The sequence below is a fragment of the Pararge aegeria genome, chromosome 5 (genome assembly GCF_905163445.1).
Source record: "Pararge aegeria chromosome 5, ilParAegt1.1, whole genome shotgun sequence".
In the NCBI taxonomy this organism is placed as follows: Eukaryota; Metazoa; Arthropoda; class Insecta; order Lepidoptera; family Nymphalidae; genus Pararge; species Pararge aegeria.
This window is the reverse complement of record NC_053184.1, coordinates 8556538-8628626: the sequence shown is the minus strand read 5'-3', so window position 1 is coordinate 8628626 and position 72089 is coordinate 8556538. Positions and strand designations below refer to the sequence as shown.

The window sequence follows — 72089 nt, the reverse complement described above, 5'->3', positions numbered from 1 at the left end:
TGCCGTTTTATATTGCTTATCCTTTTGATGCGACTGATGTTCGTTTCTGGCCTATCGCTTATATACAACAGATATGGGCAGGTGAGCAATGACTACAGTAAACAATTCTGAATTATATACAATCCAGGATTATTGCCGAACTTTTTTGAGGGGAATGAAGGTGATACCAAACTATTATGTCGAAAGAGTTAAAGTGCTTTTCTCTCATCATATGCAAAAAAAAATGAAGTACTCACTACATTAAATATTTCAATTGTTATTATTGGTGAAGTTAAACTGAAGACATATTGAATAATGTTTAAATAATGTTTCATAATATAGTTCTTTGAATAGGATCCCTAGGATATAAAAGCGCCACCGATGTTAAACGCTATGAAAGTCGTGCTGACTTTTTTATGAATTAACTATTGCTCGTAACTATATTTAAGGCCTGTACAGTAATTAATTGCAATTTTTTTATTTTAGCTTTATTGGCCTGTCTACTTCTGTTGACTCCCAGTTTCCTCTGTTACGCCTGCTCTACATTTATAATTTTTCAATTTCATTTACTCAAAAAGAATTTGGAAAACATAATACCTTATGAAGACAATTTAGCTACATATATTATAAACAAGGATCTGAAGACTGAGTTTATGAAGATTATTAATCGTCATAGAAAACTGATAAAGTATGATATATATAAAATAAGTATTTAGTATCATTAAGGTTGCTAAGAACACAGAAAGGCTGACCGCATATTGATAAGATCGGCATATTGATGAATGTTTTTTAAGTAGGTTCATAGAAGGTTGCAGATGCGATCAACTTTTTCATGCTGGAGTGACCGAACGGTTGCACAAAATGCATAGAAGATATTCTCTTAAGACTATGTTGTCTCTTAGAAAGAGAACTGCTAAAGAGGTAATATCGATAGCGAACTTCCATATGTGGACGTCGAACATTTAATGCCAAATTGAATTAACTAACCTTTTATTAATGTGTGGTCAGCCTAATAGGCATACGATTTCAACAAAGTATAATAATATTTTTAAAGAATTATTATCTAACACTGTAAGTATGATTAGTATATTCCACATTTGCTTTCTGTACCGTTAACATTATTATATATAGTTTTAGTATTATTTATTTTACCATATAGTTTATTTTATTTATTTTATATATGTACTGTTTTTGTAATTATTAATATGTATGTATATTCTTAAAGTTTTGCGCACCGCTATAAGGATTCATATGTGAGCCAATGCCTCATAATGGTTGCCTGGAAGAAATCACTATAAGTGACAAGGCCGCCTTTGTTACACAAATTTAAATGACTTGTACCTTTGTTCTTTTTTATTTTTTTCTTATGTGCAATAAAGTATTTTTGATTGATTGATTGATTGAAAGTATATTAATTTAGTGTCTACTAATATATTAAGTTTTTCAGGTGTGTAGATTTAATGAAAGAAGTGTATACTGAGTCTAATTTGTTTAATATTATATTTAGTTCAATACTAATATGCCTCACCGGTTTTAATGTAATGGTGAGCCATTTTTTATTAATAATTTTTAGAAGCATAGAATTATAAAAAAAAATTACCTAATCATATATTTGGAAACTTTAGCAGTCCGTTATTGTGTTTCAGGCAATCGAAGATATAGCTTTGGCTGTGCCTTTCTTGCCATTTCTTTTGATGGATTTGTTACAGATATTTTTTATCTGTTATTATGGTGATATGATTATGACATATGTGAGTATAAACAAATAAACGTTATCCCCCAAACTATTCATGCCTCACAGCTGGACATAGTTCGTGTCTTATAAAAGAGAATGGGATTTAAAACCATACCACTATTCAGTTCGGACACGCTTTGGTGGGCTTTTATCTCATGTTTTTTATTGTTAGTGCGGTGAGGTGATGGCAGATCAGAGTATAGTTGTTGTTGGCACTTCCCGCGGTATGTCGTACAAGGCGATAAAGGGAATATAACAGAGAACGGGTAGCATGATCCTCTCTGCTACTACTACCTTCTACTAAAATCACCGAACCGTCCGTCCAGAGCGATAATGGGCAAGTACTCCCGTTGGGAGACGCCTTTGGTACAGCAGTGGATTTTTATATGCTTCGGAATGCCCAAAGTAAATTTTGTTAAAAAATGTTTGAAACCAAATTCAGGAAGGACCTTGTGTTTCGTAGTTGAAAACGCAGTTCTTTAAACATAAACTCGTGTATATGTTAATTTTCTTATATAATTGCTACTTCGAATTTATAATCTTTATCAATAAAATGAGTAAACAATTTTTAGAGTACAAGTATTAGTGATGCAGTTTACAAATGCCAGTGGTACAGAGCAGAAGCGGCCATTCTAAAAGATTTACTGTTCCTATCTTTGAGGTAAATGCGTCATTTACTTTTTCACTTTATTTATGCAGGCGCTCACGTTAAATAATTGAACGCTCCGAACGAGTTCTATGCAATAATAAACGGAAAGTGTTTTTTCACAGAGCTCAGAAACCGTGCATTCTCACAGCGCTGCAATTTTCCGATATGAATTTTAAAACGTTTACAAGAGTAAGTTTTAAGCTTAGACTGCTAACTTTATTTTGCTATGCCCTATGAAATTGATCGGGTTATCCGTAAAACAGTACAACAAATTTTCATCCGCCTTTTTCATATTTAAGTGATAGCTTGATAAAATCATTTTTAAAATATATTAGGTTTATGTTTTATGGTAATAAATTATCGTTATAAATTGGCTCCGTACTGATGAATAAATAAATTTTATTATGTTTCTTATGTTTCAGATATTAAGTAGTTCTTGGTCATATTTTGCACTGTTAAAGTCCATATATCGTAATTGAGCAATTTATTGATGAAAGATATTATTTAAACAAGAAATATATAGTAATATACCTGCACATCACTATTATTAATTATATTATTATTATATTATTAATTATATTATTATTATTATTTAATTATATTGTCATATACTCTACATGTAGTTAATTCTGTGCAATAAATTAAAGTATCGAAGTATTATATTAAAAAAAAAAGTAATACCTACAAGAGGTCGCGTGTGGTCGCGATATCGTGACAGGTATGGGAGGCTCAGCTGTAGCCAGAGGGTTGGTATCGAATGTTATAGATAAATATAAGAGATAACAAAAGAACAGTTGCAATCGTAGTAGTTGTTGTAGTAGTGAATAAATAAAGATGATTTAAAACTGGTTTCTTTTTAATTTTCACTAGCTGCGCCCCGCGGTGCTACCCGCGGTGGATAAGTAGTTTGTTTACTATGTGAGGACATAAAAAAGCATGATTGAGGTGTAAAAATACGAAGCTTCATATGAACCACCGTTGGGAGTCTAATATTTTTCCAGGACCAAAAGTAGCCTATTTTGAATTCCGTCCTTTCTACTAATTAATGCCAAAAATCAAGTCGTTTGGTTGCGCGAAGGAAGGACAAACAAACACACCTTCGCATTTATAATATTAGTATTGATCTATGTCTGTATGTAAATACTTTATTGCACACCACAGAAACTTATAATTATGACATGAAAATTTTAAACTTAAATCTAGGTTTGTACAAAGAGGCGGTCTTATCGCTAAAGAGCTAACTCTTCCAGACAACCTTTGAGTTAGGGTTAGTTAGATCTACGTAATTATAGAATCGTCATCATATCCATCGATGGATGTCCATTGCTGAGCATGTCTTCTTATAAGGGATATGTAAATAAACTTGGTAGGTTGGTATTCGCTCGGTAGTGTTCTAATAAACTTCAAAAGTAACCTGCCGAATGAATGAATATACGTTTATCGCATAACAAACCAAGGAACAACTGTTTTCTTATCCATATATACTAATAATAAAAACGCTAAAATTGGTACTTAACCACTTATTAACAACATCATAAACTTATTGTATCATAAATATTTTCAATGATCATCTTCCGAGGTAGGCAGTTATTAGCATAATTTATAGCGTACTCGAGGGATCTTAAGCGAATGTTAATATAAACAGTTAGAAAAAATTATCTCGTAACGTAAGCATGGTGTGGTAGGTTCCAGTCATTAAACTGGCATGATGGATATGTTTGTTTATCAATTTATTGTTATAATTAACTAAGAGTTAAGCGGTTTTATTTTTTTATTTGACTAAATATTATGATAGTAGTTCTAAGGCTTCCTTCAAACGTCAGTTACTTTTTATGTTATAAAAGAACATATCGAACGGTTTCTCGTAACAGATGTCCACTGCTGGACATAGGTCTTCTCGGACTTCCACACTCCACGGCCCTGTTTCGCATGTGTCTAGCAATAGTTTGCTATTCCTATGATGTTATTAGTGCTCCTAATCTACCAACACTGCGCTGTCCAGTGCCATTCCAGCAGCACATTCAGATCCCAACTTAGATCGTTGCTCCATGCTACCTGCCCCGCCCATTGCCACTCTAGCGTCGCAACTCGTAAGCTACAGTAACTCTTATTCTTCTACAATTTCCAATGAGACAGAAAAGAGGATTCGTGATCTAGGAGCAGGCTGCTATAATGTACGTTGACTTTAATGATTATCATCTGTCAACAAATTCTGTTTAGCATCCCTAAGCTACGACTTGGCCACGGGACATTCAGAAATACACGGGTGCTGAGCCGGTCGATGCTAATCGTAGTATGCGTTATGATGTATGTTATGGATTTTTTAGTTGGTAGACGCTTTCTTTGCCTCTGCCGCACGGTTCATTCGCGGTGCGTATATACGTCTCTTGTCTCATATATAACTCGGAGTTAGTGTCTCTTATTCTTCTGCTTTGAGTCTTTAAAAACCTGGTGGTGCATACAACCGATGCTTTTTTCCATCCAGATCTATCCCGAGCAGACTTAAGCGTAGTCCAAGATAAATTGGAAGCCTTCATTTCCGCTTCCAGAGACCGCTTCCAGAGACCGCTTCCAGTAAACAAAACGAAGCGCTGCCTTTGGCCTTCCACATTTTCGAAATGCTTCTTGTTAGAGACCGGATGTTCGGCATAGAGCGCGACTAGTTCCATTTTCTACGCCGAATTTGGTCAAGGATCCAGGGGCCCTGAATTGGAAATTGTTTCTGGCCCTAAGATGATACGCAGGCACATGTTAATGAAGTATACCGAAATAGTACCTATACTACAAATATAACTACGGCGTTAGTTCAGCCGTAGCTAATTACCATCCACCGACAAAGACGTGACGCTTAGCGATTTAGCGTTCCGGTACGATGTCTCGGAGAGAAAAAAACTTTTGCCACATGTAATTGTAACAATGTGGTTCATAGACTCGTTTATTATTTCAAATAACATAAAACACCTCCTTTAATGAGCAATAGCGATACACCCAACGATGAGGTTACTGAGAGTTACCGAAATATATTGTTTATTAATTAATAATAGTTACATCAAAGCGAGGGTGTGTGTTATCTGTAATTAGGATGGGCGTGACTAAATTGCCGTAACCATATATCATGCGTACGTGAATCACTATGCTGTAATTGGAAACCTTAAGAGCATTTTCGCTTGGAGCTGATTTACATCGCATATAAATTGCTGTCTTTGTCGCTTTGGCGCTTTTGGAGTGTCATGTTATTTTTTGCATATTTTAATTACAATTTATTGCAGCATTTAAGCATCATCATAACTCAATTAGCTTCCCAGTAAAAGTGTAAAAATGGACTTACTTCCTAACAGTACACATATCCAGGCGTTCACATTTAACATGCCTGACAGAAAAAAGGAGTGTTATGTTTTCAGGATTTACGTAATGTACAAGTGGAACAAACAAGCCATCAAGCTTGTTTGTCCCACTTTAACTTTTAAATGCCTAAATATATGAGATATCGGACAAAACAGAGCAATACTTCACAGGGCATGTAAGGAACACACTTCCTACAAAGTATGTGCCGCCATGTGTTCACTAACCTGAGGCATTGATGTATGCGCCTGTAAACACACCGTTAACCCCATCCATGCCTTTAAAAGTGAATCAAAACAGCAATGGTGCTTGGCGACAGAAATAAGCATAAAAAGTGCTACTACTGGTATGTATAAATTACAATTAAATTAAATTATTTAAGTATGAAAATTCGTACAGGGTACGGGTAGCGTGTTCTTAATTTTACTAATTACATATTAGGTCTACCTAATTACTTAATTTATAGCTTAACGTTAGAAATGAGTTTTAGATAAATAATCTTTTATTTCAATATAAAAATTAGGCAGCAAGACACGACACAAGACCTATAAATTTGGAAATCCGTCCAATGGATGCCCACCAGTGGCGTGCATACATGGTATGCACAGGGTATGCAGATGTTATAAAATAAAGAAAATCTCCAGTACGAGTTATGAACGTGTAGGATAGGACGTGTAAGAGTTATTAAAATTCTACTCTTAATTATTCATAACTCGTACTGAAGATTTTCTTAATTTTATACCTTCTGCATACCCTGTGCATACCCTCTATGCACACCACTGATACCCACTATGAGATATGAGAACAAAGGAAGTTATTTTCTACAAAGCCTCTTTTTCAGTAAAAATACATTTTCATTTCTAAAGGGTAATTTATTTTAATTTAACAGAAAGAGCGTTCATTTTGGGTCGACCGTTAACCTCCGTTGCTTGATCCTTTAATCAAATCCTATTTTACTGTAAATGAAGCGGTGAATTGAATGATACTGTACCATTCTAAATAAATGCTATGGCTTCGGAAAATGGGTACAAGGAAGAATTGAATGTAAAGCGTTCATAAACATTCTCTTTGTTTTGTTTATTACGATTTTAAAACGCAAATCAAGATGGAAAGGAAAAATAATGCATTAATGCTAATAAAATCAATTTAGAAATGAATTTGTAATCAACATTATAATTCGGTCTTCGTATAAATAATAAAATTTACAAACCTTACTAATTGTTCTTACTTGGCATAAAATTTTTGGGTGCATATGTGTGTGCGTGTATGAATCACAACCTTTTTTCTGTTGCCGTAATAATTCTTGGCCCCATTTGCTAAGCAATTGTAAATTGCAGGTTTTCTCGCTTTTCGCGGATTATAGCAAATTATGAATATGTTCATTGTACATCATGGAATTCCGTCTGCTATTTTTTTTCCATCACTGCGTATCTTTTGCTGCAACTGTATAGCTATTTCACACACAGTAGATACGAATTTCTGGAAAAACTATTTCATTATTATGGATACTCACTTGCCTTGGTAAAATCTTACCTTACCTACTGTGGAAAAGAATTAAAACATTAATAATTGTAAACGAAACATTATTTGCGAAACAGGAAAATAATTTTACAGACCGATGACAATTGTTGGTAATAATATAAACAGTTAATTAGTACCGGCGATGCGGTAGTCTCCGCCATGTGCCAAATATTTTGAATTCCCGAAAATATACTCACAGTACAGACGGCAGTCACAGACAATAATAAAATAAACATCTCCAATGATCATTCATTGTTCGAGGTAGTAAATTTGATGATTTACTGCACACTCAAGCTGTCTCGAATGATGCCGATTGTTAACAGCTAGGAGAATGAGCTCTAAGCGTAAACATACTGCGAGGTTACTGACATTCATCATAGCTGTATAGGTTTGCATAATACGGTTAAATTCGACCATGTGTCTTTTATATTTGAGTATTATTATAATTATTATATTGACAACATCCTGGTACACCGTGGTCTTACCAGTGGGTGAAATTGGTGGGATCAAAGGCCTAAACGGTTTTGGAACGGTTTTTTTATTTTTAGAAAATTGAGAGGAAGCTGCAACGAGGATTCATCTGCATAAGGATCGCCAACCATGTAGCAAGATTGCAGCTTCTGTTTAGTCTGCAGATAGTGTGCCTAATACAGAGCCACCTTATGTGTTAACATAAATCACCTACTCTCAAAGTCACATCTTAAATATCAATTGTTGCGTATTTAACATGTATGTATAATATGTAACTAAATGAAATACGTGGGCATGGTCGATAAAAACTTAGTTTTTAACCGAGAGACCGTCATAAAAAAATAATTCTGAAGTTCTGAAGTTGTTGACTTAACAAAATCATCTAATTGCAATTATTATGAATTTTAAATTTGACGCTCACTAGACGATTAGCGAACGTAAAAAAAGATTTTATATCTATCTTATTTCACGAGATATGATCTAAAAGCTATTACGAGAGTTTGAAGCCTATTACGAGAATTTGCAACTCGACAAGAAAGCTTTCAAGTACTTTAACGTCATTAATCATACCTTCTTAGTATTTTTCTCGATCTACTAATTTTAAACATACTCTACTTATTTTGATAGACTAGTGTGTATACTCTGTATTATAAAGAATGATTTTATTACTTACATATAAAAGCTTCCGCGTTCGATTTATGTGCACTATTCGTAGAGCTTCTGGGGCTGTAAGTATGTGCTACTAAAACACAATGTTTTTAATGCGGACTATAGTTAGGTGCCTACTTCATAATTCAAATCTGGTTCTCTTATCTTTTTAAAGTTTGATTTGAATTTTATATCGTTGTACGAGCAAAAGAATAAATTCATACTGCCTGAAAAATTTAATGTTTTTGCTATTTATTATTTACGTAAAATATCACCAGTGTATGGTAACAACTAATATTCGTATTTTGTCTGCGTGAAATTGTAATATTTTGTCATCTAACATAGGTACCGCTAGTATAGACAAATATTACTCTAAGTATAGCATTTCTTATAGCATTTCTATAATTGACACTTTATAAGATCTGACTCGGAACACCAACTCTTTCAATATATATATTTTTTCCACAGTTGTTCACTTTTCGGAGTGATCTTGTTTGACGACGATGCATTTTCAGTTGGTAATGCAGCCTCGACGATGCCTCTCTATTCATTGTGGTCTTCAGCAGAACATTGGATTATGGAGGTAAGTGTTGCTTTTATGAGGTCTGTTTAACGCGTAAAGTTTGCCTTCCAAATGACCCTGGACAATAAGTAATAGAGTTTTCATTCCCAAGTTTGAGGATTCGTATCTGTACAGGCTACAATAATCTTTTTTTGAATTTTAGTTCCTCCAAGATCGATAAGTTAGCCGGAAATGTGGTCCACAGGATCCGCAAAAGTTGCCGCCAGCACCACTTTTCAAGTGCATTGATTTTGCGTCGGTTTCAGGCGAACTGTCCAAGTTCCTGCGCCGTACAAAAATACTTCGAAGACTAAACTTCATATCTGGTCGACTTCACATCAAAAGTGACTATGCGGTTGGAAATATCATATGAAGTTTTTGCCATTTGCCACTTCTGCATAAACAATGCGAAGTTCATAAGTATTTTGAGCTGACTTTAGAAACAGAAGACAGACGAATAAAGCGCTAACCCAAAAGATGAGTCAGGAATAGCTTGACGTGTTTCCTTCAAATAAAACATGGAAAAAGAATAATTTTGAAAAAACACTCGCGCGCTGAACACAAGCGCTCGGTGAATGTCTGCTTCTAATTATTTGCTGTTTTTAGAATAAGTAGGTCCAAATCTTTATTGAACACCTACATGAATTACAACAAAATTTGAATGATTAATATAGTGAGCTTTTAGTAACATATTAAATCAATGGAAAAATATCAAGATGTACGTGTCACGTCCGCGCCACGGCATTTTAGTGTGACTTGCGCATAAGGAAGAGAGAGTTGTGTAATTTTGGGAAAAGTGTTGCGTTTATTGAAACCACTGGTGGCACTACTCTCCAAAGTTATAAAATTAACAAACTTTTCCGACGCGGTATTTGGTCAAGCTATACCTAGTATATTAGAGCTGTGAGTCATATTAGTATAACGTTGTTCTGAAAACAACATATTAGGCGAAGTATAGCTGTGATAAAGTTTGGTTCTGCATGGAGCATCACGACCAGTAGTGGGATGGCTTAACTAAGTTGCAACTTAATGTGCACTGTGCGGATCGTCGATTTAGGAATCAATCGCATTGTAGCATCATTGCATCGGCGCTATTGTAAGACTTCAAAGATTGGAATACCGGTTCATGATTACCTAGTGTGTCAGTTTTTTATAAGCTGGTACATTAGAATGTGGCTAGGATCTCTTTGATTTATATAGTTCCTCCCTCACTTTCCACATAAAAATTGCCTTCACTGACTGACAATGTGAGGGATAAAGCCTTTTGTAGTAACAGAAAAAGTAAGGAGCAAGGATGCCCTATTGGCTTCCGTTTCCCCCGCCTAAAGCTAGGTAAAAATGTAACGATTGTTAATACTGATTCGCAATACCTACACCATTTGAAAGAGCTAATAATCCTGTATTCAGGGCAATAAAAATTATTGCGATCATCGCAATTTTATAATCACAGGTGTCAAAACTGACACACAAATTCACATAAGACTGACGCGTTGTATCTTAATGCAGAAGACGAACGTCTACTGGAATCTTACATTTTCAATGAAGATGTGCACGCTCGTTATCTCGGAATCATAATGAGTGTGTACGACTTACCATAAATAATAAAACGAGTTACCGTAGTCATCTTTCCGCCTGAAAACAAACTTACCCACTACGTCAGAAATATAAATCCGGATAAATATGAAGTACCTAGTTAATGACATTCAATGAAGAATATCATTTTTATTTTTGAATAATTCTAATTTAAAAAAGGGGATTTTTTTTCTTTCAAAACAAAACTATTTAATTTGTTTAACTAGCCAGGCATTGTTGGTAATATTATAATTCAAGTTTTTAGGATGACGGTCATTTTAAATGTGATATTCTATACATATCTAATACCTAATTGATCACGCAATTTCGTAATAGGCACGGTCTGAAATTTTGATATGTATAGGGGTGAATAAAAACTAATTATTTTCTGAAGTAGTGTAAAATTTATAAGCAAACTAAAATTGTAGAAATATTTGGTACAAAATTATATATACATTCAGATGATTTAATATATATAAAATATTTAATATATTGCCATAAAATAAAGGCATCTAAAATTTCAGTTAAAATAGAATTACCATCTAATAGTAATATTCTTATTTTGGCTGGTTTTTTGTACCAGATTAGTTAAAATATAACAAATTTTTTATGCTCAATGAAAAAGTTTACCTAGCAAAATATACAAGGTTTGCCAGTTTCCAAATTGCATGTTCAATTCGAATTTCATATAGGTATGAGCGAGAATTTAGTATATGAGCGGACCAATAACATTAATCTTTTAAAGTGAAGCGCAAAATGTCTGGCGCCAACGTATATTTGGATCTCTTTTTTCTTAGAACGTACCTCGAAAAACATTTATTCTTGTCAAATATGCTTGTAAGCCGTTGCCGTCTGGTGCCGGCAGATCAGATATCTCTGATAATTACAAAACCAAATACTCTCTTTCGAAAAATTATTTAATTGAGTCATAGAGCAGACACTTATGACAGCTACCAGACATTATTGATCTACGCTTACTTAATCCCAGTCTTCTGCCGGTTTTTCGTACTTTACAGGGATAGTGGGACGTCATTCTATATACATAAAACCTTTATCTCCCTATTACACTGAACTTTCGCTGTCTTTGCAAGAGAATTTCGCTTATGGCTACTTACTCTCTACTTTCTATCAACCTGATCATTGTTTAAAATTAATATATTTTTCAAAAGCTGCTTTACTCAGTTTTCTAAAAGTAAATCGCAGTACTACCACCATGAAAAATAAAAAGAGTTCGACTGATAACATAAAATACTAAAGTAGCAAATCAATCCAACCATTATTTATGTCGATCGAAGCCGGTCGCGGAAAACTTTGTGAAAATAAACTCCGGGAAAGCTTTTACGAGAACAAATGTATCTATTGACATTGCTCCAGTCATCCGTGACGCCTACACTATTGTAAAAACGATTTGCTTACTCATAATATATATACCTACACTTATTATACAATAGTGTGTTATGAACATGTTCGGGATTTCTTGTAACGTACACTGAGGTTATTCAAAATTAGTTTTATATTAATGTGTAAACGTAGCGTTGGTTTACCCCCAACGAGGTGAACATCAAGGAAGTCTGCTGGGCTAATATTTAAAAAAAAATGAGCAGTGAAATATGAATTTAATAGTAATTACGGTGCCTTACGCTAGTATAGATTTGTGAATCGAATATATTTTGAGTGCGAGTTCAAAATGATTTAGCTACGATATCTCAATATCCTCAAAAAATATTTAAATCTAAGTAAGTCTTTGGATTGATTTTGGGCTGTTTTTTTTAATCGTTAGACAATCCGTCCAAGGAATGATATTATGTTCCTTTAACGTCTTAACATCAGAAACTTCAAAATATTAATTGGCGATTAAAATAATAATCGGCTTTTTGTTCACTTTTTTATTTCTTCTTTTAAGCTAGACTCATTATGTACTTTTTTATCTCCTTATGGTATTGTGAACCAAGCTATATTTCGCAAATATTTCCAAAGTTTAATATTTCAGTATATCTATAATTCACTATGACATATAATTATCTATTTATCTGTAATCTATACACTCTACAGTTTTTCATCATTTGAGAATATTTTATTCAGAACTATTAGAATCTATGTTTTATGATACAGGCTCTTTGTCCAAGAGATCTTAATTTCTATTCAAAGATATTTCATACTCATCAATTTTAAATGCGACTAAATTTTTGTAAAAAGAATAACTAAACTAAAGATCCGTGAGTACAACCATCAATTTAACATACATAATATGCTCAGATCTCAAACGAAGGGCCTAGCTCAGTATTTAAGATAATACCTATGTAAAGTTCTGACAGATACAATATTAATAAATTTTATGACATAGCCATTCGAATTTAAATTAGTTTGCGTTAAAAACTAATAAATATCGTTCATTAAAAGCAATAAATACCCTTTTAGCAGAAACTAACGTTCGTGCTTTTTTATCTCACGAACGAATCTCAGCACAAAGTATGATTTTATGTTAATAATTATATCATTTTACTCGATTTTGTTTTCGTTTCTTTTGTTTCTACGGCATTTGTAATCACAGTGTTTTATAATCATATTTAGTACTGGAATCTTCACATTAATTAACACGGCACCACTGTTTGTAGGCAGCTGTTGCCTGTAACTTACTTAATTGTGCAATTTTTGTTTGCATTGATTACATTACAAACAATAAATTTACTTCAACATTGTCATCGAAATAGTGAATTTAAAAATAACTCACCTGATATCAGCACTAACTGTTCTAAGACACCAAAATATTCACCAAAACCATAAATTTAAAACCAATTGTACGCTAACTGTACCTACTCAAGATAAATTGAATCTTACAACGTAACAGTTGCATAAATAGCTATTATTCCTCTTCCTGTGTTTATACAATAACTGCCTCTAATGCCCTACTACACAGACCACCGCTCTCATAGGATTGGAAAAGCACCTAAGCTAAAATTACTACTTAAAAGAAGAAACTTACAGATGCTTGAAACTATAAAGAACTGGAGCTGAGCTGTAATGTATGGAGGACTCGATGAAGTGCATTGTAAGAAACTGAGCTAGGCCTACTTTCAAGTCGGGCCTGCTTTTAATCTAAATACTTCCTACACTGAATGTATGTCATGCAATCAATGTCATCATTTTTATAACTTAACTAGCTATCGCAATTTGCATAATTGATACGTGATTGGTTTCCTAATGACTAACTATGCAGGACAAAGATATTTCTCCGAACAACTATGTTTTAATGAACTTCTTAGAATGGTTATTGTTTGTAAACACTTAAATGGTCGATAGTGCATACTGCATTGGCATACCAATTATAACTTCACGATCGTTCAAGTATCATAATCCTAGCCTATGACAGTCCGCTGCTGGACTAAAACTCCTAACGGAAGAGTTTGCCCATAATCACAACGCTCGGCAGACGGTTTCGTTATAACTATAATAGTAACACAGACCACGCTTCTGCCCGATCTCCTTTATACTCCGTTAGTCTCGTACGACACCCGCGGGAAAAGGAGGGGTAACAACTGTATTCTGATCTACCGTCACCACACAGCACACTACACACGAAGCAGTAATAATTTCTTTCAGTTATTATTAAAATATTGGTTTCGTTCCAATTGGATAAAAGATTTATCTGCCAGTTGTTAAAAAATTTCATTTCACATGACCACAGGATTTGGATAACAAAGAGACAGATTAAAAAAAACTATTCTAGCGACTTTTTATAGACTTTATTATGATTGTGCAATTCTATATTTCGCATATCAATCCAAGAAAGTAATCGCTAAGTTAAATTTACACCAAGATTTCCAGGTACCTACTGATTATACGTAAAAAACGTATGTTTTAAAATTACTTCGAGAAAAGTTTTCACATTCTTTATGTTCTTCTTTTTTCATTAATGTTTGGGTAAAAGCTTCTACGTAAAGTACGTGCGTAAAGTTGATAAGATACTTGATTAAGTTTGAAACTGTACTTTGGCTAATTGGGTTCTCATTTGAGCGGTAAAATATACATAATTAATTATGTGCCTTAGTATTGTATCTTTTCCTATGATATAAAAAACTACCTCGTAAATCTAGTGGTTAGCATATCCGACTAGGTCTCGAGTTCAATACGGCGATATGGCGAAAAATGGCTTAATATTGGGGTTTTCTGTTAAGAAATTCTCAATACCACACTGGAAAGTGGTGTTGTCTAACCCCGTGCTATGGAGAGCACGCTAGGCCGCCCGACCCGCTTATCATTTCTATCATGTGATATGTTCGTATAGAAGCAGCGTGGTGGGTCATTGCTCTAAAAGTATTTGCACTGTGTGTTGTTTTGATTACGAAGTTTTTCTCGTTTATTGTGCCAAGTTTTTTTTTAAAAGCATGGGCATAAACTGCTTTTTCAAATGTAAGAAATGTAAGTACTCGTAAGTACGTGATACCTTAGATCTGTGTGTGATTCCTAGAAATGCGGGTTTGCGGGCTTCTAAGATTTTCATCGAATTAACATGACCGATGGCTTAACGTGATTTCCGAAGCACTGGCTACTGGCGGGGGTGAATAAGCTGAGAATTTGCCCGAAGGAAAAGCCGATACTCAACCTTTTTGGGTATATATAATAAGCGACTGTATTATTGTATACAGTGCCTGAAGACCAAAGTGTTCGAACAGTGCGTGTTGCCAGTGATGACTTACGGATCCGAAACGTGGTCGCTTACTTATAAGAAGGCTCAGTATCACTCAATGGACGATGGAAAGAGCAATGTTGGGAGTATCTCTACGACATCAAATCAGAAATGAGGAGATCCGTAGAAGAACCAGAGTTACCAACATTGCTCAGCGAGTTGCAAAGCTGAAGTGGAAATGGGTGGGGCACATAGCTCGGAGAACCGATGGACGTTGGGGTTCCAAGGTGTTGGAATGGCGGTCCCGCACAGGTAAACGCAGTGTTGGTCGGCCCCCAACGAGGTGTGGACTGACGACGTCAAACGAGTCGCTGGAAACAAGCGGCCCAGGACCGTGGATTTTGGAACTCTCTACAAAAGACCTTTGTCCAGCAGTGGACTTCAATCGGTTGAAGTGATGGTGAGGATATTTATGGTATATATATATAAATAAATATATATATATATATATATATATATATATATATATATATATATACCTTAATCATCATCACCATCTTCGTCGTCGTCGTCAGTCCACACCTCGTTGGGGGCCGACCAACACTGCGTTTATATATATATATATATATATATATAGGTATAACCTGAGTATAACTACTGATTTGTAGGTACTTACGTATGCCGTTTACATAAAATAGAATACCGTATGTCAAGAACATAAAGTGCGCTATGTGCACAAGAAGATAAAGCTTATGTCGCGTCGTTGTCTTTTATTTTAGTTTAATGTTCCTCACGACGCTCTTAAAAGCAACTTCGCTGAAATGGTTTAATTAAAAAGTGCTATAACGTTTCTCAAAGAGAACGAACGTTTCAAGTTATTTTAATGTGTACCCGTCTGGTGCAACTTCATTTTAGGTGCAATTCTCTTAGTACGAGAAAATGGTACAAGATAACCAAAATATTAATACTTATACTTTGAATCCAGCTTATCAAAAGCTTTTATTTTCGCTCGTACCAATGCGAAAGCGACGTATCGATCACCGTGGAGACAACGCGCGGCGACGCGTCCTGGGTACAATTGTTAATACGCAATGTGACAAGCGGCGTAGTGGGAACAAGTCTTTTAATTGTTTGCTCTAGTAGTAAAGACTCGTAATATACTGATATTGTGAGAAATTTAAAAATTTTACCGCCTATGCCCGTCTACAGAAGGCAAGCTACAAGCAAAGCTCAAAGCAAATATAAGTAAATCTACCAATTTTCGGGGATACCACTTAAAAATATCCTGATAAATTAAACACTTTCTTTAATTATTTTTACAAAGTCTAGATTCCAATTTTATGGATAATTGTTTTAATAACCTGAAAAATTGTGGACTTTCATGCAAAAAGAAGTGAAAATCTCCTTAGAGATAAGTTATAACGATTAGTTTGCACGTTCTGCCTTTATTTATGTTCTTTTGAATTATGGTACTAAATAAGTAAGATTTGAGTTAAATGGTTAAATAATTGTTTTGTGTGTGAAAACTTTTCCGTTCGCTAGTGAAAACTATATTGTATTAATTAAATTTGATATGATATGTTGCCTTTTCCTAAATTGACTTATTTTATCATCTTTCATGCCTTATTGATCTTTATGGTCAAGAATAATAATCTCTATCCGCATTAAGCTACTGTTTATCCAATTAAATCTCCTGGAACACGCAAAAGTTTACTTTGGTAAGTCCGTGGCGAGGCGTGCATGAAATACCTATTACTTTTGGTCGTGTACATACTAAGGAAACACGCTATTATTATTTGTATTCGAGCTTATAGAAAGAAAATCTGTTGGTGTTGTTATATTATGCTAAAACATATTTATAATAATAGTTTAGCACGCTAACCCGCATTGGAACACCGTGGTCACCTCCGCGCAAAAACGACGGGGTGTTAAAAGTTTGACGTGTCTGTGTGTGTGTGTGTGTCTGTCTGTCTGTGGCTGGTATATCTCTATGGTAGTTTTTTCCGAGTGGTGCCCCATCTAAAACTCTGGTTGTAGCACAACTACTGGAGACTAGGATTAAAGAAAATTACGGGCATAAGCCACAGTGGCGTGCACTTGATTTCTTGCCTTACCTTATGCATACAGCAGGAAAATTGCATAAAACGGTAAAAATCCTCCCGCTATACGAGAAATATTTTAAGTTTAGTCAACTGCATTGCTTTGTGCTTCTATGAAGTGCACGCCACTGATAAGCCAACAGCCTCAAGACCGGCACCGAACATGCGCGAACCTTCTCTGTTAATGGGTCCAGTCCAGTAGGGCTAGTAGAAGGAGAAAACTTTAGAAATGTAGGCTAAAGTTTTCTCCTTCTATTTCTGTGAGATATGACGAAAAAATGGGTGGACATAATTATCTTAGGGCTACCTTAAGGAATAAAATATCACAGACTGCCTGTGGGAAAAGGCTGGACAAAAAGGCGACTCGGCGGTTGGTGGACTCCACAAACCTCTGAGAACGTTATAGAGAACTGTCAGATATTTTCTTTGACCGTTAAAGTTAGTGATATTTTAAAATTTTATAAATAACACTTTCTTCAACTTACTTCGTCAATTTAAGGTAAATTTTTGTGGATAAATAAAATTTGCAGATCAATCCGACAGACACAATTCGTTTTTGTAAACTTTGACCTTACATTTTTATTTTTGCACAAATTTGATTTCAATGCCTTACGTTCTTCTTACTTAATTTACGAGGTTATTTGACCGGACTACATAGCCAAAGTGTATTTTAAACACGTTAATTTAGTATTTTTCAGTTGCTGTGATTTTGTGCTAATCACATATCATCAATGGCGTGCACCGGGTTCCTTACCAGGGTATGCATTCAGCAGATCAATTGCATAAAAAGGGCAAAAACTCTCCTTCTATACGAGTTATATATAAATTTTACGATAGGCAGTGCTTTTGTGCATGTATGAAGTGCACGCCACTGCATATCATCACATTGATTATATATATATATGGTAGTGAAAAACCATTGCCTATAAAGAGAGCAACCGTCCGTAGGGCATGCAACATATCCTGCAAAGTGTAACCCCGTGTCCATCAGCCTGAGACGTAGATGTAAAGATGTTACTATCGTATGATTACTAAATAACCAAGTTGATAAATATTATTTCTTAATTCCATTATCTATTATGAACGAACATGTCTTATAACAGCACTCCCGTGCTATGGCACTATTAATCTTTTTCACTGAAGCCCGTGGTTGATTAACGTGTGTAGTGGCCAGCAGACTGTGTAACCTATTTTCCTTTGAAGATAACCCAATGTTATAATGAATTTTCAGTTATTAAGAAAATATTAAAGGTTTACTTACACTTGTCCAATGCCTTTTTAATGGAGTTATTTTCTTACTGCTCATTCAACTTATAATATTGCTTATTTATAAGTGGTTATAGCCTAATGGGTAGGACATCTACTTCGCTTTCGGGGGGCCCATTGCGAAACCCAGCAAACACCTCTAACAAAATAAATAAATAAATATACTACGACAATACACACATGGCCATCTAGCCCCAAAGTAAGCGTAGCTTGTGGTATGGGTACTGAGATAGCTGATGAAATTTTATGAATATAATACACATAAATACTTATAATATACAGATAAACACCCAGACACTGAAAAACATTCCTGTTCATCACACAAACACTCTCCAGTTGTGGGAATCGATCCCACGGCCTGGGACTCAGAAAGCAGGGTCGCTGCCCACTGCGCCACTCGGCCGTCGATGTGTGTTTTAAGCAATTTAAATATTACTTGCTTCAACGGTGAACGAAAACATCGTGAGGAAACCTGCATGCCTGAGAGTTGTTCAAAATGTTCTGAAAGGTGTGTGAAGCCCAGCAATCCATACTGGGCCAGCGTGGTGGACTAAGGTCTTAACCCCTAGTCATTGTGGGAGGAGAAACGTGAAAGAATGATGATGATGATTGCTTATTTAGCTTACTGCTTATTTATAACATCATTTTGCGAAGGTTAGGTATCCTTGCAACTACCACCATGTTATTATCATCATTCATCAGCCTAAAATAAATGAACCACAGCTTGACACAGGCTTGCTCTGTCCTGGCAGAGAGGGTTTTAGATCGTAATCCCAAGCTGTTAGTGAGATTATTCAAAAAGAAAACCCCAATTTTTAACAATTTATGACTCAAACTAGAAAAAAAACACCAGTAGACCAACGGGTCGGTTAACTGTAGGAACTATTTAATATAACCCGATTAACTACTTTTACTCCTTGGTCAATACTAACTTTTTCGTTATCAATTTATATATTCTTATTTTGGGACGAAAAACCTCAGCGACCTTTTCGTCCCTAGTATTATTTGCCCTAGTTATAGAGATGTTAAATTTCTGTATCCAGTAACATTTTAGTTTTATAGCGGTTCCTTTGAAAGCATCGCCTTGTTAGCTGCAGCGTTCCCCTTAGTTTCGTGTCCTTTTTACGATTTGTAACCTAATTCCACATTCTCTTTTTTACGATACAAGGGATGAGGTCGCAACATATACAGCCGAGAAAACACCTTAGTGATTTATCTTTAAATATGATTACACCTACGTTGATCCTTACTAGGTATGAAATCAATGCAAAACATTATTAATTAGTTTACCCTTTGATCACGCACGCACAAAGCGCGGTGGTACGTTGCTTTGTTTGTACGTGGTTACCTCTGCAAAGAAAAAGTTTATGAGACAGGGAGTGACCGATAACCAAGGGGTTAGAACCGGTTTTAATTTTAAAATGAAAATTTTGGTTCAAAACCTGTTAATAATTAATTTCTCAAGGAGGGTTGAATATAGACAGGCGGTCGTTTTTAAAAAATTATGCCTAAACCAAAACAGTCTCTGCCTTAGAGTTTGATAAAAATGCTGTGCCACTGCTGACCCCATAAAACATGGGATAAGAGCGATACTTAGGTTTCACCTGTTCATTTATTCAATGATTTCTTAAGAACCGTTCAATTAGCCATAGGTTTATGCCGTGATCTAAATAAAAAGGTATTAGGTACTTCATTTCTAAACCAGTTAATATCTGTCAATTGAGGGTAATTGAATGAGAAACGTTCTTCTTGTTTAACTGAATCCATAACCTAAATTAATTTAATACCATGACATCTGGATGCTCCACACTCAAATTTCAAACGGTTTAAGCGTGCACTGTTTTTTTCGTGGGGCAACCCTCAAGGTAATCCCCGAGCCACGGATAGTTGCAAAGGTTACGTCATACCAAGACGCCACGCTTTCCCACCCACAACCTCCACCACAACGGGGATGCACACAACCATGACTTCAACAGTGGTCCTCCGCCAAATCAGATCCGACTCGGGCACTACGCCCAGCCTTGCCAGCCGCATACTGGAAAAACAGCTCGCCATCCAATTCGATGACCTTACTTAGCCAAGCCCTGCTCAATCCCGTTTTTATCCCGAAAATGAACTATAAAAATTATAAAATTAATCAAGATTTTTGGCATAGAGTTAGTAAGTTAAGGATGGAGAGTGACATTGGCTACTTTTTATCCCAGGAAAACACACGGTTCCTACGGAATTAGAAGAACAGTAATAAACGCGGTAGAACGCTGGTGTCAGCTAGTAGTAGCTAGTAGTAGCCTATAGATTCTAAAGAGTGTTTATTGGTCATTATTCCACGCCGCCTCTTTTGCATTTATAATATTTGTAAGAATCTAGGAAATAAGGAATGCAGATATATTATACCCTGGATTAACACAATATAGGACGCTACTTTACCCTGGAAATATCTATAATTCCCGTGCCATTTGTGAAAAACCGTATTTCAAGTCGATGTGTTATAGCTACATTTTTCTATTGCCATTTCTAGTAAATAGTAATTGCAATAGAAAAATGCGTACTGTACGGACTCATTCTATATTATTATAAAAATAACACAAGATACCTAATACCACAAGATACAAGATCCACCCTGGATAGCTACCTTAATTACACACACGTACTAGCAATATTGAATCTATGAAATCAAAGGTATTCTTGTACGGAGTAAGATATGCAAAACTTTTATATTAAATCGTGCAAATTGTCCGGTTTAGCATTTTACATTTGCATGCTGTTTGCATATTTCAGAATAATACAAACAAGAAAAATACCTGCTATAGTATATCACGCAGTACCTACTACGTATTATAAGGTATTTTTTGTTCGCTGCCAACATGTTAAATGAATGGCTGCATATATTTTTTTCTCTCCTAGTAGAACAAGAGTAATTTTGTTAAGAGGAGTTTCTATTTCTGTGCCCATTAACCTGAGCCTAGGAGCTAAGCAACATGTGCCTACAATTTCAACGACAATAAAGCTCTTTAGACAGGAACACATTACTGCTGCTTGGCACCAGTAATAAGCATGTCAGTAACACTTCCTCGGACGAACTTACCTGCGGCTCTGTCACAAAAAACTACAACTACTGCCTGTTTTCATATATCAATCAAACTACAAAACTTCCTTTAAAAAAAGTTATCCATAATTTTAATTACATCTATCTTCTATCTATATATTTAAAAGAGAAAGTGTGTGGGTCTGTTCCGTATAGGCTCCGAAACGGCTGGACCGATTCCAATAAAACTTTTAGGGAATCTCCGGATTGACCTGGCGAGTAATCCTGTAAAGTTTGGTGACGATCAGAGCACTCTACGGAAGCACTACTATTTTTGAACTGTCAAACTGTCAAATACAGCTTTTATTTACTATGATGATATTCTATTGTTGGGTGTACATCGGTGTAGATAATGATCTTCACCCGCTCGAGAAGAGGATAGAAGAGAATGAATACGGAGAGAGAAATAAAGCAAAATTTAGCCCGGCGAAGCGGGCTGGGTACGCTGGTATATTATAAAAGGACTAGAAAAAACTCTAGACCATAGACAAATACAGTTTGTGAACGAGCTTGCTATAGACATACGTCGACGTTAATGTCAAATCTTTAAACTGACATGCCAATAAATCCTCCGAAATTCCTTAGGTCCTTCATCTGAGTTTTAGACCTATTTTTTATTATAAAACCAAAAAACATAAAATTGTTTATTTTCTATCGTTATCGTTAATTTGCATTTTTCTACTAGTACCTACTGTTTATATAGTCAATGCAAATAATACCTCCTGAGCTTAAACAAAACGAATTCCATTCGTGGCAGAAAACGAAAATGACGTGTGATTCTGATTCGTGCAGAAACTGTTTTTATATTAGAAGATTTGATGATCGAGCAATACAATAATTATGCCGCTTTCAGCTAATTTTCGTCGCGGTAAGCTATTTATAGGCTAAAACTACCAATAAAAAAGTGCAATAAATATTTTTTAAATATACTACGACAATACACACATTGCCATCTAGCCGCGAAGTAAGCGTAGCATGTGTTATGGGTACCAAGATGACTGATGAATATTTTATAAATACTTTGAATATACATAAGTATAAACACTCAGACACTGAAAAACATTAATGCTCATCACACAAACATTTTCCAGTAGTGGGAATCGAACCCACAGCCTTGGGTTCAGAAAACAGGATCGCTGCAAACTGCGCCAAACGGCCGTCAATAGATTCGAAGAAATAAAGATTTGTTTTTATTCTTAATAACAAACACTTTTTTTTCGGTTGTTTACAAATCGCCCTAGTAGGATTCGAGGTTTTTTAGCTATAAGCCGAACTATTTAAAAAAAACCAACAAACAGACACACTTTCACATTTGTAATAATAAGCAGTAGCGTGCACAGGGTCTTTGGGCAGTGTATGCATAAAGAAGATACATGATATATAATGTAAAAATTGCCCTCCAAAACGAGCTAAACAAAATAATTCGGGCAGGCAGTGCTTTTGTGCGTGTATGAAGTGCACGCCACTGATAATAAGTATGCATTTCAGAAATGCTAGAAGCATTAAGAACGGCTAAGAAGAATAAAGAACAGCAAAACATGCCAGGTAATGACGATGAAAGCGACACCATAAATGACAGTTCCAATTCTGTTACTATTAAAGACAAACAAGAACCGGAACAAAAAAACATTACAGCAAAAGAAACTTGATAATATAGATTTATTGGTTTTATTTAATTTTATCTCTATGTGGAAACCAGTATTTTGAAAACTACTTTTTTTAAAGACCTAAAAGAAAGGAGTTTACAAATCAAGATATAATAAATTTTATGTTGTAATTGTTAAGAACTCTTTATTTGTGCCATGGACTTACATTTCATTTCGGCCAAACCGTTTTTATTACCTAGTTATAGACTAATTGGCGAAAATGAACTTTTACCATCATCATCAACCCACATCAACCCATCATATCAAGCCATTACAGGCCCACTACAGAGCAGAGTCTCCTCCCACAATGAGAAGGGGTTAGGCCGTAGTCCACCACGCTGGCCCAGTGCGGATTGGTGGACTCCACACACCTATGAGAACATTATGTAGGACTCTCAGGCATGTAGGTTTGCTCACGATATTTTCCTTAACCGTTGAAGCAAGTGATATTTTAATTAATTGAAACGCGCATAACTTGGAAAAGTTGGGGTACGTGCTGTGATTCGAACTCGGCCCGCCGAAAGTGAAGTCGAGCTTCTATCCAATGCGCTATCACCGCTTCTTACCATACTTTTACAAATTGATATCGAAAATACGAGTATTTATTGTTTAGCTATGTTTAGCTACTTTAAAATATAAACATAGAGTTACAAACACATATTATCTTAAATATAATTTTCTTGAAAGAAAACAAAATCTATCATGTATGCGGGTGTCTGCCTATTATTATGAATAAAATCAAATCTTTATTTCTTCGAAATCTTTTGACAGCCGATTGGCGCAGTTTGCAGCGACCCTGCTTTCTGAGCCCAAGGTCGTGGGTTCGATTCCCACTACTGGAAAATGTTGTGTGATGAGCATTAATGTTTTTCAGTGTCTGGGTGTTTATATTCAAAGTATTTATAAAAATATTCATCAGTCATCAAAAACAAAATCTATCAGTCTATTATTTATTTTCCCACTGCTAGGCAAAGTCTTCCTCTCTCATCGGACACAAAGTTTCAGAGAATATCCGTCATGCTGCTCCAATACGGTTTAGTGGGCTTTCACGATTACTACCACATGCTAGTCAAATGAACGTGGCCCAAAGTGCCATACGCCGATACACGGGGAAGTAAAACCTTAATATCCTAAGTCCCGGCTGAGTATTTCTTAGAAAAACCTAATACAGGCAACTTTGTGACCACCTCGACGAAGCGGTGAGCACTTTGGGACAATTTGGGAATCTATGATTTCTGAATTTTCTCCGCTTAGGTTTTCCTCGTCGTGACAGCAAAGCATTCTACCTGTTGCAAGAGAAAGAATTGTCATTCCTTGTCGTACCACTGAGTCCTTACGATACTCTACTTAACTTCCCCATACATATAACTCTTTAATATTTTACTTAATAAATAGTTGTTGGTTATTTGCTTGTAACTTCTACAATAAATTCACAATAAGATTCTTATTAAATATTTATATGGATTACCTATTAATAAGATAATTTGTTTTGTGTTTAAAGCATTTACTCGTAAAATATTATCCAAAACGCTTCCGAAATTAAACTAATAAGTTATTATTTAGATCTGTGAATGTGAAAAAAAACAAATAGTTTTTGATTTTTTTTCTGAAATACTCTGTCCCAATGTCTGAAAATTGAAATTGTCTTAGAAGCACGAGTACACTATATCGTAAACCGGCGAAGTTCGAAAGACCTTGAAGTGTACCTATTAAAGTTGTATTTTCGACCGACTTAAAAAAAGGAGGTTATCAACTCGGTTGTACTTTTTTAGGTTTATTGCCTAAGAATTTAGTAATTTATTAAACGTTTTGGTTAACTATTTTTTGTTTTAAACGGCATTCTTCTCATATGGTCCTATTTTCATTAGGGTAAGATATACAGCTACTGGTAGAGGAGGAGTTGGAGGCTTCAGTCGTGTCTAGTTACCAACAAAGGTTTGATGCTAAGAGATTTAGCGTTCCTGTACGATGTCTCGTATAAACGGATTAGGAGTATGGATTTAATATAACAGCTATACCCTAACAGGTTAGCCCGTTGCCGACTATTCACTAGCATATAGAACGAATAATCACTTTCTATCAGGTGAGATCGCAGTGAAGGGCAGTGAAGGAAGCGAAACCAGGCTCTCGTGAAAATGTTAACCACTTAACCGACGAGGCAGTTACGAAAATATCATCTATAATAACGTTGTTTTGGTTACCGAGTTAGCCTTGTTTGTCTCTTCTTACAAATTATAGCGAATATCGAATTTCACAGAGACTAAGCTGGCGACCCTTAGGCGCCAAACTACTATCATATTCCCATACCGTCATATTTGACTGTTTATGCAACTTTCTGATCAAAAAGTTATCTATATCTATTCTAAATGCGAAAGTGTGTTTGTTTTTTTGGGTTGAATAACTGTACATTCTCTTGATGGCAGTTCTTAGTTAGAGATAAAATAAATAAATATACTAAGACAATACACATATCGCCATCTAGCCCTAAAAAAGCGTAGCTTGTGTTATGGGTACTAAGATAGCTGTTAAATATTTTTATGTATATAATACACACCTATACAGATAAACGCCCAGACTCTAAAAAACAATCATGTTCATCACACAAACCTTTTCCAGTTGTGGGAATCGAACTCACGTCCTAGGACTCAGAAAGCAGAGTCGCTGCCCACTGCGCCAGTCGGCCGTCTAGAGATATCAGATACCTGAAGGCACAGAATTAAGAACATACAAAAACCGCGTATACGACTAATATTGGAGCATCAAATACCACTCCACTTTAGTAGTGTTTCTGGAACAGGCGGTTAGTCACTTTATTCCATTTAGCAGTTGACAGTAAATATTTTATGTTCTAAACGTTTACCATAAAATGGGGAATATGGGAAAAGTTTGAGAGCTACAGTATAGTTCCACGGGTGTGCAGTTAGGTGTGCGGGAGACGCAAAGCACTGCATGCAATAATAGCTGAATCAGGGTTCTGTATGCTCTTAATTCTGTCCCAAAGGTATTTATAATCATTTGTCTGAAGTCAATGAAATTTGAATGGGATCCAGATAGCGTATCGATTGAGAAAAATATAAGTAAGTCGGACACCATAACTTGAATAAATCAATGAACACGTACGCACATGAAAAATAATAAGAAAAACGCACGCACATAAGTAATTCAGAACTTCCGGTTTTTTTTGAAAGTTAAAAAATAAGACGAAAAAATTAGCTACTGACAGTTTTATATCACAAACTGGATATACTCAGAGATTTAAGAACTTCAAGCATAACAAAATTCTGGTTTTATAGATGTCATGAGCGATCGCTAGATTTAGCAGTTTTATTTATTGAAAATAAATACCTAACTCACTTCGAATATTAATAAAAATACGTATTTCATAATACATTCAAACCATATATCATTCTTCTCAATATGTTGAGTTGTTAATGTATTCAAGTAGTAAATGGTGACGATTTCTGATACCGGTAAATTGGCCCTTTGATTACTAAGGAAGTATATAGCCAAAGCTTCTTATTAATAAACATGTCAGATTATACGTTACGCCATGATCACACTATCATATAATTCAACGCTACACCTTGTTTATAAATAAGTTATATTTTTTTAATAAACGTGAAATAACGTCGGTATCTTTAATACTAGTAATAATAGATGGACCAAGCATTTAGCCCACCTAATGGTAATTGTAAAATTATCGCACAATCAACACGCACTAAACGTTTAGTATTGACGTTTCGGAAACGTACCGCTAGAGTGTGGAACGCCCTACCGGCAACTTAGTTTTCTGCCACGTATAACTTTAGTACCTTCAAGGCATCCAGGCAAGAGTGGATAGGCCTTTTCTAGGCAAGCGTGCTCCAACCTAGACCTCAGATTGTCGACAAGCGCTAGTCTATCTTTTATATAAAAAGAAAGTCGCCAATGAGCGACACTTCTTAGGCATGCAAGGAACACGCCCTACAATGTTCAGCCAACTTGCTCGGTGTCATGGGCAGCCAGCCCTGTGTCCATCAACCTGCACGGTGTCATGGGCAGTCAGCCCTGTGTCCATCAACCTGCTCGGTGTCATGGGCAGCCAGCCAGCTCTGACACTAATGTACTTTTTAGCACACTTCACTGACAGCACCTTTCAAAATTCCGAGTGTTAAATAACGCTGAATAACTATTCCGACGTTATGCCACGTTTATTCCTTGAAAATTTACTGACCGGTGCACCACTGGAAAACTGCAAGTAGATAGCCCGGCAATTTGCATAGTTAAAATATGAAAACATTCTCAAGGAATACAGAATACACTTCGCGACGCAATGCGGCATATGTTTATCGTCTTAGTAAAAAAGGCTTCTGTTTGACATTTTGCTATTTTTTTGATTTTACTGCAACTTAGCTTCTGGCTGCAATCTCACCTGATGGTAACGGGCTAACCTGTGAGTATGGCAGTTATATTAAACAAATACCCCTGTCCCCTAATCTGACTTTAGGAGACATCGTACCTGAACGCTAAATCGCTTAGCGGCACGTCTTTGTCCGTAAGGTGATAAATAGCCACGGTTGAAGCCTTGCACCAGAACACTAAAAATAGTAAAAAAAATAGTTTCAGATTTGTCGTGCATCTGCAGTAGAAACTCTAGCTACGTAGTCTTGTTTGTTTCTATATATTTAGATCCTAAGCAAACGAGAAACGTGGAAACCGAATAAGATCCGTATGTACAAATACACCCTGTAGCTCAGTTTTTCCAAAAAGTCACCGTTTTAATTTGCAAGCCGGACCTACCCATGAAAAGTTACATATTCATTAGTACTAGTGGTCGCCTACTGGTTGATATTCGACTATAATTATTTAATTTTAAATTAAAAGTTTGAAAATTATTGAGTCAAATTCTGTAAATTCCAAGGCTACCCTTGGCGAAATCTTCGATTATATAGAAGTACATTGTAAATTTGCCAGTTTTTTTAAACAATTTATTATCCAAAAAATAATTAAAGTCAAAAGTCAAAGTCAAAGTCAAAAATATCTTTATTCAAGTAGGTGATATATTATAGGTGGCACTTTTGATGCGTACATGATATTTACACGGTAGTGAGATGATGGCGATAACTATATTCGTAAACTAAAAACTAAAGCTACGAGAGTTCCAAACGCGTCCTGGTCTAAGAAGAAGCCCAGAACAAACTTAGCCGGCATTAAAAAAGAGAATACATATGCCTACGCATATGTATGTGTGTGTTATGTGTTTTTTATTGATTTAAAGAATTGTTATGCATAATTTTTAAATAATAATATAAAAATAGGAGCATTCTGCACTCCTCTTTATAGTGGGAAATTTCATACTCCTCCATTCGCGCAATTTTAGTAAAAAGTGGTACCTACAAAGATTTGCTTTACGTATTAATATATAGATTAGGTATCTACCTACCACTAAAAATATGTATTTTTAGTGGTAGGTAGATACCTAATCTATAGTATAACTATAGTATTTTTTGAGTCCATACGCTTGCGTTATTTTTAACAGTAAAGAACAGGTTCGTGAGAAGGCTTAGTTTTTTATTTTTATTAAACTATACCTAAATGATTTTATGGCCACGCTAATATTATTTGAATTAAAATTCAAATAATATTAGCGTGGCCGTAAGCTTATCATTTTAATGGTAGGGGCGACATAATAAAGTATTTCAGACAGGTACTAACTGTTGCTTGCGACTTCATCCGCGTTTATTTACCAGCTATGTTCACCTCCAGGATGCTAAATTATATCAAGATTGGTTCAACGGTTGAGCCGACATAGGTTACTTAAAAACAAACACACTGTCGCATTAAAAATATTAGTAGATAGGTATAGATAAAAAATGCTCTCAACTTAATGGGATCGATATTTAATGCAGTTCTCCATCCATTTAAAAATACTAGCAGAGATACCCTACCTGGAAATCAAATATTATTTTCCACAAAATGCGTCATCAGACAAAAAATTCCAATTATAATTAATGTAACGAGCAACTGGTTCCAAGAATACGTACGTATAATAATTCTAAGAATTTTATTTATTTTCATACACACATGTATTTGGTTACTGCAAATAATTTCCGATTGTCTGTCACTCAAAGCTCACTGAATGAAGAGTCAGCCAGGCAACCGGCCAAAATAGTTAGTCAAAGTTCCTAACTGTCTTATATAATATTAACAAACTTGCCGATTAGTGTGAATTATGTGTAAAAATACTAAAAACATACGATATATAATATAAAGTAAATCACTATTTATTTTATGTTTCTATTTATTCCAAGATGTACTTAGTTGTTTATTTTACATTTTATATAATAGTTCTTTAAAAATAATGGAAAAAAAAACATTATTATAAGTTAGAAAAATAGTGTAAGACGTACTACTATGTTTGAGACTTTTCGCATACACAAGATTTTGAACTACTTATATTCGAAAACAAATAAATTTATATCTTCGCCTAGAGCCTACTTACTGTTTTATTCAAAAAACTTGGTAAACGGAACAAAACGAAATCCAAGGAATGATTTTACAAAATCCTCTCATTATAAAGTGAAATCGGGGTTTAAAGTTTGTAGTAAAATAATAGTAACTAGATTTAAAACTAAAATACATAAAGATAGCGATTGGGTTTTTTATTTGGATAAAAAAAAACTGCATAATGTTTTGTTCAGTAATTAATATAGTTCTTAATTGATATGCAATTACTTACTGTTATATAACAAAGTCGTCTTTTCACGAAAAAAAATATTATTCTGCGAAGATATCCGAAATAGTCGAACCTAATAATTCTAAGTCGCGAGTGCAGTGACTATATTTAAAGCGGATCCTGCATGACTTGTGCAGCAATCTTTATTATTATTTATATTGCTATAAGCAATTGTATGGCGTAGATAGGTACTGCTTCTGCATAAATGCAAACATCACGAAATGTTTTCGCTCATAAATATACAAACATTATGTGTTTGAAAGTTGTAACCTACTTTCAATCAGAAAAGCTTATAAGTACATTTTTCTTCGTTAATGTTACTCCACAACTAAGGCAAATTGTATAGTAGTTTGAGTACAATGAGAACACAAACACTTTTGGATCTGAGTGTTTCTGTTGGTAATATAGTAACACTGTCTTCTATTATAATAGTATATAAATCCTACAATAATAGTATAATAAAAGTCAGTGTATAGTACATATATATATGAATTTAAAAAAATATATCATATAATATTATGAATTTAATGTTTTTTTTTAATATCTGTATCCTTATTTAGAATAGGTGTATATAGGTTTTATAAATTAAAAATAAAATGTTATAAATTTTGACAAAGACATTCGATTAAATATAATCTTATTTTTTAATGTATATGGCTATAATCAAAGAAAAGTATAAAATTGCTCTTTATTGAAGAATATTTTCCCTATATACATATATATAAATTGGTTAACCTTTTTTCCGGTTTTATTTAAAGAAAATAATTAAAATAATGTCATCATCAAAAGCCGTTCTCAAACGTCAGCAGCTACCGAAACTTATGGCTTGTATGACGAAGAACAGTTTAGAGAACCTCAGAAATCGAGCCTTGTTTAGTCTTGAAACCTTAGACGCAAAAGGAATCAGAAGGTAATACTTATACGTAATATTATAAATACTTAACTTAATATTATAAAGATAAAAGATTTTTTACTTTTTTGTTTGTTTGTACCCTATAGGCTCCGAAACTACTGGACCGATTTAACCATTACTTCGCCCAAATAAGTTAAACTGTTACGATGCTGTGCGATGCCACGAACACAGGCTATATTTTTTTTTTCAAATATTGGATAATGGAATAAGAAAATTGCAATAATGTAACCCAAAGTAGCAAAAATTTGCCTATAAAATTCCTTAATGGAAATTAAGAAAAAAATAATGTGTATGCTACATGTTTAAAGTACTCATTAATATATATAACTATTTAGTAAAGTCACAGTAGCAGCTTTTGTGTTCTAAAATTTTATTAAATAACGGGTGCAAACAAAAGTGAGTTGCATTAGTACAGCAGTATTAATTCATATTTTAATAAATAGTTTTGTCATCAGGGGTATTTATATGCCAGTAAAGTACTCTTTAATTCATTCCTCCCGGTTGGCGCAGTGGGCAGCGACCCTTCTTTCTGCGTCCAAGGCGGTGGGTTCGATTCCTACAACTGGAAAAATGTTTGTGTGATGAACATGAATGTTTCTCAGTTTCTGGGTGTTTAACTGTATATTATAAGTATTTATGTGTATGATATTAAAAATATTCATCAGCTTTCTTAGTACCCATAACACAAGCTACGCTTACTTTGGTGCCTACCTAGATGGCGCTGTGTGTATTGTCGTAGTATATTTATTTATTTATTCCAATTTAACTTAGAAGTCATCGCGAGTTTCAAAAATTTTGGGACTAGGTATACCGAAGCAAAACAGTTACATATGGTTAGAGATAGAACTTGTTTAAACCTACACCCTATTTTAAAAATAAGAACCAGAAATATCCGTTATACTACTTATTCAATAAGAGTAAAAAGCCTCTATTTACAATGTTTTTAAATATGAAGATTTTAGGTTTCATTGCTTCTTATTGATTTCGGGTAAAGGGGGTGTATGAGCAGTGCCTAAACTACAATTAGGTATAACCCTGATTTATTGTGGCATTAAAATCATAACTGCGCGTGAAATGCATTTCGTGACGTACAAGTATAGTGCGACCGCTAATCTGACTGGGCGAACTTTTCCACTATTGGCAACATAAACAATTTATGCAGGAATCATGCGATTAACGGATTCTAATATCCATCAGGATCACAATCGAGCTACAGGACTGCATATTTTTGCGCCACAAACGGGCTAGTGTGCTACTATTACAATGAAATGGCAAGTCATGGCCAGGCTATTAATAAGAACAAAGTTGTTTTTTGTGATAGACTTTTATAGGGTTATAAATAACAACAAGGCCAAAACAACCTCACATTATCTTGTCGATATCGTAATAGGGGTGTAAAAGGCAGGTCGATGTCGTAATTTTAAGAAAATGTCTAACTACGTAAAAAGTCTAATGAGCAATATACCTAACTGACGAGAGTCGTCTTGTTTCTGCTATTGTCTGTGTTCCTGGATCACCGGAATCTTCCGATGTATGTAGAGACGAAAGTCGTATGAACACTTCGAATCGTCTAGACCCGACAAATGACGCAGACCGGTGTCTGGCATCAGTGACAACGGTGGAAAACACACGGTACCTAGCCCTTCGATTAAAAACCCGCTTCCTAGAATAGTTATAATCCAGTTAAACCGAAGTAGCTTTACAATACCTATTTATTGAGCATTCACTCGAGATCCGAGAGACCTTGAGGGGATAGTAAAACAAATCTTTGGAAAAAAAATCTATAGGTAGGTATATATTAATAGATAGATAAGTTCCGTAGCGGACTTTTTTTAAACTTTTAAAGAGGGAAGATTCCGTCACACATCAATTTGGCGTAACTATAACCGTTTACGCATCGCATGCATCAGAAACTTATATTATAGCCTTCGTCAATATCGAATAATCGACTTTCCAACACAAAAATATTTTCCAATTCGAACCAGTAGTTCTCGAGATTAGCGCGTTCAACTAAATTCTTCAGCTTTATAATATTAGTATAGAAGTATGGACAGAAACGGTGTTTATATTAGTATAACGAATCTCAACGTTAATACAGCTATAAAATATACTGAATAAGTATAGGTTATTAAATATAATGGATGTATCTTAAAAAGTTTTCTGACATAGCTCAAAACTTTTTTTTATAACTTACAATTTAATTTCCATCCAAATTTATTTACATAGTACTTGTGGATTTAAGATATAATGTGCAAGGTACAATTTCACCCAAGAATCTATGATACAAGGCCTCGTACGATCGATTATTTAAGTATTGGTACCTACATAGGTACGTGCAATTTTTTGCGATTTATAATTTCTCGGTTCATCTAACAGGTGGTATGGAATAATTTGATTTAGCGAGGTCGAACGTTTGTTTACAGACGGAAACTTCCACTACACGAATGCCTTATATTGGAATTGAGAGAATCAGGTTACTCGGAATCATCCGATTATCTGCAGGATCTTATCTATGACAACATACAACTTTTAGCGGAAGACGATATAGGTATTGTTGTTGATTTGAGAAAAAGAGAAGCTTTCTTGGAAGATATTAGTGCTGGTTTAATGCGAGCTGAGAAACAGCGTGACAAAGGCAAGTTTTCTTTTTTGGCGGTGCAACGCAAAAACGACTGAGTGTGTGTATGTGCGTGTGTGTGTGTGTGTGTGTTTTAAGTCCGGGGATTTTTAAATTTTTAATACAAAGTTATATAAAAATGATCAAACAAGATCATTATGATATAACTTTATATCCTAATGATATTGTTTACGAATCTTTTTCATAATGTTTTCGCTGTGAAATTATAGTCACACGAAATCACTTACGTAGGTTTTTAATTATACTTTGGCTTGGTACTTCATAAGTATACCTACTGACAAAAAGTTGCTTCAGTTTCTTGCACACTTTTTTTAAACCTTTTAATCAGAGATCGGCTTCAAGATTGTTAGGAGTTTTTGTTCAACCGTATACGAGATTCAGTAAGGAGTATCTATAAATGACCTTGGCAGATGATCATTTAACTGACACTTGATTTTGATAAATAGCCAGTTATCAGAAAATAAATTTTAACTCGTATAGTTATATATAGTTATAATTTCTAATAGCTGACCGCAGAGGTGCTATAAGTACCTTGGTGTCAGCAAAGATCGGTCACATATTACCCATATAACTAGTTTTGTCATTTAATATGTATGCTAGTTGTAGTAGAGATCTTTATCGTGGAGCTCGTGTGAGGAAGTAGGTACTATTATGAAGCCGTAACTATTTCTGTGTTCCGGTCCGATTTACCTAAAATGACGCGGTTGCCGGTGTGATTACAGGCACTTGAGACTTAACACCTACGCCACAGGGAAGCACTTTGTAGCACTTTTTCCTTGCATGCCCTGCGAAGTGTTGCTCCGCTTATCATCAGGCAGCCCAAGTGCTTCGCTCGTCAATTATTACCATATAAAAACATAGCTAGATGGAAGGTGGTACTAGGATAACAGGAGTGGTCAGGTGCGGTCAGAATCAGGGCTATGGCCGCTCTCTTTTTCCTCCGCCGACGCTGCCTACAATGGCAATTTGTTTTGGCACAAGTTGCCATGCCTACCAATTAGGCGCACGATGTTGGATGGCCGTGTCCCCCGGACTCATCCTTGTATGACGCCTTAAAAGGCTCAGCTTATAAGGCGTCGTACAAGGGACGTACGACTTTAGGTACATTAGGTACATTATTATGTGAATAATTGCCTCAATTATATCTAGGACCATAACCTTTCTTTTTTGTCATAGCATTATCCGTAACTCCATTTTTACTTAAATGTAAACACTGTTGTCTGTGGGTATTACTGTCAGTTTACGCACACCGAGTGATTCTCCAACTAAAAATGTCACTTGTTTATTGTTTATTGCTTTTATAAGTGAACTAGCTGTTGCCCGCGACTGTTTGATTTTATTTTTTGATGTGGCATTAAATTTAGTTGTAGATCTAAAAAAAAATAAAGTATGTAGTATTGCTAAGCCTTAAATGATGGGTTTGCTGCTGTCCACTGAGAAGTTCTGTCCTCTATCTCCATCCACAATTCCACATTATAACCTCTATAGTACAAAAATAATTATTTAAATCGGTTATAATTTGTCGGAGTTATGGTGTAAAATCGTCAAACATTCCTCCCCTCTCCCAAAGGAACCAAGCTTAATGTCGGGATAAAAGGTATCCTATATTACTTCTAACACTTCCAAGAATATGTGTACAAAGTTTCATGAGGATCGGTTAAGTAGTTTTTGCGTGAAAACGTAACAAACAAACTTACATTGACATTTATAATATTAAGTAGGGATTAGTAGGGATATAAATAGACAAATTTTGTGCAAACACAATTTTTAACGCGCATGATATTTTTAAATCTCTTTTTATTATTAAAACGAATTAATTTTTTTTTAAGTTCTGTCTTGGACGTCCGCGTGTCTGTATGTGCGGATCCCGTATCTTGTGGTCACGATAACGAGCGAAATACTTCACTTATCGAGTTGTTTTTTTTTATCGGCTATAGTATTTTGAGGAATAGAAGCCTATTAATTGTCACGGTATAATTGGATCTAGTTTATTTATTATTTACAAATAATCTAAATTTTATTGAAATGAATGAAATTATGAGGCTGGCACTTTTGGATTTTCCAAGTATTTTATGTATACTATTATATTCTATAAGTTGGAGTACGTTACCTTAACCCAGCAACCCTTATTAGAGCAGTGGATGAAGTAATGCTCTGTACCTATACATGTTTCGTCTAAGTGAGGCGGTTTGTGTACATCGGTGGGTCATGAATTTTATTAATTGGTATAAATTACAGATTGTTTTGTTGCTACATTATAATTAAAAACGACCGGTACTTATGACTAGTCACTACGTTTTATTACTTATTAGAAACGCATAAAATTAAAAACATTGTCTCCAAAAACATTGGAAACGCCCTTCGTCTAACTTTACACCCGCGCAAATTGCTAGCACATGAACTTTTTCTCATTTTCACAGTTAATGGTAAACTTTTAGAACATTAGAGGTAAAATAATTATTGTCAACTGCTAAATGGAATGTAATGACTAACCGCCTGTTCGAGAATCACAACTAAAGTCGAGTGGTTTTTGATGTTTCAATATTAGTCGTGTACACGGTTTCTGTATGTTATTAATTCTAATAAAAAATAGATATTTACTAACATTTGTATGATAATTATTATGATAATAATTTGTAGGTAGGTGTAAACTGACGACGGAAATGTTTATAGTCGAGTTTTGATTTATAATCTCATTAAGATGAATACAATTAAATTGTTTATAAGAACAATAATAAACTGGTAAGCGCGGCGTTTGTCGACACCCAACGAGGTGGACAGACGACATGCGCATCGCAGGTAGCCGCTGGATCCAAGCGGCTCAGAACCGTGGAATTTGGAACTCCCTACAAAAGACCTATGTCCAGCATTGGACGTCTATCGGTTGATATGATGATGATGATAAACAATAATAATAAAGTTTTTTTCCAAAAAAATCTTAAATTATTTTAGTACTTGTTATTAATTTAATAGAATACGGCATCCTTTACGTCTATCTATTAACTACTTCCCTAGACCACCTGTCACCCGCAACTTCGATCGTGTTTCATTCGGTATTTTTAAAATCCTGGGTTCTCATCCGTTTCCTATCTCTAGCATGCAGGCTTTATGACAATTTTTTCCATGACGGTATATTAGCTAAACCGTATATGGCTATAATAAGTAAAGTGTATTGTATATAGTCCTGGATTCAGATTATTTCAGTGCCAAATTACGTAAATATCAGTTAACTGGCGGGCCGAACATAGTAGCAAAACAAACAAACTAGCATACGCACTATCACATTTAAAATATGACCAGCTATAAAATGAATTTGATTTACTTTTAATAAATACAAACGGCCTTTTTATAGTTGCTTCTTTATCGATAGTTCGTAAAAGGATACTCATATTTTTATTTTGATAGTATGTTATGTAACGAGTTCAGTACATGGAATTTCACGGACGAGGCAGTATTAGGAGCGCGAGTTGTAAGCGAGCGTGATAATGAAGCCGAGAGCAATGTGCCATACGCGTTGCATTTTCATTACACTTGCGAGGGAAAAACACACCACAACAGACACATATACAGGAATATCACTAACTTGGGGCCTGATTGACTATGATATCGGAGTCGTGACACACCGTGTGCGCTCCGCATCAAATACGACTCCTATATTACAGCAAAGTGGGCCCTAGACTGAGAGATAGGTACGGCAAGCATGTGGATAAATGGGGCACCGCCTCAGCACCAAGCGACAGCTAGTTGCGACGCTGATTTTCGGCCATTATAAATATTATGTTTTATATACCTTTACATGCTGATGAAGTAGAATAAAACTCTTGAACAATGTTTTCAGGGAATACAAAGAAGGAATGCTTAGAGCTATTAGCGTTAGCATTATCCTATGCTCAGAGAGGAAAAGGAATCTTGTGGTTGGCCGAGAAGTTTTTTCTAGCAGCGATAGCTGTATCGAGCCAATATTTGGTGGATGGAGGTCGACAGAAAGGCTGTTGTAAATATCACTACGCTTCGTTCTTGCTTGATAAATGTAAGTTCTTTAACAAACTTAAATTCCTAAACATTGATCTAAAACTAAAAGGCATCCGAACCTCCTATTAGAAAATTTCAGTTTTCATAACTTCATTATTTTATACACGGTCACTGATTATTTTTTTTAGTATTTCTAGATTTATTAATGTATAAAATAATCCCCTCTTTCAACGCCTCCACGAGCATCAGGTAACCGTTCAAAAATCATAATATCTTACCGACACAGAGGGCACAATCCTCCTCCCACAATGAGAAGGAAGTAGGCAATTAATTGTACAACACAGTCCACACGGGCCCTGTGCGGATTGGTTGACTTCATACGCCATTGTCTTCCTTCACCATTGAAGCAAGCGATATTTTAATTGCTTATAACCTGCACATCCAGTATAATCGTTTCGGATTTGATGGGGCTGCCGCGTTTCTGTAGTGCATCTCTGATGTTTGCTGAAGCTCGAACCAATGATTTTTATGGTATTATGAGAAAAAAGCAGCATCAGTGATGAGCAGAATGCGCGGAAGCTCCAACGGTATTCTGAATACGCTATCAGAAAAACAAGAAAATCCATTTAATCACAGCACTGGGTGGGCATACATGTGTCCTCTCAATGCTCTGTTAATAGAAGGTATGCCAAATAGCGTAGGTCATAACATAGCTTATAGGTCTTTATTTCAGTAATGCAATTCTAAATTATAATTAATTTTATATAATTTTTTTATAAATGGATGTCTGTAAATAAGTAAATATTATTTTTCTTATTTTTAAAACGAACACAACTTCCAAAGATAGTGGTGCGTGCTGGAATTCGACCTCGGTCCCCCAAAAAGGAAGCCGAAGTTCTAACCACTAGGCTATCAACGCTTCACTTCACTTTCTTTTCCTAACTAAGATAGGCCCAGTTAGTTCATCATCATCATAACATCAACCAAGTTACCTTATAACTATAACCTATAGAATTCTCATCTAGCTATTTCTCCAATTCACGCTGTTCTTTTATTTTAAAGATTGGCTATACATAAAAAATGACCGAAACTTAATTTATTTTAAGCGCCAAACGTAACATGGTTCGATCAATAATAATTAAATTTTTGTACGTCACTTCTTAACATACGAGTAACAAAAAAGCATACAGCGGATAATCTTCGTAGAATTATAAGCTTATTTTTAGGATTCGGACAGACATTTAAAGATCTATTTATAATCAACAAAAACATAACACAATTATGTATGTTGTTTTTCGTGTTACTACCTACGAGTTCCCATATTTTGATGCTCAAATAATCGTTTTTAAATGAACCAAAACAACCGGTTTTCTTTATTTTTAGAATCGTAGAACCGTATCGGTATCGGAACCGGGAAATCCGATACGTAGAGGGCCTTGATTGTCTAAAACATTCCAAATGTAGCATTTTATAAACACAATAAATAATGCAGAGTTAACAATATGAAAACTTGTTTAAAGAATGCCAAAAGTTTATGTCAGAAAACATATTTCGTGCGCAGCGATCGAATTTCACTTTTTGCAGCGAAATTCAGGACCTATACATTGCGATTAAATTGCAAGGCTCTCGCTGATAGTATAGTTTACCTTTATGACAATTTTTTTTCGCCCTACCGCATCGATACAGACGCCATCCAGCATCCATCAATAAAGTTGTTACCAGCACGGCTATTATGGGCAGGAGAGAATTATATCTCCGGGGAAAGGGTAAAAATATATCTTCTCCCACAGCTTTATTAACTCTCAGAGCACTGGCGCACAAGTAGAAATAATCTATACCTACTTATAATAAAACTGTAACTGAACGATTACGACCGGGGGATGCTTTATAATCAATACTGTCCAAAACAGAAAAAAAAAACTTTTATTTCATTTTTGTCTGTCTGTCTGACGGGCATCACGTGAAAACTACAACACGGATTTAAATACAATTTGGTATAGTGGTAGCTGATATTCCGGATCAACATATAGGATAGTTTTTATCCCGATAAACAATAAGTTTCCTGCAGGAAATGGGATATAATTTTTTATCAATTTTACTTTATAGCTCCGTTAAATTTGTACCGATTTTAACAATTCTTTTTTATTCGAAAGTACATACTATCAAGCATGCACCGTCTTATTTTAATAAGGATCTGATAAACATTGTCGGAGTTAAAGGACATAACTCTTCATAAATAACAGAAGTCGCAAGGCATATGGGACAACGATCGAATCCGTGTGTATCATCCTACTAAAATGTATGTATGTCTCAACTAAAATTATGACAACTAACTTTATCAGTATACCACGTATAATAATAAGTGAGGGTGCATAGCTAGCCACGATGATTATGATGTTAGTATCAGATCTATTCTCGCTTTTTGATTGACTAATACGCAGATGAAGTCGCGAGGGTCCGCTAGCATGTTATGTATGTAATATTAAATGGGGGTAAACTTCTTTTCCCTGTTCCCGTGCTTTAAAAGGTGGACACGTTAATTATATCTCTTGCCAGGGGATATAATCGGGGGATATAATTTTTTTTTCTTCTGCTCGTGCTAGCCCTGCCCTCCTGCCCTGTGCTTGGTCGAGAATACGTTTTTGTGGATTCTTCTACGAAAGCTCAGCGATTCTGAATTTATTCGATGCGATTGCATTGCTACATAATGAATCACAAAGTCACTAGTTACAACAGCAGACTTTTTTAATTCGTGCTTTGCAACTATTCAATACACAAAATCGCTATTGGCAACTCCTCTAAAATTTGAATAGTGCGATATCTTGGCAGAAATCTCATTACGTATAGAATTTTAGCCTGGCTTACGAATAAAGCCAAGTGATCCTTAGTCAAACATTTGACGGCCGACTGGCGGAGTTAGCAGCGAACCTGCTTTCTGAGTCCATGGCCGTGGGTTCGATTCCCACTACTGGAAAATGTTTGTGTGATGAACATAAATGTTTTTCAGTGTCTGGGTGTTCATCAAAATATTATAAGTTAAGTTTATGTATATTATTCATAAAAATATTAATCAGTCATCTTAGTGCCCATAACACAAGCTACGCTTACTTTGGGGCTAGATGGCGATGTGTGTATTGTCGTAGTATATTTATTTATTTGTTTAAACATGCTACCTAATCAAGTGAGTGATAAAACTTGCGTTTATCATAAAATCATCCTCGTTATTATCAAAGATTACCCAAACGGTTCTACCTCTGGGAGGAGACCCGTACCTTTTAGTGGTACGGGGCTTTCAGCATTAAAACGGTTTAGGTCGCAGTCAACACGCTGCTCGACTGCGAATTGGCATCATACAATACTGAAGTTTAAATTAGTTCCAGGTGCAGATCCCGAAGAGCCTTTTGTTATTTTAACTGAAGTCAGAGACAGCGCCATTGGTAAGGTAACTAATTCATATTAACCTAGGCACAACTATCGCACTAACAGTGATATTATAAAAAAGAAAACAAATTAGGTACCTTTTTGATGTGAAACATCTAGAGGCGGAGGGTAAACCTGATTTTTGGCGTGGCGACACAGGCCATGGCGACGCATCGCCTCGCTGTATGATTGAATAAGTATATTATGTACTATACGTTGATGAAAATACTTGAGTTATCACCTTTTTACAGAAATTTTTGAATTGATACATTTATGAAGAAAATAAATGTATATTAAATAAACAGTCATCATTTTCTGGAGAAAATTCGTAATATTGTATTTTTTTATCACGTCATATTTAGTTCCTGTCATAATCTGTACCTTTTTAAAAAATAATTTCGATGTTTCACATCTGCCGGGCGTCCCGTGACGGCTCACATTTTTTTTTGTTATTATTTCACTACAGGTTAGCCTTTGACTGCAATCTCAAATGATGGTGAGTGCTGATGCAGTCTAAGATGGTAGCGGGCGAACCTGTTAGGGAGAATGGTAGTCATACCTCTAATCGGTTTCTACGCGACATCACACCGGGACACTCGATCGCTTAGCGGCACGTTTTTTTCAGTGGGGCGGTAACTAGCCACGGCCAATGCCTCCCACCAGACCAGACCAGAGAGATTCAGAAATTATAAATTTCCAAATTGGCTCTGCCGGGAATCGAACACTACTTTAATACACAGCGCTCTCCGTTCCGCCAGGGTGGTAGCTATTTGTTTAAAACCGTATCATTTTAAATAAATGCAAATAGCATTATGCATATATGGGGCTGGCATTTACTCGAGGACAAAACTCCCAAAAAAATAAAAAGATTAAAAAATATATATATATTATGAATATGAAAGAGTGCTTTCACGCAACTAGAGTGCAGCAGTTGCTCGATTTTAGCGCTATGCAATCATTACAGCCGGACGGCATTGTGTGCAAACTGGGAAAAAGTACAAACCAAAATTAAAAACAATAATAGTCCTCCTATATATGAACACAGACACTTAAAGGTTCTTTGCACTACGGTGTACTATTTTCTAAAGGATTGGCCGCTCTATGAAGCTGAAAACGAGGAAGATGTGGTACCACCTGAAACAGTGTTCTCTGCGACAGCAATACAATTGCATCGGGTGTTACTAGATAAGGCGCGATCAGCTAGAAACAAAGATCCTGCAAAATCGGAGAGACTTTCTAGACTAGCTGAGCGAAGAGCCAAAGACGGTAAGCATATATTCGAACAACCAACTTCTAATCTCTGTCAAATATGTGCCGATTTCCTGAAAAAAATCTTGTTAAGCGTATTAATGTCAATTTATTATAATAATAAGTTATTGTTAAACGTGTTTATTTTTGTAGGATCTCTACAGAAAATATCTTAATCTTTTAAAAATAACTTATTAACAAAATATAAATTAAATTTTAAATTAAGAATATTGTCTTGTATTTTAATTTAATAATTATCATTAAAATCACTAAATAAATTTTTAATTTAACAACAAAAAAATTACTAGAAAAACGTAAAATTTGTTTTGTCGGTAGTGGCTGGCTCGAAATGTATTTTTTGCGTAGAATCGCGTCTTTTTCAGGAAATACACTTTATATTTGGAATTGAAAAAAAAAACAATTATAATAATACTAGACTTATTAAATTTTTTTATATAATCAAAGTTCAAAACGTTGGAACCGTTGCTAAGATGCTTGAAATGTATATATTACATACAAGTGTTTCTATTAACTGTTCGTGTTCGTACTTATGTATCAATTCCGTACCCGATCAGTGCAAATAGGATCCTATTACTAAGCCTCAGCCTGTACGTCTGTCCGTCCGTCTTGATGTCAGCCAGTTGTATCTATGTACCGTAATAAGCAGACATTGAAAATGTTCACAAAATGATTATTCCTATTCGCCGAGTACCAAATGAAAATAAAAAAGGATTAAGGGATTACAAGGTTCTTTGTGTTTTTTGCTCGATCATAAATATTGTTAATATATACTGTGTTTTGAGTGCAATTCAGCTTGGAATTGAGACTTCGTGTACAAGCCCTTGTCTGCAAGCCTAGCCGCGGCGGCAACCTCCCACCAAACAACTCCCGACAATATGTGAAACTGATGAATATCTTCGAATATCGATGATGGAACTTCTCAATGTGTCCCGATAAGTCACAAAACCCTATTCACCGCGTCCTTACTCAGTTTGCTCGGCTCATCAGCGTTATAACGTTATAACGACAGCCGTGGGTCCAATTTTTACAAATGGAAAATTTTTGTGTGATGAGCATGATTGTTTTTCAGTGGCTGTCAAGTGGTGTTTATATGTGTAAACATAAAAACACCCAAATCAGTATTTTCAGTACCCATAACAAAGTCAAAGTCAAAGTCAAATATTTCTTTATTCAAATAGGCACATAGATGGCACTTTTGATGCGTACATTACATGTAAAATATGACATAGGAGTAAGTTGATGGCGATAAATAAATTTGTCAACTTAAAAGTAAAGCTACGAGGGTTCCTAACGCGCCCTGGTCTAAGAAGAAGCCCACAACAAACTTAGCCGGTTGTTTTTTTTTTGTTATCACCATCTCACATTGTCCTTTAAAAACAAAAGCTATGCTTTCTTTGGGGCTTTGATGGCGGTGTTACAGACATCGCCATCTAGCCCCTTATCGTAGTTTATAATAATGTCAACCCATTACCCGTCCACTATAGGGCACAGGTGTTCTCCCACGATGAGTAATCCACCACGCTGGCCTAGTACGGATTGGTGGACTAAGCATAACATAATGACGTAAACTTTCCTTTAGAATTTGGCTCTAAAATGTTAACATTTTCAATTCAGACCGTTAGTTCCAGAGGTTAGCGCATTTAAACAAACAAATAAAACTATAAGCTAATTAATTGCTTTAATTTCAATATACCTAAAGCATTAATTCATAGATATATGAACGAAAAGTTTAGATATATTTCCTGGTGTCGTCGGTACGACCTTGCTTATTATAAATTAAAGCTATTTGTGAGCTGGCAAAAAAAATCTGAGCACATAACTTAATAATTGGTGGTGGAACTAAATCGGAATATTTTCAATAAAGTTCAGCACTCGGATATTATAACGCTAAATTTTATTGAAAAAATTCCATACCCCACCTTAATACTTAGGTATACTGTAGTTATAAATAATTTATTGGTAGTTAATGTATGTATATTATAATCGTTGATTGTTTGCCATTGAACTCTTCGTGGTCATGATTCGCACGTCGCGGTCACTCGGTTTTCCTTGTTCCTAGAATGTGTTCTAGTAGCCCTGATAAGTGCTATAAGTTGATCTTATTGAAATGTCGGTTAACAATATCATCAACATAGTATGAACTAAGGCCGTTACCCGTCTCTATATTGGAAAACGTTAAGCTTAAATAACAGATCGAATATCATTGAAGTTTTATAAGTATCTATATAAAAACAGATTTGTATTATAACCGTATTTATATCAATGGGATAAAAATATAATATGTTATATTGAGCTAAAATAAAGGTATAATCTATTGGACCCTATAGTTAAAGATTAATAGGTAGTTATTCCATCCTATTTAAATGAAATACGAACTTTAACCATTAGTTAGGTTAGGTAAGTTATTAATTGCAATTTCTCCTGATAGTAGGTGATGATTCAATCTAAGATGCCTTCTTCTTACAATGTTCTTCTTAGAAGTAGTTGAGCTTATTTGACAGACCGAGGCGGGGGAAGTACTAACGCTAAGCTTATTTCTGCCGCAAAGCAGCATTTCTGTGTTCCGGTCTGAGGGGCGTGGTTGCCGTTGTAATTACAGGCACATGAGGCTAAACATCTCATGTTTGTGTGCCTATCTCATGTCTTAGGATGATGGCATTTTATAGGATATGTTCCTTGCGCACTCTGCGTAGTGTCGCTCTGTTTATAGGTTATGTTTTAAAATTTTTATATATCTATATATATAAAAGAGAAAGTGTGTGGGTATGTTCCGTATAGGCTCCGAAACGGCTGGACTGATTTCAATGAAACTTCCAGGGAATCTCCGGATCGACCTGGCAAATAATCCTGTAAAGTTTGGTGACGATCGGAGCACTCCTATTTTTGAACTGTCAAACTGTCAAATACATCTTTTACTTACTATGATGATATTCTATTGTTGGGTGTACATGGGTGTAGATAATGATCTTCACCCGCTCGAGAAGAGAATAGAAGAGAATGAATAGGGAAAGAAATAAATGATTTAATATATTATGAGACTTAAATTATAAATTTACTGATGTAAGTTTATTGTTTAAATAATATAAAGCAAAATCTAGCCCGGCGAAGCGGGCTGGGTACGCTAGTATTATTATAAAAAAATAATCAGGGACAAAAAATGCTTCTGACATCGTCACTGGTTATGATCAATTACTTTAGGTGGGTAATTTACACCCTGTTAACCTTGTCTGTTATTGTATTAACCAATGCATAACTGGGTCGTTTTGATTCGTTCTCGGAGGTTAGATGACAATCGTTTCATGGAAAACTTGTCGCATGGTAAATATAATACGTATATATGTTGGAATAATAAACAGATAACCGGGAAAAAGGTAGAATTTATCAGAGTACATATTATTATTATACTTGAACATAGCAGAGGCCTGTTATGAATTTCGAATTTTTAAGTATTGATTTAACCTCGCAAGAACGTTGAAACTCATCCACTCTTTTATCAACGCTAGATCGCTGTGCGATATTAAATTGAATCAAATAATTCGATTAATTTTAAGTCCATTTTTAATTGTTATTGGGAATATATACTTACTTTTCGCTTTATGTTTGTAAATGGAGTGTTTGGCGTTGAATAACAAGACAGCTTTTGCTTTGGTTTTTAAAAGTACTAGAATTACATAAACCTGTATAAATTATCTCACTATTGTTTCAAATTAAGGTTTGATAAGTCATTTTGAAGATAGATTAAAGAAGAAAAATATTTTTTTTAACTATAAGTGTATATAGGTAAGATATAAAAAAAAATCAAGTTACGGGTGCTCTAGTTCACAAAATACCTACTTGGTACCTAACCGTATTATTTTTCAGCAAATGATATACCAAAAACGGCCGAAGCGATCCTAGAAATAGGCATCAGTCAGTTAATTATGAATAATTTGAATAACGCTCACAAGACATTTTTAAAAGCATACAAAATTTACGAAGCGGACGATAACATTGTGGGCTTGTGCGATTCAAGAATGCATTTAGCTGCGGTAATGCAAAGGTTAGTCTCATTTTATTTGTACAAAACATGTATACATCACGGTGACTGACAACACTGGTGTGTTGTAACTGGAAACAACGCACGCCATACAACACGTGTAGAGTCAAATAAAATCGCAGTACTACTTATGATTTTTGTGGTTTAACACCGGCTTAGCCACGACGAGAATATCGGATGGGGTGTTGTAATGTAATGTTTGAAACTGTGATTATACGATTTTTACAATTACAGTTAAATGCCGTTAGAACTCAGATAAGGAAAACTAAATAAAATCAAAACTTCTTTAATGTATTTATTCCGCTTATCCTACAATATTAAATGGTATAGTTATGCAGGTGGCTTTATAACATATCTGGTTCTACCATTTTACCGCAGAAACTATAACATAGATTAAGTTTGAAGTTAATCTTTAATTTTGGACAGCAATTTTTTGATGTACATGTATGGTCAAATATGTTAGACTTCACACGCCTTTAAAAACACTGCGGAGAACTCGAAACATAAAGGTTTCCTCACAATTTTTTCCTAAAGCGTTAAATCAAGTGCTATTTAATTTCATAAAATGCATATGATTATTTTTCCGACCCAAATATCGACCAATAGAATTGCACCATTCGACGTCACGTGGTACAACCTACATGGTATTATACTGATAATTTTTTGAAAATTTTTTCTGGTAGTTGCTATATATATTTTGCTATATTTATTCATTATGAAATTCTTATTTGTTAACTGTACATTTCGTCTCATGGTGCAATTCTATTGGCCGACATTTGGGACGGAAAAATAATCCCCTGAATACCACACGAGCTTCAAAATTATCTGGCAATTCCAAATTTTAAGCTCTTGTGGTATTATAAGTGAAAATTAGAGGTATTTACTGGGGATCGCAATTGGTCTAGCCTTAATCTCTAGGCTAACACCACTTCATATCATCTAAATAGTATATAATAGTAAATAACTCGTTCTAGACTAGGTGACTATGAAACTTCAGCTAAATTGCTTACTGAAATGGGCGCGTTGGCGATGGAACATGGGCTCAGAAGGCAACTCGGTCGAGCGCTACATCTTCTGGGCGAGCTACACTTACGCCGAGAGAAGCCGGAATTGGGCACACAGCATCTTACCGAGGCGTTCCAGTGCTTTATGGGCTTCAATTGGCAATATGTAAATCAGCGTATTTGTTACATAGCTAGCCTATGTTTCCTTTACCGGATAAATCAATTATCAAACAATTAAAAATGAATTTTCAAGAAATAGTATATTAAATACCTCTATTGATTGTTCATGAAGATGTAGATACAATGCGGAACGGCGAGAACCGGTTTTATGGGTTTAAATCGACGATTAATGCGTCAACTTTAAGTCGTCAATGAGGATGCCAGGTGAAAATGGAATAACATGGAGGGGCTCAGAATCGTCAACATCAGCTTACCATTCATTTAAGTTTCTCTTCGACTGTTAACAAATGATGAATATGTTCTAGTTCCCATTTAGACTTCATTTCCTTAATAATATAATCAACTCGGTGTTACTTTCTTGGGGGATATTTCTCCTATAGTCGGTGAAATTTAAACCAATGACAAATAGGAGTACAAATGATAGTAAATCATACAATCTCTATTCTCAACTTAAACAGAAAATCACTTGCAATCAATGCAATAGTTTTCTACAATTAAATATAATGAATGGTAAATGTTTTGAAAAATTGGTTAAAAGCAGGCGTTACTTTGCGGAAGTCTTAATTTGCTATAATCTGCGGAAAGGAAATTAAGGTCTTCTTTCCGCAAAGTATAGCAAATTAAGCTTAATTTTTATTGAAAATGTTTTTGTTTTTTTTTTCTAAGTATTATATTTGAAAACAGGCTACACCTGAGACTATTGTTAAGAAAACAGTGAAATCAATATCAAGTAATTTGGATGTAATTTTCAAGACAAACGAGATAGAAATTTATGAAGAGGAAGCGGAACAATCTCGATTAATGCACGCAATTTCGGCAGGTAAATATAATTAAAATATATTATCATTAAATCTTTATCATCATCATCATAGTGTCAAACCTTTACTGGTCAACAAAAGGCAGAAATTAGCAGTGCTTAGGCCGTAATCTACCGCGCTGGCCAAGTGCAGATTGGTGGATTTCGCATGCCTTTGAGAACATTATGGAGAACTCTCAGGCGTGCAGGTTTCTTTACAATGTTTTCCTTCACGGTAAAATAAAACATTTATATTGGTTAATAGCTACAACACACATGGTTATCAGCTTATTAATGGTTTGGGCATACAAGATTGACTGTGCTCAGCAGTGACATGCTAACACGCTGCTGAAGATGATGATCTGGCAATGATCTCAGCCGCTAAGACCGGGGACGAAAGCTAATAAAAGCCAAATTTGGACTTTGAGTACAAACAATGTTAAAAGTAGACTGAGTGAGGTTATGTTCCATCATCAGAAGTGAAATGTGGAGGGGGGGGAGGGGGAAAGGGAAAAAAAGGGTGCAGAAGCTCATAACTTAAATTGAAGGATGGACCCTCCTAAGGTAGGGAGAGGTGCAGGTTTAAAGTCGGGATACCACAGTAGCATGCGAAAGCGATACTGTGGTGTCCCGGTAGGACGTAGACGGTTCGGCTGGGTTTTAGTGGTTATTCTGCCCCCGTGTTAGCGAGTCCCACATACCGTTCCGGAAACAGGTTAGATAATTTCTTACCTGTCTACGGGAGGAATGCGTCAATGCATTTCCCAGCGCAAAAAAAAACAATAAGTCGTAAAACAAAAGTTGTTAGTTTTAATTTAAACAACTACTGACCGAGAGCTTCCTGGTATTTTCTTTTAACCCTGTATATAACACAAATATGCATATTTGAGGAAAGTCACCATAGTAACACATTGATCATGATAAAACAATATGACCGAGAAAATTTCATGCGTACTAATTCAGATCAAGGTACCTGCTTTATCTAGTACTTGAGAATTCAGTTTCCTGGTTGTGTTTGCTTCTTTGTTTTTATAAAAAGCCCACAAAGTATTTAATTACGTTATAATTTTTTTTTGTTTTAGAACTAAAAAAATGTGTTCATTCAAACGTACGCAATATCTTTGATCACTTATATAAGTTAACCCTGGGGTTGACTCGTATTAAATATGGATCTCAGGTTGATGCAACATACCATAACCTTCCTCAATCTTTTATTGGGGAACGTTAGGTTTGAAAACGCATTAATAATATATTTTTTATTTTTGTATTTTTATTGTATAAATTGACGGACCTAGCAGATGACTCATCTGATAGTAAGTGGAAAAACTTCGCCTTTAAACAGAGCAACACTTCGCAGGGCAAGGCAGGAAAATTGTATCCTGCCCTGTGAACATTAATCTGAGGGGAAAGTGCCTGTATTTATAAAATTTAAAGTACTAGGAACGTAATTTTAAAATTGGTAATTCCTGAGATTAGCGAGCTATATATTTACTTCCACCAACAAATCTTTCATCTCATCATAACGTAACTAAAGTTTAATAAATATAATCAGCCTTTAAATAATCATTATTTTATTTCATTATATTAATTCCGCAATGACAAGGTAGATTGGAAGCAGCCAGCCTCAATCTCTCTATTGTAAATGTTGATGTTGGAAAAGAGCAACTACTGAGTTTCTTGCCGGCTCTTCTCGGTAGAATCTGCTTTCCGAACCGGTGGTAGAGTCACTACAAACAAACATACTTGACGTTTCAAAAGTGCTTATAAAGGCCTACTTGAAATAAATGAATTTGAATAAATAAAGCAGGTAATATTTTATTTTGATTGAAATTGTTTTCCAGGGCAAGAAATAATGGCATCATTTTTTAATTTGCTAAGGGTGTCTGGTACATGCTCTGTGGCGAAGGTTAAAACAATTGAGTGGAAATTGTCCCGGTGCCAGTGGTGGCTGAAGAAAGCGCACCATGATCTGGTACCCTGTATTTGTCCGCTACATAACCGGACGCCGCTGGATGTTTTAAGGTATCTTATTATTTCTAATGGTTTTATATTCATAATTATTATGCTTTTTATTTATTATTTATCTATTTACGAAGTTAGGAAATTAAGAAAGAAGCATAAAGATTGGAGTAGAATACCAAAGGCGGTCTTATCGCTTAGTAGCGATCTCTGCCAGGCAACCTTATGATTAGGACATCATATAACATTTTTATCTCCAACAGCTAGATACGGGCCACGCTGCTCTTGCGGGTTGGATTTATGGATTATTATCATATCTTAGTGATAACAATCGGGATTGATGCTTTCAGAGTCCTTTGCCTCACGCAATTCATGACTTGCGTAATTTAGTTTTTAATATTGCACATCAATTTAGTTCTTTGCACTTAGGAACATAGTGCCCGGTAAAAGGTACTTTTGTTTTTTGTGGACCTTTGTAACAAAATGATATTATTGCAGGTATATAAAATAAATAATTGAATAAAAATAGGAACTACACACACTCCTTGCACATTTTAAAAATGCTATTTTGTGTCCTATTCTTTTGAACTAAGGGCTTTCTTACTGAAACTTCGTCCTGAAAACCCCCTTTGTAGTTTCGGAGTATATATATGTTTAAAATTAGATCCGTATTACTTGATACTACTTCTTTGTCGTGCACTCTTGACAGAGTGGTCGTGGCTGCTGAGATGAATTTCATGGCGTTAGGCATCATTGGATTGCACGGCGGTGGTAGCGTGTCGAAAGCATTCCACCACAGTTGTCTGGGTCAACGATTTCACCGTATCCATCCAACGAGTAGGTGACCGCCCTCTAGCCCTTTTTCCTTCAACCTGTCCTTGCGTATAACTCCGGAGTTAACAGTGCCGAGGCTCGAACTCGGTTCCCCGAAAGGTAAGCCGAAGCCTTACGCACTAGGCCATTACCTCTTTGTTAAGATGTTTATGAATATGATTTAATAAATAGCAGTTACATTCAATGTTTGCAAATTTTCAGGATGCAAATTGAGGCACATGACGTGGAAAAACACGCCTCCGAAGAAGAAGTTGCGTTACTCGGCAGAACTGGTACTGTCCAAGACATGACAAAACTGCGAAGTAGTTTTTATAAAGATTAGAAAGTGTGTATGTTTAAAATGTATTCAAATAGACTTTGAATGATTTAACTGTAGGCTAATTAATTTGGTATGCTAATCAAACTGGATTAGAATAACAATTAATTCGAAAAACAACTAGGTACGGTGTTTTTCTTTATAGAAATTCGTGTAGGTACCAGCCTGGAGTCAGGTAATTGCCGTTGTCCACCCCGGGCCTCTGATAGAACGATAAGCTTGGTTAAAAGCCTATGGTTGCCCGAACACACGTCAACATTATTGACAGTATGCAGAATATTTTCAATAAAATTCATCGGGTATCGAAGAATTGAAGTATTGGTATTAATACTGTCAAAACTATCATCAATATTTATTTTTATTATTATTATTGAATTCTGTATTGCATACACAAAAATAAATAAAAAAGAAACACGTAAATGAATTTAAATGTTAATGTCATATTATTCTTTATTCTTGTTATTATCCTTTATTTCCGTAAATTCCTATCGCTTGACATACAATAGTACTTGAATAACACATAATAGTAATCGATACCCATACCGCTATCCTCATATGTATAGGAGAAGTGTGAATAGGCTAAGGTCTAAATCCCGCATTCCTATTAGAGAGGAGATCAGCTATACCCACGTTTGGAAATTGCTATATCCATAACAAGCCAGTTCAGATATGACAATGCTTATGAAACACACGTAGAAATTATACCCTCCTACTCCTTATATTGCGGTAAAGTTGGTTAAGTCAGGTTCATACAAGATAGATTGCCTTTGACATATTTTCAGTCATTGAACTGTAAGACAATGTGAGGGTTTGCCATTCTATCCCACTACGTGACCCTTACGTAATTGACATTCCATGCTTGTTCACGGTGATGGAACATTTTTTTTTTTTGCGTCTGAATGCGTATTTTTTTTTGTTTTATATCTTGTTAATTGGTTTCTACGTCTGTAGTTTTATTAATATTGTCAGATTGTGTTTGACGGAAATCTCATTTAATAATGGGACTTCTTGAGTTGTTAGAGGTAAATATTATGTCAATTTTGGTTACTAGACCTCTATTTACAAAGTATAACTATTTTTGTTTAAATAAAACTAATTGTAATTTTAAACGTTTATTTATTCACTATAACCCATCATTTAGAAGCAATAACAAATGCAAATAAGTATTTATTTATGAGCCATTAATTTACTTAATTTAACATAGGTACCTACGCTATTTTATAAAAGAAAAGAAAACGAAGTCTTAGTACTTAAAACTTTCTAGCTCCCATGAGTTGTCACCCTAGATCCTTAAAAATAAAACTAACAATAATTTAGTCAGTACTGGTATCACAACATGATAAAAGATATTAACACTAAATATAGTAAATATAACGTGCGCACAGTTAGGAATATAATTATAATATTATATACTTGGAACTAATACATACACATGTTTAAAAAGCTAAAACATGCAACTCTTTCTCTGAAAGATAAGAATCACATAATCTCTACTTTTGCAAAGGTCTTACTAAAATAAAGTAGTTTTATCAACATATATTTAGCAAGTTTCTGTGAAATTATGTGGAGCCTACATCATGCACTTGTGAATGCATTTAAAGTTTCACCCTTGTCAGTTCATCTTTTAATTTAACTTTTGTATCATTTTTTGAAACTAACTGCCACTCTAACTACCACTTTAAAAATATCTGCTCTACGTTCTTTCAGAGAATGATAAAGGTCAGTGTCTTAAGGCCACAAAGGCTTTTGCTCATGATTCCCAGAGCTCCCAGTGTCTAGTAGGAGCTCTAAATCCAAGATTTTTTTAATGTTTTCATTTTATTTAATTAACATTGGAACATACACTGTGAAGTTTTTTATATGTTTCTTTTTTATAATTACTATAGTATAAGGAATTTTTTTTTTAAAGTACCTTATTATCCTTTGGTTCTTAGATAAAACTGTATAACATACCCAGTAGCCATAGCCTGTCAAGGTTTGTAATTACATAAATATTATGTGTTTGTCGTGAATACGTCTAGAAATTTATATCGGCAATTATAATAAGTGTAATTTTTATTACACTTTTTCATGACGATATAAAACGCTTATTAGAATCAAACTAAGAGTGCATAAAGTTTGATGGCCACGGTAGGTTTACTTGAATCGATATAATACGGACTGTATTATACGTTTCAGTTGAAAATTTATAAATAATTGCTAAAAACTACGCAATATACTTGAATTTGAACCGTATTAACGTCGATATCCTAAGAGGAATGTCGTTACATTATAACACAAATTGTTGTCTTCTATATATGCATTTAGTACTTTTGCAAACAAAATATAAATGTATAAAAGTTTTACTAAGTATATTAATTATTCAAGTAGATTATTATCAGTGTCAATTAGCATGGCTTTGCTGTTCTCTTCCTAGCTTCCAAGCGTACTTTGAATCCCTCAGCTCGTTTCAGGATAATATCAGCTTGAAGTTTGAAATCAGATTCCTTCAGGTCAGAGTAAACACGGAAATTTCTCAGAATGGTCGATAGAAGTATCTTCAGTTTTAGCATCGCATATTTACGACCTGTTGGAAAATAGAAAGAGGTACGTGAATATGTGCTTGAGAAACGGTACACATTTTAATTTAATTTCGATTAACTACCTATTTAAGTGGACATTGTAACCAATTATTATAATGCACATAAATCTCCTTTCATTCATAATTCTTAATGCACAATGTCGTTTCACATTGTTTTCTCTGGAGAAGGAAAGCATTATTTTCAGACGTTTCAATTTAGTTTAGTTTTTAGAAAATTGGCATTAACTTACCGACACATGACCTAGGTCCAGCGGAGAATGGTACAAAGGCGTAGTAGTGACGATTCGCCGAGCGTTCTGGTAAGAAATTATCAGGGTCGAACTTTTCAGGGTTCGGGTATACATCACTGCGACGATGTAGTTTGTAGGTTGCAACTACGATTGTAGTTCCAGCTGGAACTTTCTTGCCGTTGGATGCTGTGGATTATGTAAGATGTATAAGCATTTCGAAGTTATTTTAAATACAGGTTTGGATTATAAGAATAATGTAAAGAATCATATTAACTTCTTTAGGGGAAACGTGAGATGGTGCCACAGTATTTTTAATTAATAACTTACTTGTATGTATCTATTTAAATATCTTTATTAAAGTAACTAATGTATCTTCTCTACTTGTTTGTTAATAAATACTTTTGTATTTGACGCTAATTGAACCAACAAAAAAAATTAAAACTGTACTGTAACTTACGTAGAGTAATTTCCTGCTTTAAGTGTCGGGCAATGATTGGTACAGGTGGGAACATTCGAAGGGTTTCCATAAGGCATCTTTCCAAATACTTCATCTCTAAGGTATCTTGGAAAGTCGCAGGTCGATCTGAGTCACCGAAAATTTGGTCCAACTCTTCGACAACTTTTTCTTGAATATCCTGATGGATTCCCATTAAAGAGAGGAAGAAACTGCTTCCGGCAGCAGTTGTGTCATGACCCTATAAATTTATAAGTTTGATTAAATAACATATTCAGCATGTTTTAAAGATAATTAGTTGTTTTTAAAATACTAACCTCAAACATAATAGTATCCACTTGTTCTTTGATTTCTTCATCGGATATAACAACTCCACCTTGTGCACTTTCAAGGAGAAGTTCCAAAAATGCAAGGCGTTTTTTCTGTCCAACATCCTCATCAACGTCTAAATCATCCTTAAGCCCTGCTGATTGACCAAAAGATAGTCCCTCGACGGATGTTACCTTTGCCGGTAAGCCATCTTTGTTTAACCCATTTTCCTCTGCTACTGCTGTAGCTGTTGACTTTTTGCCATTCTTAAATTCTTCCTTCTTCCTTTTAATGACCTACAAAAAAAAAAAAATATATATAGAAACATTTGTCTGAGCGAAACAAACAAAAATAAGGTCATCATATTAAATTCCTATTTTTATTACATACAATTTTTAAGGGTCCGCCTTAGAAGCAGCATTATTTAAATTATGAAAAAGATGTAGCTTTCGTATACTAATGCAAAACAGTTTAAACAAAAATACTAATCAATCGATTATCAAATGAAAATCTAAAATAAAAGTCATAAAAATGTCCATGTAAAATGAAATATTGGCAAAAATAAACAGCTTTATGGGGGTACCTTCTTTGTCAATCCGTGAATCACACTAAGCAATTGATTCTGTAATTTAGCGTATTGAGTGAAGTTAAACAATAAATCTGGTCGCAGCCAAATTTTAGTGTGTCTCAAATGTAAGATGTCACACATTTTCATTACAGCCATTGCATATTCAAATCCACTTTGGTCTTGAGTACTCTTGCTGACACCCATAGCTGTTTCTGTAAAATAACTTAAAATTAAAATATTGACGGGCGAAACATAAACAAATCTAATCATTAAAATTTTTCTATTTAAAATTATCCTAGCTTCTTAATTCCATATTCTTGTTCCCACTACGCCGCTTCCTACAACGCTAAGTTTTCAAGTTATTAAAAATAGTCTATTTATAATGTTGTCCCCAACCCGATACATTATAATTTTCGATAGAAACTGCCTTTCGATCCGGTGGCAGAGTCCCTATAAGCAGACAGACTGCACGTTTTAAAAGTGCTTATAGCCGACTTGAAATAAATGAATTTTTATGAGGTAGTAATGGCTGTAACATAAGTCGCCCACGTTTCTTTTGGACTTTTTAAAATTTTATGTATTCTTCGAGACTAAATAGTGTCTCCAGGACTAAATAGTCCAAAATTTGGGCATGATCTATTCAGTTTGTGCATTGGTATTACAATGCTTACTTCCCACTACGAAGTATTTTTATTAATTTTTTTCCTCAACCTGCCTCTCATTCCTTATATAGAATTGTTTTTCGGGTGAAAGATCCTGACTATTATCCTTGGTTCAATTCAAAACATTACGCAACAATTCTCGCAATAGATGATCGTACTCCACTACCGTTGATGGTGATTATCGCCCATTAGTATTACGTGCGCTTGTGGGGGGTCGCTAAACTTGACACTTAATGCGTACTATACACTTTTCCTTATATTATCGTGAATCACTTAAACGTGCGGCTACTAGTCTCAAATTATAGTTACGTCGATGTCGAAATAGATTAGTTGAATAAACCAATTCATAAAATTGAATGCATTGCTTGCATTTCACTTGATTGAAGATTTCTGTACATTTAATAAATTTTGAATTTTTTTACCGGGGGATGCTTTATAATAGATACTGAGTCCAAAATAGATTTTTATTTTATATTTGTCTGTCTGTCTATGCATGATATGCATTATTTATAATTTTACTTCATAGCTCCGTTTAATTTGAACCGATTTTAATCATTCTTTTTTAATTTGAAAGTATACACTATCAGGCATGTATTGTCTTATTTGAATAAAGATCTGATAAATATTGTTGGAGATAAGGACATAAATTTTCACAAATATCAGAAAGTCGCAAGGCGTATGGGACAACGATCGAATGAAGGCGTCCATCCTACGAATATTACAAATGCGAAAGTTCGTGAGGATGGATGACAACTTACTAACTCAGTATACCACGCAAAATACATAGTAGTAGGTACATAGCTAGCCACGATGATTATGATATTAGCATCAGATCTATTCTAGCTTCTCGATTGACTCATACGGGCGAAGTCGCGAGGGGGTCCGCTTGTAGTAAATAAATATTCGATTTTCATTTGTACCAGTGACTTGTATTGATGGACTATAATATGAAAACGGTGTAGTAAGAAACACGTGCAAGACTTTACTTGCATGAGGTAAAGCTTCAGATTGTATTGCATTAACAGCCTCTAACGGTCCACTGCTAGACTTAAGGTTTCTGCAAGTGGAAGGGTTGCCCATATCTCACCACGCTGGGTAGACGGGTTGGTGATCGTAATAGATCGTAGTAGAAGCACAGATGACATTGCTGCCCGTGCTTCGTTATATTCATTTAGTCGCCTCGTACGACACCCTCGGGTAGGGAAGGTATGGTGAGAGCTATATCACGTTGAACAGCCATCACCACACGGCATATTGCCTCCTGTCAGGCCTGTCTGATACAGTGGCGTGCATTTCATACATGCACAAAAGTACTTCCTACCCTAAAATTTATATATAACTCGTACAGGAGGAGATTTTTTGACGTTTAATGCAATTTTCCTGCTGTATGCATAACCTGGTAACCAGTGCACGCCAGTGGCCTGAATACATGCGATCTCCTAGGATCTTTGGAATCGTTTTCGATGTAGATATATGGACATACACGTGCAATGGATTTGCTTGCAACAGATTTTCGACAATAGGCGACGAATTGCCCCGTGTATCTACCCCTCTGGACACAACGCAGTAGTTATAAGTGACGACTTCTCTAGTAATATAATTCAATGGACGTGTAGTTCTAAGTCCTTAAGATAGCGCGATTGAATAGTTTAGGTTCTGGAATTCTTTTGAGGGAGGTATATCTTAAATATATATCTATATATCAATAAAGTTTGAACTCTACTTGGGTACTACTACATTTGCTTTTAGCAAAACTTCCGCTATTTTGATCATAAGATATGTTTTGATAGTAGCAGTTAACCTTATACTAGAATTATTATATCTAACCTAAGCTAATAAGTAACCTAAGCTCATTCAAAAGCATTCGCTCGATTGCCTGTCAAATGCCGGAACAATGTCCTTAAAATATTACTACCTGATATAATAGGTAGTTGCAATTGTTTATTAAAGCTGAGTAATGCCATAATTGTATGCCATGACAATAATATAACTTTGCAATATAAATCAATAGTACTATTTTCCATATTCATATCTAGTAGCGTGGAAGGAAGCAAAGGACCTTTGAAAATAATTGTGGTGAGGACATTATAACGTCCTACCGAGACTACAAGGTACTTTAGTAATAGGTAACTGTTCAGACTAGTAATTCTAAGTCTTGTTTGCTAAACATATGCTCGAGTAGGTAAAGCCTCAAGATCACTGTTCCGGCGGGACAAGGCGGTCAGTGTTGTTAGTAACCGTGGTTGGTACGTGACTAGACACATAAATAAGTTTTTTATTTGTGAGCTCCATTTTCGTAGCTAATCCTTGAGATGAAGATCAATACACCGTATTGCAGTCCATATTATATTAGTGTTATCTACTTTTTCTTAATGTTGTACTTTTTTTTCCAACTGTCCTTACGTATTTTATATCTTTTAACATTCCTGGGCTCATTTAGTTTATCGCCAAAGTGTGTAACTATAATCAGGCTTTATTGGTTTATATTCGACAAAAGTATTGGATAGAAGCAGGCGTTACTTTGCGGAAATCCATAATATATTATGAAAATTAAGCTTAAAAAGAATTGTTCTAACAATAATTCATTGTAAAGTCAACATCTCCTGAGGATGATCCGATTTCGGAGTGAAACGTGAGTAGATTGTGCGTGGTACATTGCCGAGGATCTGTTTGGTGTGGAGTATACGGATTGAAGAAATACATACAAAATATTATTATACATACAGAATAAATTACACCATACAGATTCTCCTGCTGTTCGCGGAGTATAGCAAATTAAGCTTAATTTTCATAATATTCGACAAAAGTATAACATATTTAAGTATTGGAGTAAAATTTTATTGGTATTTAATTGTATAAAGTCTCAAATGTAGGAGCCAATCTAAGTTCAATGGAAACTATGAATAGTAGATAATTAATTCTTTTTTTACACGTTAGCTCTTGACTGCAATCTCACCACGGTGGTAAGAGATGATACAGTCTAAGGTAGTAGCGAGCCTACGTTATGGGTATGACAGTTAAACCCAAATAGTTTCAATGCGGCATCGTAACGTAGGCAGAACTTCGTTAGTAGAGTGATAACGAGCGTAGCTCGCTTTAAAACTAGTATACTAAACAAACAAATAATCTTTTCTCTTTATAATATCAGTATCGATAATAGAAAACCTATTTTTTTATTTTAAAGGCAAATAACTTAAATATTTTCCAATCGGTGGTCTGTCACTTTAATTTCATGATCATTGAATAAACACTTAGTTGTTTGCTTCATACAAATTCTTATTATTTAGGAACGCATATCCTAATTTTTTATAGTTTATTAATGAAACAATTAATAATGAAGGTCGCACAGTACTAATCATAATTTAACCGATATTTAATACTACGAAAATATTTCCGCATTGTTTTTTTTAACAATGAGACAAATCCTTTGCGACGTAGATCGCATGATCGTTTTAAGTCTGAAAATTAGGCTTGAAACGAAAAAAAACTATATTTTGCTGCTGCACACCTACAACCTTCACTGATGGTGGTTGGTGAATAATCAGTATGGCAGTTATATTAAACCCATTCCCAAAATACATGTCTGCGCGGCAAAGTACTGGAACGCTTAATTGCTTGGCAGCACGTCTTTGTCGGTATGGTCGTAACTAGCTACGATTGAAGCCTTCCACTAGACTAGACCAAATAAAATTCAGAAATTATGAATTTCCAAATTGTTCCCGGCCAAGTATTACCGGGTCTCGAACCCGGGTTCTCCCATTTACAACACACGGCGTTCACCACAAACCTATGTAACTTTTTATAGCCTCAATAAACTATAGCCTTCTCTTATCTGTTGTTTACTTAGGGAATGGTTTGGTCGTTTGTTTCATATTTGCTACATAAATAAAAGCTTTTAAAACAAGTTGCTTACCGAGTAGGATTTCAACGGTGCACTCGCTCATGTAGTCGTGACAATCAAAGGTGCCAGTTTCCTTTTTGAGTTTGTTAACCACGGTCCTGGTGTTGGCGTTGAAAAGATCGATGAAGCTTTTAAGCACGTTCAAGTGGAAAGTAGGTGCGATCAATTTTCTGTGGGAGCGCCACTTCTGACCTTAAATTGGAGTAGGTAGTTTATATAAAATGGAAGGTTTCACCTTCAAATCTTCGTTGGATGGCTCTAGCTTATTAGTATTCGATGGAGTATGCGCAATACTTTATGTTGTTGGTTACATTTATTTGCTAGAATTTAGTTTTATGTTACATTTTTTGAGATAAAGTAACACTTATTAACTGCTGAGTAGAAACAGAATAATGGGTAATCTTGTAAAAAGTATAAGGTGGCGTTAACCTGGATTCTATTCCAAATGCAAAAATGAAAGAGCAACAAAAGCGCACGTACATAAATACGACGCTTCAAAGCTTACTTTAATTAGGAATATGACCTTAGTGAACGTGTATATGTGTGTGGTGTGTGTATATATGGGGGAGAGGGTTGTTAAAGGACTTACCAGTACTGATAAGTAAGCCTTCTCCAAGCCAAGGTTTGAAGAATCTGTACTCCTCTGCCTTATCGATGTGAACGTTGCTGCTCAGAATGAGCTCGACATCCCGTGGGTCGTACAGGAATACAAGAAGCCTAGGACCAATCCAGATTCTAACGGCACTCTCACCTTCAAACTCATTGCTCTTGGTCACCATTCGCTTAAATATTTCTAAAACAGAAAAAAAAAAACCTTAAATTAATTACAACCATCAAAGCCTTAAGATGCCGTTTTGTTTTTGCGTTCAAAATATTATTATAGAAATTCGTAACTAGTTTTGAATTGTACCTTAGCTGTTTTTGTCCGTGTCTTGTCTAACTTAGGTAAGTAGAAAAATAAATAGTTCAATTTAAAGTATTTTTTTTAACAAGGTTAAATTAAGTGTGGGTACACTACGTTTCCTAGTTGATCTCCCAACGTTTAATACGTCACGTAATAAGCAAATACATCCGGGTTGTTAAGATACTTTGAACATTAACAATCCACCCAGCCAGCGTGTTGTTAAAGCGCCTTTTTACACTGACCCCGAGTCCCGACTACTCTCATCACGAGACTGTCAATACCTGACGACCAAATTACGATTGCAAGATGTAAGTGGCACCGAAACAAATTTTGCACGGTGTCTCCGCCGGTGATGACGAGATCGGCGATTTCTAACTTCATGAACGTGGGTTTTAACCACGGTCTCAATCATACGGCCCAACAAACACAACTCTAGGACCAGGTCTGTCAAGAAGGAATCTTTCGAGCACGTTGAAGCTTCGCGCTTGCATTACCCCGCTGCGATGACTGTTGTAACATGCAATTCTTATTGTGGTATCCAAAAAGGATTGTAAGTACGTCCAGCTAATTTGAGCGTGTTATATAAAGCTTAGCTTCTAGCATGTATTGTACCATGGTCGTTGTGACTTACCCAAAGAAAATTCATTAAAATATGTTGCTGCTGTTGTTGCTTGAAATTTTATAACGGTCTTTTAAAAATCCATTGAGAAAAATTAACCTACGTTTCAACTTATTTTACTTTACATTGTATATATTTAAACTTAATAGATTTTAGAGGATTGTGCAGCGAGGAGTGTGTGTCCAAATAAACTCATGTGAGGATGCGAAGAATACTAATTTTAGTAGTTTGTGTAATAAAAAAAATTAAAAATAAAATAAAATTAAACTAACTTAACTCTATGCCAACAATTATTCTATGTCAATTACTCTATGTCAATTGGTTGCTTATTTAATGAGTAAAATAAGGAAAAAACAAAGAAACTCCCTTTCGAATTTATAACATTAGTATGGATGAACTTATAATATTTCTATGTTGACACATTCCACATGGAAACGTAAAGTTAGGACTATGTCGCAGGAAGTATTATGTGGTTTCAATTATTTCGGCGGCTTACCATCAGACCCTCCAGTGAACTCCAGAGCATTTCCAAGCAGCGGTAAACCTACTGGTCCAGGAAGTTGTTCGGCAAGTTCATATAGGCGTCTTCTGGATGACCTCCAGTAGGTGTACCAAAGGAGGATTGCAGGAACCAGCAGCACATAGAACAGGTTGGTGGCTGCCCAAGTGCTAGTTGCCAGGGTGCTTTCGGCAGCCGTGTAGCTCATGGTGACGGTAATTTACTGTTGAAAGAAGAATTCACAATTAATGTAGGAGATAAAGGCGGTGGTTAGGATTTCGGCTTCACTTTTGGAGAGCCAAGTTAGAAACCCAGCGAGAAGAATTCAAAACATACAGAACCGTCATTCAGCCATTATTGCATGCAGTGCATTGTGTCCTATAACAGTGAAAACGCCCCGCGCACGTCTCACTTCTCATCCGCGGAATGTTGCTAGCTCATATACTGTTCCCATTTTCCCCATTTTATGGTAGATTATAAGAAAATAATTACTTTCATCTGGTAAATGGAATGATGTGACTAGCAGCCTGTTCGAGAAACACTACTAAAGTGGAGTGGTTTTTGACGTTTCAATATTAGATATATACGCGGTTTCTGTTTCTTCTTCTTTCGACGCTATGCGTGAATATTACTTGCTTTAACTAACTAACTAATTTGTGAAGGAAAATATCGTGAGGAAACCCGTATGCCTGAGAGTTCCACATAATGTTCTCAAAGGCGTGTCAAGCCTACAAATCTCCACTGGGCCATCGTGGTGAATTAAAGCCGGCCGCTAATGGATTTGCTAATATTAAATTTATTTATAAAAAAATTAGAAGCAAAAGGCGACCTCATCACTAAAAGTGATCTCTGTCAGGTAACCTTAACGATAGTACACAATAATACATGAGAGACGGGAAATCGCAATTACAATAAACTATACATAAATTTACACACTAAACTACTAATAACTAATATAATACATTATTAAAAGAGAAAAATAAAATAAGATATCTGTATATATTTATATACAATTATAAGTATTTATGTGTACTATATTCATTAAAAAATATTCATCAGCTCTCTTAGTACCCGTAACACAAGCTACGCTTACATTGGGGCTAGGTGGCGATGTGTGTATTGTCGTAGTATATTTATTTATTTATTATTTTTTATAAGTACACATATACGAACAACATATATGTGTACTTATGTATCTATAGGAATTAATGTAGGTTTACTGAAAAAGCCTCGCATTAATAGGTTCTGTAACGTGGTTATTAATAAAACTACGGGTTATAAATATAACATTATGCAATATTGTTTATGTTATTATACACCCGGAAACAAAGTCAAGGACGCCAAAAAACTTGCCGGTGGCCGACTTGACAATAATTTAATATTATAATAATTACTGGTTGGACCGAAAATTGTTAGATTAACTGGGTTTATTTTATTAACAAGAAATTCTCAGTACGAGGGAATTACGAAATTGGCTTTCTCGGGGAGCACGTTAAGCCGTTGGCGTCAGTCCCGGTTATAATATATGAATTACTAGCTGATACCCGCGACTTCGTTGCGTGGATTAAGGTTTTTTTTATTCCGACGGGAACTCTTTTATTTCCCGGGATAAAAGGTAGCCTATGTTCTTTTCCATGTCAGAGGCCTTTCCATTGCATGCCAAACATCGAAAACCGTTCCAAAAAAAAAAGATTTAAAAAGAGTAATATGCGTGTATGTGTGTAATGTTTTTTTGTATTTATTTAATGTTTGCTTTATGCATTTTTCGAAATAAAAAAATTCATTCTGCATTCCTTATCTGTATGAACTATAAGTGTGGGAAATAACGTACTCCTCCGTACGCTCGATTTTCTTAAAAAGAGGTACTAAATTTTTGCTTCACGTATTTAATTTTTACCTTCACTTTCAGGAGGCCGAGTTTGAATCCCAGCACACATATCTAACTTTTATGTAAAAATATCACCGTTAAAGGTGAGGGAAAATATCGTGAGTTTTACGTAACGTTCCCATCTCATTGTGGGATGAGACCCGTGTTCTGTAGTGGGCCGGTAAGGGGTTGATGTGATGATAATGATATACCCGTCCGAACCCTCCCCTATATACTTTGGTCAGCGAGATATAAAAATAATTTTAAATTTATGTTGATAAATATTAATGTATTTGAATACTTAAATTAAAATACATTAATATTTATGATACAAATTAGTCATAATAAAGTTGTTCCGGACTTCCTGACTAAATACTACAATACATTGTAAATACAATATTTTGAGCGCATTTTGACACATCTATACGTAAATATACATAAACTTATATGGCATTCAATATCAAGTGATGTAAAAATATGAATTTATTAAAATTGGGCATAAAATAACCGGGAATTGGCCGCAAAAAATAAAGAATGTATACTAAAATTATGGGTATAACAGAGGTCAGTGCAATAACTACAGTATAAGTATAAATAAAAACAAGTCAATATAATGTTAAAATAAATACAAAAGCTTACTCAAACCTATCCCATACTCTTTGTACATATTACGAAAGGAAAGCTTTAGTGATTATAAAATTTAAAACGTTTAATGCAAAATTACATTTTAAATGATTACTGTTTCGAAAATCCGAGTAGGACAACTTCTGAAATAAAAACTTTAAAAAAAGGAATAAGTTAGGGGAAAAACACCTATTATTTGTTATATTTTATTATATTATATTATCACCTACTAACTGACTTGTACAGGGTTCATGAATATGCATGAATAATTAAAAAAAAAAAAATGTATGCTAAATCCATTTGTATTGTATGTTTATCATATAACGCATAATTTGGGAAAATCAAGTAGGATATATTTTATAACGTTATTTGGATTGAGGTATTTATAGTGCGGAGATAATAATGTATCTAGTTTTACGATCTAGAACACTATTGTATCCGGCTAGGCGCACGAAATGCATTTTGCGACGTAATTTTTACGTCTCAGAGTCATGTGTTTTGTGTTTCTTATATGATTTACAATTCATGAACAATTGGGGGACTTTAAGATACTAAATCTTGGAAAAGATTCTAACGGTTTGCAGGATTCTTTCTTTGCTGCTATATAAAAGGAAACCGTAAATAAAGTATAATCTATGCTTAATAATTTTTACATTTTAATTGGCACCAACTTAAAAAGGACGTAAAAAATATTTATTCCTTGCTTTTAAGTTACAATGTCGGATTTTTGTCTCAAACATGTTCACTTGTCGCGGGTTCCTCAGAGAACACGTTAAGCCATCGGTTTCGTTTTTTTGGCTAACTCTTGTTAATAGTCGCTATAGCCCACCAACCCGCATTGGGGCAGCGAAGTGGGTCCGCGCTCCCCTATGGACGTTAATAATCTGGTGGATAGTTAATAAGAGGTCAGTGTGAAATTCAAACAAATATATATCATAAACTGATAGGTATAAATAGACCTAGAGTGTGTGTATGTGTTATTGTAAATTTTAATCGAGCAAAGTTAAACATTATGATTTTGAGAAGATGTTCCCAGTCAACAATAGTTTATATAGGAAATGCAATACATGCATTATGTAGATGTTATGATTTAAGAATTGATAATTCGTGTCTTATGCGCATTAATACAGAACATACCTACTAATTTTAGCGTGTTTGCTGGAATCACGCGTTGAAGATTTTTTAAAAAGAGCAGCTGCTTATAAATAACAGGTTACGTGCATTTTATGATGATGAATGGAAAATATTTGATGACGTGCCGCTCGTGTTACGTTTATCTGATTAAGGAACGTGACTTTTTTGATTGTACATTACTTTAACATTTCATAGCAATAGTATTATTATCTTTGAATTATAAAAAAAATATAATTATATGGAAAAAATATAATTTACAATGTAAATTATAGATTTTTTTCTACGTTTGGTTAGGCCATAGATCATCATCGTCATCATCATCATCATCACATCAACCGGCAGAGTATGAGTCTCCTACCACAATGAGAAAAGGTTAAGGCCGTAGTCCACCACGCTGGCCCAGTGCGGATTGGTGGAATCCACACACCTATGAGAACATTAAGTAGATCTCACAGACATGCAGGTTTTCTCACGTTTTCTTCACCGTTGAAGCAACTGATATTTTAATTACTTAAAACGTTTGTAACTTTAAAAAGTTAGAGGTGCTTGCTCAGATTCGAACTCGGTCCCCAGAAAGTGAAGTCGAGCTCCTACCCAATGAGCTATCACCGCTTCAGGTTATAGATAGATGATATTATAAAAATATATCTTATTTATCTAATAGCATTATTATTATTGTAACATCTACAATAAGCGTATTATTTCGTAAAATGATTTTTTCGTCTTTATTATAAATATAGCTTCTGTCCCACTGCCAGCTTAATTAGAAACTCAAATTAAGCACAAATAATTTGCTATGCGTGTACCTACACAAATAAAAAATAAAAATGAATTGCATGAAAAAAATAAAGTAAGGTAAGTGTTCATGCTATTTTTATAATATGGGGTTTCCCTGACCATTTTTCGATTCAAGTAAGACTGTCCGTAACCACTAATTCGCTAAAAAAAATTTATAAAAAAAAATGTTTATTTATTAGTCTACGTGTATTTATAAGAGTATAGTTTTATTGAATTCTATATTATTACGATTTCCCTACTCGCAAATAAATATACCTTTTATTGAGATGATATAATTCTTACCTGACCTTATGAAATTAATGTATTGAACTTATTTTATTTTTCTGTTAAGCCCATACCTTTATAAATTACATCAATGTATAAATTAAAAATTAAAATTCAATTTATATTCACTTACTATTATGATAATTAATATATCCACCGTATCTTTCTTTCTTTCGCAATAAGTTGTTTTAATATCGATTAATTAAAATTTAATTTAATTACTTTTGATACTCTAGAGTAATCGCAAAAACACTTTTAACTTTCTTCTTTATTATACTTTAATTACATTTTAGGTATTATATAGCAGTCCACCAATCCGCATTGGGCCAGTTTGGTGGACTTCGGCCTTAACCCCTTCTCATTGTGGGAGGAGACCAGTGCCCTGTAGTAGGCCGGTAATGGGTTTATATGATGGTGATGAGGACATACAATAAAGTAACACATATATTATAGCGTGACACATACTTTTTACACACATAGTAAAGGTGGGCGTATTATATTCAATATTTTGATAAAATCTTTTGGGAAAAGAGAATTTTTATTTACTGAAATAATATGTTAGGTAAGTTTATCTGTTGCCATAATGTATGTCACACACTTCTTTTGGCTACAATACCGCTCATATAATGTTTATTTTTCACTCAAAAAAGGAATAAGAAAACCCCTTAAGTCGTATTTATAGATTACGTAATAAATTTATTATTTAATATATAAAAAATGAACATACGAAAGATGCACTACCGTGAATAAAAATCCATTTTCCTGATGTGAATAAAATTTAAAATTTTTCGCACTACACTGCATAAAATATTTTTAATCCCTACCTTTTTTAAGGGTCAGCTGTCTTGGGCAAGCACTGTATAAATACTAAAAAAAAATTCGTTCTTGTTGACGGTTGCTAAACTGCCAACCGCGTCTCAGTTCTGACTATTTAATAAAATCCCGTGCAACCATCTATATACACGCTCCTGACGTCACTAGACGAACGCTTATGATACAGGCGTGCACGTATGTAAAGGTTCAACTGATTAATATTTAGACAACTGAGTTGCAACATAATTTTTTTTATACAATGTTGCCAACGTGGAGAACTAGTGTGCCAAGCTGAAAACTACAAAACTTCGATTCCCGGCACGCACCTCTAACTTTTTGAATTATGTGCGCCTAAATTGATTAGCTGTGAAGGTAAAATATCGGTATAATTTGTAATTATAAATTTTAAATAATGTCCATCATACCAACCCACATTGTTTGAAAATTTAATGTATGCTAACGAAACTATTTCTAATTTTAGGAAAAATGTGCAATAATTTAAACATTACAAGCAAAATTAAACTTACAGTGCAATAAACTAGGCTTCATAAAGTATTCTGTTTAAAGGATTTTATACAATTTATTTTAAGTCTGTTAAATTAGTTAGTAATTTACTCCATGGTTGACTATTTTTGCATATTGTGGGCATCTAATGGAGTTTAAGAAATGCAAATAAAAAATTAGACTACCATCGAAATTAAAAATTTAGGAGTCCTGTTAAAAATAGCAACTGTTTATTGCACTGAAACACTGACCTAATGGAATAACAATGATACTTAATAAATAACATAGGAAATAACATATACCTAATTAGAAAACAATGCAGCTTAGAATGAAATAGAAACATGTTTCATATTAAAAAAATAGAGTTTTACTAATATACCCACCCCATTATATAATGAACTTAATTTTTAGGGGTACTTTCTCTCTCATTAATACATTGACTTGCTATCGTTGAGATTTGATAAATCTGATTGACGTCCATTGCTGGACATAGGTCTTTCTTTTGTACCAGTACCAAAATTCACTGTCCTTTGCCGCTTTTTTCCAGCATCTCCCAGCGACTCGCTTGATGTCATCTGTCAACCTTGTTAGCGGACGCCGGTTGACAGCTGATGACATCAATGTAAGTTTAATACAAGTTAACTATAAAGCATAAAACTGAAAACAGTCTTACTTTGCTACTAACTCATCGAACTGAAAATGCTATCCGACGCAAGCGACAGGTTGCGCTCGTATGTCAATATAACTTAATCGAAGGCATGTTTATGAAGAGATGATATTGATTATGTAGCTTAATGAACATGGCGTATCATGGATTTCCTCAAAGTAACGCCTGCTTCTAATCAACACTCTAACATATAAGCAACCGAGGAATTATATTTCCACGAGATTTCTGTTATGCCATGTCCCGTTACAAAGAGCCAACGTGATCGATGGCAGCAAAGGATTGTATTTTTGTCGACGGCACACAGCTTTGCAACAATGCTGCTTAGCGGCAGATATAAGCATGGTAGTACTTCCCCTCCCCATTTTTGACGTTGTATGATATAAGTTCTGTGGCATGTTTAATATTGCTTCCCAATGTTATTACGAGTATATACCTATATAAAGGTAACAATGATTTTCTGCAGGAAATGATAAAGGAATATTTATGAACATGTAAATGGCCGAACTGAATAAAAATTTATTGTTGAACGTGACGCACAAGGTAAAATGGCATGTTATTTCATGTATTACCTTTAACTAATGCTAAAAAACATTCTTGACAAAAAACAACCGATTTCATAAAACAATTAAAAGAAAGAAATTAATATTTTCTGCAACGTTTTTAAGTCGGTGCCAAGTAAAATGTAGCAAGGAAATTAACTACTAATTTTCTAAATTTTACTTAGATTATAGATTTGACATCAAATAACCGTCTTTGTAAAACAACTAAAAAGGTAAAATGTAGAAAATTACGAGATACTTTCCTTGCTACTGTATAAAAAGCATTACATTTTTTTATTCATACAAAAAAAAAAAAAAACAAAAAGTTGATACACCGTCATCTTTAGACTATGCCACTGCCGGTCACTTTCACAGAATAAAGGCTAAAAAGCAATAACCACTGGACTAAGTTTTACTTAATTTCCCTGTAGAACGGAAACGTACAAAGTCCTTTTAAAAAAGTGGTCCTTGAACATGATTTCTATGACTATCTAATATATATAGGTAACTAGACCAGTTGCTCGATTCACTAAATTTCCGACAAGCTGCCAATTCGATACAAATCGCGAAACTGAAGAGGAAATGGGCGGTGCACATAGCACGGAGCACAGATGGACGTTGATTCTCAAGGTGCTGGATTGGCGACCTCGCACTGTTAAACGTGGCGTTGGTAGTTGGACCCCACTTGGTCAAAACACTTCTCATTCTGAGATGAAACCAGTGCTTTAAAATAGATCATCACATCAACCGATTGACGTCCATTGCTGGCCATAGGTCTTTTGTAGAAAATGCTTGTGAGATGAACATGAATGTTTTTCAGTGGCTGGGTGGTTATCCGTATATTTAAGTATTTATTTACATTACTCATAAAATGATTCAACAGTCATCTTAGTACCCATAACAAGAGCTACGCTTACTTCGGGGCTAGATGACGATGTGTGTATTGTCGCAGTAAAATTATTTATTTATTTATAAACGAAAAGATTTTGACAAACGGACGATCACACGTACAGTTAACAACAAGACCTCACAAAGCTTGGTTAATTACATTATATTACCTATAAATTGAAGTTTCCTACTATACTAGGTACTTAATAAATATTTATGACAGGCTAAAAATAAATTAATTCTTTTATTGTTTTATTCTATGATTATTTATCGCACAGATACGTAAATAAACTAACCTTTAACTTTTTTTACCACTTTCAAACCTTATTTCTTTATGTGTTTAGTGTAATTATTATCAAAATGAAACACAGGTTATAAAGCAAATCATTCGACATAGTGAAATACTATGTTGTAAGTTGTACAGTTGCTTTTGAAGTTGGCTCGTGTTGAATTACATAATTGTTTGGATGAATTGTCTTTACATTTTCTTTTATCATAGGGCGTTCATAAAATACGTAAGATGTTAAGTCAAATCTCATCTAATCTTACGTTGGGTCTCGGCAAATATCAAACAATATTTTTTTTCTCAATTGAAACAAAAAAAAATTATACTATTTTGGTCCATTGGTCTTTTTACAATAACAATCAAACGCGTTAACGTGAGAAACCAACATTCTGAAAAATCTCACGTGAGATTGGGGGAGGGGGTTGAATAAAAATTTCACAAAATCTCACCAGGGAGGGAGGGAGGTACAGAAAATTTAAAAAAACACCTCACGTAATTTAAGGACGCTCCCTTACTAGATGTGCAATGTGGCGTAAATTAAGGGACGCAGCGTGCTGCTACATAGTCTGCATCTTCCTCAATGGTTGAGAAATATATCTGTTATAATCAAGCACTACTTAAAACCTTGATTTACAAACAATCATTCTGTTACACGTTGTAGTAATAATTAACAGAACAAGCATTTGGACGATGTACCCATCATCGAATTGCTTGGTCAGCTTGGCGTAAATACCCATCGCCCATAAACAGAGCAGCACATCGCAGGGTAAGCCAGGGACAGGTCGCAGGGTAAGCCAGGGACACATCGCAGGGTAAGCCAGGGACACAACCTGCAAAATGCCGCCCTATGTGCATCAATTTGGTCGGTAGGTGTTAAACCATATATGCTTGTAATTACATCGGTAGCCACACCCTACATACCGGAACACAGCACTAAGCATGCGGTTGTACTTCCCAGACGAACTCTGACACGAAAAGCTCTAAGTACTTACTACAATTTTTCTTCACCTCTTTATTTATTGACTTTTCTTTTCCCCATCCTTCCCTATCCAGAAACTTTAAGAATGAATTATAACTTAAAATCTAAAGCATTCTGGCTGCGTATGTTTGAGGTTTTTTTTTCCACTACAAGTTAGCACTTGAATGAAATCTCACCTTATCACCTTAAGTAATGATGCAGTCTAAGATGGTAGCGGGCTAACCTATTAGGAAGTATGGCACCCATATTCCCTTTTATCAGTTTTTAAGCGATATCGTAACAGGAGGCTAAATCGCTGAGTGTCATGTCTTGGTCGGTAGGGTTGAAACCAGTCACGGCCGAAGCATCCCACCAGACCAGACCAGAGAAGATTCAGGAATTAAAAATTCCCAAAATTGTCCCTGCCTGAATTCGAACCCGGTACTTCCAACTTAAAACTACAGCACTCAGCAGGGAGGTAGCCCAACCTGTGCAGCCAAGAAACTTTACCAAAACCGGCTCATTACTAATTATACCTACATTACTAAAATTTATTTTATACTTTTTATATATTAATTGGTCCCTCTAGTATTACTACAATTAATGCTCTTTGTTGTGTCTGTTGTCGACTAGCAAATTTTGATTTTTTTTTCCACTACAATTTTGCCCTTGACCTAATCTAACTTGTTAGTAAGTGATGGTCCATTCTAAGAAGGTAGTGGGCTGAACTGTACGGGGCGGGAATATGGTAGTCTGATCGGTTTCT

The 72089-nt window shown here is 35.0% G+C and overlaps 3 protein-coding genes across 3 annotated transcripts in view; 2 read left to right on the top strand and 1 right to left on the bottom strand.

Annotated features, from left to right (window-relative positions):
* The window catches only part of LOC120623929 (odorant receptor 4-like), a 3374-nt gene extending 532 nt beyond the window's left edge, over positions 1–2842 (top strand). Inside the window, exons 1-7 of the mRNA XM_039890223.1 lie at positions 1–81; positions 466–667; positions 1427–1523; positions 1626–1730; positions 2287–2375; positions 2486–2552; positions 2786–2842. The exon at positions 1–81 is cut by the window's left edge and continues 532 nt beyond it. Coding sequence (XP_039746157.1) covers positions 1–81; positions 466–667; positions 1427–1523; positions 1626–1730; positions 2287–2375; positions 2486–2552; positions 2786–2842 — 698 coding nt within the window. The remainder of the gene's footprint in view (positions 82–465; positions 668–1426; positions 1524–1625; positions 1731–2286; positions 2376–2485; positions 2553–2785) is intronic.
* A 27848-nt stretch (positions 2843–30690) lies between these two features.
* On the top strand, positions 30691–52154 carry LOC120624163. The gene is made up of 10 exons (XM_039890537.1): positions 30691–30827; positions 33254–33465; positions 37307–37498; positions 40815–40882; positions 41949–42126; positions 45991–46168; positions 47140–47335; positions 48034–48169; positions 49987–50167; positions 51140–52154. Exons 1-10 carry the CDS (start codon positions 30691–30693, stop codon positions 51258–51260), a joined length of 1599 nt encoding a protein of 532 aa, XP_039746471.1. The 3' UTR covers positions 51261–52154.
* A 199-nt stretch (positions 52155–52353) lies between these two features.
* On the bottom strand, positions 52354–67652 carry LOC120624161 (cytochrome P450 4g15). Its single transcript, XM_039890536.1, has 9 exons — positions 67493–67652; positions 61979–62204; positions 60549–60752; positions 59972–60151; positions 55412–55608; positions 54837–55124; positions 54523–54760; positions 54066–54251; positions 52354–53820 (listed from the first exon to the last, which is right to left on the bottom strand). Exons 2-9 carry the CDS (start codon positions 62187–62189, stop codon positions 53642–53644), a joined length of 1683 nt encoding a protein of 560 aa, XP_039746470.1. The 5' UTR covers positions 62190–62204; positions 67493–67652; the 3' UTR covers positions 52354–53641.
* Positions 67653–72089: the final 4437 nt, after the last annotated feature.

Excerpts from the sequence above, each read along its gene's own strand:
- LOC120624163 (XM_039890537.1), top strand. The coding sequence starts at position 30,691 with ATGTCATCATCAAAAGCCGTTCTCAAACGTCAGCAGCTACCGAAACTT. Across the intron at positions 30,828-33,253 it reads GACGCAAAAGGAATCAGAAG|ACGGAAACTTCCACTACACG; the intron begins GTAATACTTATA and ends GTTTGTTTACAG. Across the intron at positions 37,499-40,814 it reads TTCGTTCTTGCTTGATAAAT|TTCCAGGTGCAGATCCCGAA; the intron begins GTAAGTTCTTTA and ends AGTTTAAATTAG.
- LOC120624161 (XM_039890536.1), bottom strand. The coding sequence starts at position 62,189 with ATGAGCTACACGGCTGCCGAAAGCACCCTGGCAACTAGCACTTGGGCA. Across the intron at positions 55,609-59,971 it reads CACCGTTGAAATCCTACTCG|AAACAGCTATGGGTGTCAGC; the intron begins GTAAGCAACTTG and ends GTTATTTTACAG. Across the intron at positions 55,125-55,411 it reads TTCACGGATTGACAAAGAAG|GTCATTAAAAGGAAGAAGGA; the intron begins GTACCCCCATAA and ends TTTTTTTTGTAG.